This window comes from Misgurnus anguillicaudatus, chromosome 23 (assembly GCF_027580225.2).
Source record: "Misgurnus anguillicaudatus chromosome 23, ASM2758022v2, whole genome shotgun sequence".
Classification (NCBI taxonomy): Eukaryota; Metazoa; Chordata; class Actinopteri; order Cypriniformes; family Cobitidae; genus Misgurnus; species Misgurnus anguillicaudatus.
This window is the reverse complement of record NC_073359.2, coordinates 19,236,140-19,308,228: the sequence shown is the minus strand read 5'-3', so window position 1 is coordinate 19,308,228 and position 72,089 is coordinate 19,236,140. Positions and strand designations below refer to the sequence as shown.

The 72,089-nt window shown below is 37.7% G+C and overlaps 3 protein-coding genes and 1 long non-coding RNA gene across 4 annotated transcripts; 3 read left to right on the top strand and 1 right to left on the bottom strand.

Moving 5' to 3' along the window:
* Window positions 1-7,829: 7,829 nt before the first annotated feature.
* On the bottom strand, window positions 7,830-9,401 carry LOC141359510 (uncharacterized). Its single transcript, XR_012366002.1, has 2 exons — window positions 9,097-9,401; window positions 7,830-8,592 (listed from the first exon to the last, which is right to left on the bottom strand). It is a non-coding gene; the product is annotated as an uncharacterized lncRNA (long non-coding RNA).
* A 960-nt stretch (window positions 9,402-10,361) lies between these two features.
* On the top strand, window positions 10,362-22,484 carry LOC129454112 (chymase-like). Its single transcript, XM_073861745.1, has 5 exons — window positions 10,362-10,662; window positions 16,700-16,844; window positions 21,611-21,734; window positions 21,851-22,078; window positions 22,194-22,484. The coding sequence occupies exons 1-5, from the start codon at window positions 10,362-10,364 to the stop codon at window positions 22,419-22,421; spliced, it is 1,026 nt and encodes a 341-aa protein (XP_073717846.1). The 3' UTR covers window positions 22,422-22,484.
* A 9,502-nt stretch (window positions 22,485-31,986) lies between these two features.
* On the top strand, window positions 31,987-36,491 carry LOC129454115 (granzyme G-like). The gene is made up of 5 exons (XM_073861744.1): window positions 31,987-32,041; window positions 32,242-32,398; window positions 35,691-35,811; window positions 35,948-36,175; window positions 36,290-36,491. Exons 1-5 carry the CDS (start codon window positions 31,987-31,989, stop codon window positions 36,440-36,442), a joined length of 714 nt encoding a protein of 237 aa, XP_073717845.1. The 3' UTR covers window positions 36,443-36,491.
* Window positions 36,492-43,935: 7,444 nt separating this feature from the next.
* Window positions 43,936-66,915, top strand: LOC141349268 (granzyme G-like). Its single transcript, XM_073862094.1, has 5 exons — window positions 43,936-44,177; window positions 58,632-58,788; window positions 59,696-59,816; window positions 65,835-66,062; window positions 66,166-66,915. Exons 1-5 carry the CDS (start codon window positions 44,123-44,125, stop codon window positions 66,316-66,318), a joined length of 714 nt encoding a protein of 237 aa, XP_073718195.1. The 5' UTR covers window positions 43,936-44,122; the 3' UTR covers window positions 66,319-66,915.
* The last annotated feature ends 5,174 nt before the right edge of the window (window positions 66,916-72,089 follow it).

Here is a 72,089-nt window from a genome sequence, read left to right as displayed (position 1 = left end):
TCTACACCCTCCCCCACTTAAAAAAAAATGTATTTCTACATTTTACCACAAAAGGATTATTTTTCCTGGACGACCTGGTTTCTGCTACAAGACAAAAGGTAGGTTATCAGTAAGCATCAATAAAGTGCATTCATTTAGTCAGCCCCCTATTTACCATGGTTTACTTCTAGAAAAATAAAGGGGGTTATTTACTATTGTAAAGTTTTTCGACTAAGCACTTTAGCATTTATTCTGTCTCTTACTACCCATAATGAAAGCATATAAACAGTAATATCTATAATAGATCAATCTTACCATAAATCTAGACTCCAACAGTATCGGCCACATATTCACTAAATCTTGTCAACTTTTATTCTATTCTGCTTACTTTACAGGTCACCAATATATATCCTCTTCTTCTTATTCCTTTATTTGTCTCTAATTTACTGTCATATCTTCCATTTATCCCCAGGGCCTCCACAGGTTCAGTCCATCTGTGGGATGTAAACTTAATTCTTTCAGTTCTGAGGTTCTTGGTACCACCGTCGGTTCTCCCAGGGCATCATAAGTCAACATCTTTGGCTGGCGTCTCTGTCGTTGAGGGTAAGTGTATGATTGAGTCCTCTCCTGTTCACACTCTATTTCTCGATCCTCGTGTTCACACTCTGTTTCTTGATCCTCTTCTTCAGAGATGTTGTCCGCCTGTGAGATATTGTCTTCCTCTGCCGTCAGGATTTCCTGGTGTTCCATTTCTTCATGGACAGAAAAGTGCTCAGGGGATTCTGTTCTCTGTGCTATAGGTTCGAATGGTTCAGCCTCAGGATTTAGAGTGGTATGAGTTTCACTTTGGTCTGAGCCAGGTGGAAATCGATAGCGTAGTGCATATCTGTCATCATCATCACTGTCTGAGTCATTGTACTGTTCTGGCGATTCACTTTTCTTGGCTCTGCCCACGCTCCTACGCTTTTGCTGTTTCTGACTAACAGGATTTTCTACTGGTAAACTATCGCAAGGTAGCAGAAGATTTCTGTGTACTATCTTGCTTGGTCCACCGTTTTCAGGCTTGATCTCGTACACGGGACTGTCAGGGCTCTTCCTACTGATCACAGTGTATACACAATCTTCCCAATGTGAACGTAGTTTTCCTGGCCCTCCTCTTTGACTGAGGTTCCTAAGCAGCACTCGGTTGCCAGGCCATAGTTCAACACCTTGGGCTTTCTTGTCGTAGTATTGTTTTCCTCTCTGTGCCTCTTTGTTTGCGGTTCTTGATGCAATTCCGTAGGCTTCCTGCATCCGGGTCTGCCAGTTTCTCACATAATCTGCATAATTCTGGTGTTTTTCATCCATTGGCAAGTTAAACATGAGATCGATGGGAAGTCTGGGTGAGCGGCCAAATAAGAGGTAATATGGGGAAAACCCTGTTGCTTCACAGCGGGTGCAATTGTATGCATGAATCACCTTAGACAGTGAATTTTTCCAGTCAGCCTTCTCAACATCACTCAGTGTCCTGAGCATGGATAAGAGTGTCCTGTTGAATCTTTCAACTTGTCCATTGCCCATAGGATGATAGGGCGTTGTGTGAGATCCACGTACACCACAAGTCTTCTGGAGCTGATCCATCAGGTGGTTCTCGAATTCCCTCCCCATGTCATGATGGATTTTCTCAGGAAAGCCAAACTTGAGAGCAAAATCTCCAAAAACATGTTGCACCACAGTTTTTGCTGATTTATTTCTTGTGGCATAGGCCTGAGCAAAGCGTGTGAAATGGTCCATCACTACAAGTATGTATTCATATCCATTCTTGCATGTTTCGAGATGGAGAAAGTCGATGGACACTAGCTGGAATGGGTATGTAGTTTGAATTGGGACCAATGGAGCTTTTGGAGTCCTGTGAGGTTTCTTCTTTTTTAAGCACTCACATATGCGCATCACAAAGTTCTCCGTTTCTTTTTGCATCTGAGGCCAGTAGAATCTCTCACGTATTAAGTCTAGTGTCCTCTCCACTCCAAGATGTCCCATCTCTTTATGTAACTCTTTATAGACAGTTTGGTGATGTTCTCTTGGTAAAACAAGTTGGTTTCTCTTTCCTGCTCTTCTGTAGAGGACCCCTCCCTCATCCAAATAAAGCCTTGTCCACTGTTTCAGCAACATCTTAACATCCGTCGGCTCTTTCCTGAGAGTATGGCCAGATGGACGACTGTTGTTCCTTTTGAACATCAAAACACGGCTAATGACTGAATCCTGCTGTTGAGATTGCTTTATTTGTTCCAGAGAGAGACACTGTTCAGAAGGCAGTAAAACTTCATCATCCACCAACTGCATGGCCTGCACATCGATTCCATTTGTCCATAGAGGAGCATCATTCACAGGTAATGTTACGCCTTGCATCGTAGCACTGATAACATCTTGATTTACCTCTTCTGTGCACAGTTTCATGTACTGATCAATGTTTAGTGGCATTCTTGAAAGACCGTCTGCATCCGCATTGCATCTGCCTGGACGATATTTGATGGTAAAGTTAAAGTCAGCCAACTCTGCGACCCAGCGATGTCCTGTTGCATTAAGTTTGGCTGTTGTGAGGATGTACGTTAGGGGGTTATTATCTGTGTACACTTCAAAATGTGGAACATGGAACAGGTAATCTCTGAAGCGTTCACAAATCGCCCACTTTAACGCCAGGAACTCCAATTTTCCAGAATGCATGTGGTAGTTTTTCTCTGGTGGTGTAAGTGTTCTTGATCCATATGCAATCACTGACATCTTCTCTTTACATTTCTGATACAGGACTGCTCCTAGACCATCCTGTGATGCATCGCAATGGAGGACAAATGGCAGCGTCAGGTCAGGGTATGCAAGGATTGGTGGCTGTGTTAAGTGATCTATCAAGTTATTCAATGCATCTTGGTGAGTCTGTGTCCAGGTTATGGGAGTGTTGGGTGGTACCTGTCCTTTTGACTTTGTACTCGCTTTCTTTCTCTTTCCCTTTGTTTCAACAGGTAGCATACTTTTTGGTGATGCGGCTATCAGCTGGTAGAGAGGTCTTGCCAGACGGGAGAAATTAGGAATGTATGTTCTGTAGTAGGAAAGGAATCCCATCATCTTTCTCAACTCCCCTACTGTAGCTGGTGACCTGAGCTTTAATGCCTGCACAGGTGCTATTTCAGCAGGATCCATCGAGTATCCCTCTTCTGACACGATGCGGCCCAAGAAACGTACTTTCTTTTTAAACAGCTCACATTTGTGGGGACTCAGCTTGACTCCATGCTTTTGATATCTCTGGAGTACTGTGCGAACATGATTCACATGGTCATTAAAGGAAGAGCTATGTACAAGGTTGTCGTCCAAGTAGGGTTGGCAGATGGTATCACGTAGACCTTCAAGACAAGCTTCCATGTTCCTCTGGAATTCAGCTGGGGCCGAACTAAGGCCAAACGGGATCCTGTTCCACTGGAATAGCCCCCATGGTGTAATAAAGGCTGTCAATGGTTGGCTCTCTGCGTCAAGGAAACCTTGGTGGTAGGCTTTACCTTGGTCCAAGACCGAAAACCAAGAGCTGCCACTCAGGGAGTCTAACATGTCCTGGATTCTTGGGATGGGGTGTCTATCAGGTACAGATTTGCGATTCAGCTCTCGATAGTCGCAGCATAGTCTCAGGCTACCGTCCTTTTTCCTCACGCATACCACTGGTGAGGAGTAAGGGGATCTCGATTTGCTTATCCACCCTTTGTTCAGCAGGTCCTGGAGGTACTCCTTCACTTCCTGTAAGAGGGGTTTAGGCACAGAGATGTACGTCTTTTGCACAGGTGTCTTGTCGTGCAGAGTAATGTGCATATGCAGTGAGGGAATGCAACCAACATCATTATCATCGGCGGCAAAAGCATTACACTCTTCTCTTAATAACTGTCGTACTACCTGTTGTTGTTCCTCCGTTAGGTGTTCAAGCTTTATTGGGGGATCCCACTGATTGGGTCTCTCTGTTTGGCCTGATGTTACACTCACTTCACAGGTTTGCATGAGATGAGGGTTTTGTTCACTCCCAGGTGTTTTGTGTGTCTCACAAGCTTGTAAGGGCTCTGCTGTGGCTGGATAGGCTGTCTTTATCATTTGGAGATGTCCCAGGATAAGACGTGGGGTCAGTTCGAGACACTGTTTGGTAGTATTGGTGACAGCAACTGGTACCTGGGTTGTCCTTCCTGCCGTCACTTTGACTAACCCTTCTTGGATCACTATACCCTCCGGTAGCGGTGACGGCTCACAGGGGACAAACAGTAAGGTTTGTTCTGAAGCCTGTGCCCCAATGCGTACCCGTGCATTAATGGTTGTTATGTGTTCTGCTTTTAGCAGTACCCTTTGTTTCCCGGCTCGAACAGTTCCGACATTTACGTAGGAGTTTGTGGTTTTTAACAGCTTAAGCATTGACTTTGCGGTTGTAATGGATACAGAGAAGGCTTGGCTTATCATGTGTGTTGTGTTTGGCTTAGATCTTCGTTTTTCCCACCTGTTGACCATCTCCTCAATGACATTAAAGCCAATAATAGGGTTTTCAGCCACATTAGGGTCATTTGTCACGAGAATGGGTACTTGAAGAGCTTCTTCTGTGTCAATATCACTGGGAAGCCGAAATCTCACCTCTACCCAGCCTTCAAATGGGATCTCTGTGTTGTTTGCAGCCAGTCCTGTGAGTGTTCCTGGGCCCAGGAGTTCATCAATGGGTCGGATGATGGCATGTGGTAAGTATTGTTTTCTCCAATCAGCATTGATAATACTTGCTTGGGCTCCTGTGTCCCACAAGGCCTCCACTGTGATGTCATCCAGTTGGCAGTGAACCAAGCATCTCCTTCCAATCAGTTTAAGAAGTTTTGTTTGGTCAGAGGGGGACAGATAACATACTGGTACATTACCATCAGGGGTCATTTTAACTACTTGCATGCTGGACTCACTGTTGTTTACGTTTTCACAGTGTTGGACTTGAAAGGGTCTGAAAGCCTGCTTCATCACTGGACTTGGTTGGGACCCGGGAAGAGACTGGACTACTGCGGGCCCCTGTTCAGCAGTCCCACCCCATTTCCCGACATTGGTCGTCTTTGTCTGCAGCCTCGAGACAGATGTCCTTCTTGCCCGCACCGGAAACAGTGTCTGCATTCTTCACCTCTCTGTGCTTCCTGACATGACCGACAACCTCTTGGCAGTCCCTTGGCCCTCTCAGCTCTTTGTGGTAATGCAGCTGATTGTGAATGTGACCTGGTTGCTTCCATTGTCTCACGAAAGATCTTTGTCATTTCCATGACGTTTGCCTTGAGGTCTTCAATGGCTTTGGTAGTATCAGTGTCAGCATCTTTACCTCGTCCTTGTTTCTTTTTGTCCCTGACTACTGTGTTATCTTTTTCCCTGACTTCAACCTCATTTCCAAACTGCCTACTTTCACAAGGGTGCTCGACTGCCTGAATTTCACTTAGCTTAAGGGGCTTTGGTGTCACAGCCTTTCTCAATTTGGTTTGTCTTTCTAATTCTAAGTTAGCAGCTTCACCTAACTTCTCAATTAACACCTCATCTGTCACTTTTGGATCTTCAAGGTATGGTTTGATCTGGAACTTGACAGCATCACTAAAAAGTCCAGTCTCAAGTGAACGGAGGAACTTTCGTTGAATGAGTTCAGGGCTAAACTGTTCTCCATCCTTTTCATCTCCAGACTTCCAAAGCAATTTCTCTCTCAGCTCTATAGCTCGAAACAAATAACTCTGGGCAGACTCTTTGGGTTCCTGTGATATGTTCATTAGCCTGTGCAGTAAGTCTGATGAGGAGTCAATTTTGTAGTGCCCTCTCAGAATCGTCTTCAGTGTGGGGAGCGTAAGGTCTCTTTTTATCTCCAGCAGCTCTCTTAGGTGGAGGCCCGGACTCACAGCTCTCACGACTGCTTCGATGATTTCAGCCTCCGAGTAACCCTTCTTTAATCCAGACTCTATTTGATTGGTCAGACTGGTGTATGACAGCTTCTCTTTTTGGCCTGCTTCTCCAATCTGTCCAAATATTCTGAATTCTTTTCTCAGGGTCATCTCAGGCATCGAATCAAACTGTCGGAGTATGGTCTCCCTCCTGCTTGTTCCTTGTCTGCTGCTCTGAAGTTTCGCCTCCAAGGCCACAATCTTTTCCTCCAGCGTACGTCGGACATCATCTTGTCTCTTTTGTAGCTCTGCATACTCCTTTTTCAGTTCCCCGATTTCATCAGGTTCTGCGGGTGGGTTCTCTGGGTCTTCAGGCTTTTCATATTGCTCCAGGAAACACAGAAGTTCATTTAGAAATCCTTCATAATTTTCTTCTGTTTCACCTTCCTCAATTTCCTCCAGTGTTCTCTCTGCTAGTCGTATCAATGCTCGCCTCGAGATGCCAGAAAATCCCTTTTCTGCTGGCTCACTGCATTTTAGATAGAGGCATACCTTAATGAGCTGTGATTTGTCTAATATTAGGAGCTTGGAGCTTACACAGTCTTGAAGTTGTTCCATTTTTCTCTCTTTATGTTAAATTCAATCTTGATTTTAAATCGTCTTATCTGTTTAAATCTGCTCTCTGTATTGATGAATCTTCTCTTATTTACAGGTTCGTCTCAAGGAGGAGCTGTTTCCCTCTCACTGTTGACTCAACAGCGCCTCCTGGCTGGCTCGCCATGTTTATGTTACCCACACAGAAAAGAGAGATTTCTGGTGTCACATAAAGCAGTTTTTATTTTTGCTGTCACAGCTGTAGAAACTGTAGAAACAATAAACACAAAGGCAAATCTGTGAGTTGTTGGATGTTTCTATACTGCTGGCAGTGTGACTTCTTCATATGTTTTATGAAGCATATATTACACAACATACGTTGCATATATTTCACTAATTACAAACTGATTTTACAAATTATAGATAAAGTAAAAACAAAAACACTTGTATTTTCACTAAATGTATGAAATGCATATGCCACATACTAATATTATGTTGCTACATAGCCTCCAACTCAAACCCATTAAACAATTAATGGTTGCATAATATTTATCCTTAACTGTAACATCCATTATTTAACAATTAAACTGTATACATATTTACTGAACTGCATATATATATTTACTCTCAAATACCAACACATTACATTGTTTCATCTCACTCCTGCGATCTTGGCTCGTGGCCAACTCACACGCGATATTGCTTTGAATCGCTGATGCGAAGATTTACGCTCTAATTTACATATTAATACACAGTAAAACATTATATAAACACAGGAACGTTATCTCAACCATGACTTATGCAGATATATATCACAGATCTCACCTGTAGAAACAATAAACACAAAGGCAAATCTGTGAGTTGTTGGATGTTTCTATACTGCTGGCAGTGTGACTTCTTCATATGTTTTATGAAGCATAAGGCTGTTCTCTATCGCCCCCTAGCGTCACTCGCCAACCCACACAGATCTCAATGATATTTTAAAATGCACAAATAGCAAGTGTGAAAAAGCTAAACATTCTTTATATTTATATCTGCTGAACATAAATAAAATAAAGTACTAGGCAACTAAATTCCATTCCTCTACACCAAGAACTTCTTGTAAAGGACAATGCTGTTAATAAACTTGCAGTAAAGCTGATTGATTGCCTATTTGTTAACTACAAATACCATGGCTATATGCAAATACAGTAACAAAACTGTTTCTTTTCTATCATCCTTGGTAAGTTATTTTCTATTTTTATCAAATTACTTACATTTTAAGATTATAAATCTTGCTGTTTCCTTTTCTTCCCTAAAATGAAAGAGTGTTTTTAAAGGAATCAAAGAAATTATTTTAAATATTCTCTCTTAAATATGCAAATGAAAAATGCATTTGAAGTTTAAAGCCTTTATTTTCATATGTATAGATACCTGTACAATGACATTCTTCCTTTTTATTGCCACATTACATTAAACTGTGGTTGTCATTAAAATAATAAACTAGAAAGAAACCTGTTATACAATATAATGTTGTCTGTGCAGTGTAAGTGTGACATGCTTGCCAAGTATGCAGCGCATACTCAAAAATGTGACCTCTGCATTTAACCCATCCCAGTAAATGGTGAACACACATGGAGCAGTGGGCAGCTATTCCTTCAGTGCCCGGGGAGCAATTGGGTTTAATGTGCCTTGTTCAAGGACATCACAGTCGCAACCTGCCGGCAGAGACGGAAACTGGAACTGGCAACTTTCGGGTTACAAGTCCAACCCTCTAACCACTAGGCTATGACTATGTGTATCAAAACCTGCAGTATTAAACTAATGTTTGTGTAGAGATTACAATAATGACAGTGATATTGGGGTCAATTAATGTTTTTGACATATTGAACACTGAGGGCTGCTGGATAAAACGGTTCCTCAATCTTTACGTCCTGTAGCTTACACTTCTGTATGTATTGCCAGAGGATGTAGGTGGAAACAGTTTGGTATAAGTGGGCATTTTAACAATGGAACCGGCTCCTTTCTGTACTGTGTTCCTCTCAGTAGACTTTATCCCTCTCTACAGGCTCTTGCAGTTCATTTAAATCATGCTACCATATCACACTATGCATCTGGTCAGGATTCCCTCAATGTTAAAACAGGTCCTCTAGCTTTCCTAGAAGAATAAAAAGACAAAATACAGAATAATTATGTTAACTATTCGTAAAATCACATAGCACACAATATAAAATAAACAAGTTTGAGACATAATAAAAGAGATGATATAAAACTGATAAATGTGTAAATAAAATATAAAAACAACTTGAATTAACACTATTGTATATAGTTATAAACAGTATGTTTGCTGCCTGAAAATAAAACACACACACAAGACGTTTGGTTAGACGTTCAATAAGCTATTATTAGCACAAAAACCTCCCATAGAAACACACGTGTACACACACACACACGTTATTTTTACTTGTTTTAATGAAGAATGTGGTATTTATTGTCCTCCTAAGAACACTATCTAGTGACATTTGTGTAACTAAGCCAGCTAACACAACGTTTCACAGTTTATTATGTATTTCGTCAAGTTATTTGAGTCTATAGGCTAATAATAATAGAAAGGCTAAAAAAATATGCAATTAGGATATTAAAATAAACAAGAAAAACTTACATTTGATCGATGTAAACTCACAAAAGCTCCACGGACGAATTGAATGTAAACCGAAAACACTTCTCAGATCGGTGCATCACTTTTTGTGACCCCCCTGAAACACTTCCGTTGTGTTGTGAGATTTGGAACGCGTTTCTGTTTTTGGTCGTGTTGTAAGAATTTGCAACGCGTTTCTGTATTTGGATGTGTTGTGAGATTTGGAACGCGTTTCTGTATATGGATGTGTTGCGATATCTGCAGCGCATGTGTTGTCAAACTGATGAAGATGTTTTCTTGATTTGCTGGTGTTTTTTCTATTTGCATGTGTTTTCTTTCATTGCAAGGCAGTGACCCCTGACGGCCACCGTAGGACCAGAGACTGATATGAACTCATATGGATTTTTTTGTAAATCAAGAATTTATTGTCAAATAGTCTAGAGAACTACCTGCTATATAAAAACAAGAAATCACATGAATCGGCACATGGATATATGCAATACTCTACCATTTATGAAATATACAGCCACTGAAAATGTATATATTTTTTTGCATTTTTTGCATTTAATAATCATTTCTACATTTGTGTCCATATTAGTCCATTGTCTGTTGGAAAGCAAACCTCAGGACTGACATAAACTAACAGCAATTAAAGTATGAGGGCATGACACATGAAACATGTGATAAAAATAAGGTTATTCCATCAAGTACAATTGTTCCTAAAATACATGTAAAAACATTATGTTGTTTATAAATGAATATGACACCAAACACCAAGGTTTTTTTTGTGCTCATCCACTGTATTTTTCTGCCTGCTTTGGCATAGAGCCTACATCTTTAAAAATAGTTACTTGTAGAACTGATTTTGGAACCAGTTGTACTTCCCACTACCTGTTGTTGTAGGTGTGGCTCTTATTACAGTCAAGTCCAAATTTTGCCTCCTAGCTCCCCTTGGAACATCATAGAACATCTTTTAAATGTTAGACAAAGATCTTGATTACTTCTTTTAGTGTTTTTGCTCAGTGGGTTCTCTGGACAAATGCAGATGACATTTCTGACTGCTACAGTCTGTCTGGAAGCTAAAGGGAAACAAAGTATTTTGCCTTCTTTTTTGTTTCAGTTTTCTGCAAAGACATGTATAGTAAAACATATATTTTTTCTCTGTACACAAAAGGCCTATTTCTCATAAATATTGTTCAGAAATCTGTGTAAATCTGTGTAAGTGAGCACTTCCCCTTTGACAAGATAATCCAACTCACAGGTGTGGCACATCAACATGCTGATTAGACATGCATGATTATTGCACAGGTGTGACAATAAAAGCCTTGGCTCTCCAGCACCTTGTTTCCAGCCGGGCTCTGTGTCTGTCTGGTTATATCTCAGGCTCTTCCGCCACCGTCTGCAGCTCTGTGTCCATCAGTCGGCACCCTGGTCTCCTCCATGATGGCTCCTTCCACTCCTCCATGGCTTCTCATGCTCATGTGTCGCCTTGCTCAAGGCCCCGTCCTGGACTGCATCTGTCTTCCTCCTCCTTGCAATGCATCTGCCTCCAGAACCTCTTCCTACTCTTCATTGCTCTCCATGGCGCAAGTTTGCAGGGATTGTCTGCCTTCACTCACTGGACTACATTACCCATAATCATTTGCACCCCCTCAACCACCATCTTTAATTTTTTTATACACACACACACACACACACACACGCGCTTACCATTGTCTTTATTCATTGTCGGTTCTAGTCTATGTTATGGGTATTTACCCATAGTCTGTCAAATAAAGTTCTGTTTAGTGTTACCTGTCATCGTCCTCATCCTTCCTACATACTGTGACCCATGCTACAAAATGTCTCTGCACACCTATAGTTCTTGGATAGGTACATGTCAGCCAAGGGGATGGGTATTTAAAATTTTAAAGCAGAAGGTGTGCACACTGTCAACATCCAGTATCTGAAAAAGTGTTAATGTCCAAACCCTTGTGTAGCATATTTGGTGGTAAGACCATTTTGAACTGTGAGCTTAAAGGAGCGGTGAATCAAAAACTCAATTTTAACTTGATAATTTGTTATATAAGAGGTCATCATACTTAAATGAACATCCTGCAAGTTTCAGAACTGAAAACGTCCGTGCTACTGAAATATAACCGTCTTTGGCACCAAGCCAGCTAAACACTCCAGTGAAAAATTCGGAAATCTATGACGTCAAAGTAGAATTGAAACACCTCCCCATAACCAAAAGGACAAGTCTACTTTTGTAGCCCCGCCCACAGCTTCGCGTGACACGTGTGTCTCAGTAAGTAAACATGTCTTTAAAAATTGACAAATTTAACCAAAATGACTTTTTAAATACATTTTTTTCTGAGAGACTTTTATTTTGACGCGGCGATCTGTTATGATACCATGGAAACGCATTTTCACAACCGCGTGGGAACAACCATGGGAACAACACAGAAGCTAAATACTTCAATTCGGAGGCTTGGAACTTAACATTAGCAATATGCTTGGATAAAGTTTGCTTTTGAAGAAGTTCCAGCTCGTGTGGGGAGCGTTTGTTAACGTTGTGGACATGGATTCATTTGTAAAGAAATCGATGCTGGATTTGCAGAGAGACTCAGAAGCACCACTTATATTGGATCTGACAACAATGACACAGCAGTATAATTCACAGTAAGACATTTTACTTTATTTAAGTTACTGCGTTTCACTATTGCTTTGTTAAAAGAGATTGCTTGATATGTCTGTTGTAACATCCGTGTCTAAATACGTTTGTTGACTGTTTTAATTTACTAAAAACATTAAACGATTAATAAAGGTACAACACTTAACAATACGACTGTAATTTAAAGGTAGAAATATACAAAGTTAGTTATAAGGAAGGATTTATCAACCGCAGTTTAGATTCTGATGCCCGTTTACTGTGTTGTATACGGTAATTTAGGCAAGTTGCGTTTGAAAGGTCAAACACTCAACAAAGCTTATTTTTTATCATATAACTGTGGTATTTAACATTACGTGAATGTAAAAGCAACCTCACAAGCACAATAGAAATATACAAAGTTATTGATAAGGATTTATTAGACGCATTTTAGATTCGGATGCACGCTTACTGTGTTTTATACGGTAATTTAGTCACGTCGAGTTTTGTTTCTACTTTAATATACGTATTGTCATTTATGTGTATCATCTTTAGCACCCAGAATCTTTTGTGTCTCAAACATATTTGTGTTCGGCTGCTATTTTTATCACATTAATGTTTTAAAAACATTTCCCTACATGTAATGACGGGGAATGAAGCTGTCCAATCATAGCAGTGGGTGTTTACGTTCAGGTCTTCAATGCGGCCCGCCCCTTCAAACGAACCATTTCTCAAGACAGCCATTAATCCATGTTACAAAATAGCGTATTACTTATTGCTTTTGATGTTTTTGAATGTAAAAACAACGCGAGATGCATAAGTAGACATCAATCAACGTCATAAAGCAATAAAATCGACCAATTCCCGGCCCCTTTAAGAAGTAAAATCGTACACCTGGTTTAAATGGAGGTCAACAGGGATGTCTGAAATTAAACATAATTAAATTGGATGAATCTCTTTTAGAGGTCTGCAAAGACATCAAAAAACCCTGTAAGGATGTCACTTGGATTTCAATAAAGAATATTTGAAAAGCATCCTTTAAAAGATGTCTTTTAAACGTTTAGCAAGCATGTCAGTAGGATGTCTAATTTCAACACAAAAAAGACGTCTAGAAAAGGCGTTGCAAAAACTTTCATTCTGGATACTCCATGGACTTCTTTTGAACGTTCAACAAATGTGTCAGTAGGACGTCTTATTTCAACACATAAAAGACATCTAAAAAAGACATTAAATGAACGTTGTCTCTGGCTCCGCACTGGACGTCTTTTAAACGTTCAACAAGCATGTCAGTAAGACGTCTAATTTCAACACATTAAAGACGTCTAAAAAAGACATTAAATGAACGTTGTCTCTGGCTTTCCAGTAGACGTCTTTTAAACACTCAACAAGCATGTCAGTAGGACGTCTAATTTCAACACATAAAAGACGTCTAAAAAAAACGTTGCAAAAACTTTCATTCTGGCTACTCAGTGGACTTCGTTTGAACGTTCAACAGGCATGTCAGTGAGACGTTTAATTTCAACACATATAAGACGTCTAAAAAAGACGTCGCAAAAACTTTCATTCTGGCTGCTCAGTGGACGTCGTTTGAACGTTCAACAGGCATGTCAGTGAGACGTTTAATTTCAACACATATAAGACGTCTAAAAAAGACGTCGCAAAAACTTTCATTCTGGCTAGTCAGTGGACGTCGTTTGACCGTTCAACAGGCATGTCAGTGAGACGTCTAATTTCAACACATATAAGACGTCTAAAAAAGAAGTTGAAAAAACTTTCATTCTGGCTACTCAGTGGACGTCTTTTAAACGGTAGACAAAGACGTTATAATGACGTCTTTTGGACGTGTTTTTGTTTAGTGGGTAAGCTCGTACCAAGTGTGTGGTGAGATCGTAACAAGGGCGTGGTAAGCTTGAACCTGCTTACGTCACGAGTCATTTGGACCCAACATCCAATAGGAAAATTCAACTGCAGTGGCCATCATTCAACCTGAAGAGGGCAGCACTCAGACGTTTTTACACCATATATTGTAGTATTGAAACACTTTCAAATGTCAAAAAACTTACTTAAATCAATGAACAGCAATAATAAACCGTCGCTCTTACAGATCAGTAACTAAAAAAAGTCGGATTAGGGTTTAGTTACTCTTTAAATCGAATCGATCCATTGCTTCTCAACGCAACGTTATCAAAACTTTTAAATTCAGAAAAAATCTTCTGGAAGTTCAGGGTCATTTGAACAAAATAGTTCAGGGTCATTTGAACAAAATAATCTTGACCCATCCCTTACGAAAATTAACCATGGTTAACCATCATGAGGCCACATTCGGGCCGAATCCGTCTGCTATCTGGGCTCCAGCGTCCAAACTGCCCAATCTGCGATCGCACCTGCTGTAGATTTCCCTTGATTTGAGCTGTCCGGAGTTTCCGGAAGTGACGGGTGTTTGTACATTTCGGTCCGGGCGGAACTTCTCCTCTCACTTTTGGTTCCGCCCTAGAAGTCACTCTGTGACACTTCTATCAACCTAGTAAATGTGAAATAGATCAATCAGTAACTTAGTTTTGGTAAACCATTCTCTGGACGCATGTGAAAAAATAGGTCAATAAATTTTGTCTCCCCTTGTGATGTCAGAAGGGGATAATACCACCCCTTAATCTGCACTAACCAACCACAGCGATGCCATTTAGTGCAGAGATCAGCTCATTTGCATTTTATAGGTCACACCCAAAAACGACAAATTTTTGCTCACACCTACAAAGGGGCAATTTTAAAGAGCCACACAGATCCAAAATCGAAACGTACCTTTATTGCAGTGTGTCATGTAGCTGTCCATCAATGTAAACAACGTGTAAAGTAGTTGAACCAAAAAGTGCACGATTAATAAAGTTATTGGCTTCTAAAGTAGGGAGTCGACTCTGAATCGCTGAAACGAGTCGTTATAGGGAGTGAGTCTTCTTCCTGATATTATCCACGTCACACGAACTTATCCACGTCACATGAGATACTAATCTCCGCCTACAGCCTTGCCCGGGAGAAACTAAAACTATGACCCGCCCACAGCTAGTTTGTGTGTGAGTGTAAACATCAGCTCACGCTGTGTTTTCAGCTTGTGTTGTTTTCACTACCAAAGGAGACTTTTTCAAGGAGGGATATACTAAACGTGTCTGGCTGTGAAGAATCAGTGCTTGAAATTAATTTTTATTGAAGGGATTTAGACGTTTGGCAATGAAAGTGGTTCAGTACCCACTTTATTTGGAACAACATGCGTCTCCTAACCACACACTGTAAGTATGATTATAGCTACATACTTGCTTAAAAGAGTGTAAAATGTCTATATTCGTTTTTATTGCTTGGATTAATGATGAATGATATCGTTGTTTAAACTCTAACTTATATACTGTCAGAGTCACGATAGCAAGCGATTTTGCTATGACCCGGTTAGTTTACATAAATGCTTAAATGAGTGTAAAATTGTTAGCTTCAATCGTCGTTTGTGTTGTTTGGATTAATGATGAATGATGTTGTGTGTTTAAACTGTTAATTTACTGTCAGAGAGTCACGTTAGCAAACGGCTAACCCATGCTCATTTACGGTTTTGTTATGACCCGGTTAGTTTACATAAATGCTTAAATGAGTGTAAAATGTTAGTTTCAATCGTCGTTGTTATTGCTTGGATTAATGATGAATGATGTTTATTGATGTTGATAATGTCTTCTCAGTAAATCATGTTAGCACGAGGTCAATACATGTTGCACTGTTGTTGGTCTGTGCCACCGATCTGTGGTCTGTGAGACTGATCTGTGGTCTGTGCAAAGACACTGTGTCAGTTGACCAATCAGAGCAGAGTAGGCTACTGAAAGGTGGGGTTTAGGCAGACTGAGTCGTTGAACGGCTTCACACGAATCGTTTGGGGATCTCTGAGAAATTAGGTAATTTTAAATTTATATTTTGAGAAAATTACAGTGTTTTTTGACCTTGCATGCATTTAAACCTGTTGTCCGGGACTTATAAAGAGTGATAGGATGCTTAAAATTGTCATCTTACTGGCTCTTTAACATGTTATAATAAATTTTCTGTGTGATATTTTGAGCTATAGAACTTCACATCTTAAAAAAGTTTTGTGAATTGTCCCCTTTTTAAATGAACTGATCTTAATTTAATGCATGCTGACATTTCTAGCCTGTTGAACAAACCAAAGGAAAGGTTTACAGACAATTACAAAGTTACAAACAATAATAAACCTATTAACAAATCCTCAATAAAAATAAAGTAAAAAACAATTAGCACAAAAAAGGCAGAATATTTATATGGTTCTCCACAGAGCTGCCCTTTAAAGGCAGATGACGCAAATGGCAAATCTCGTCAGATCTTGACTTCATTATTTCAGCATCATTTAACTCCACTGCAGTCACATAAGAACAAGAACTTTAATCCTAATCAAACACAACTGAATCAGTTAATAAAAATCACTTAGATTAAAAATATGTCTGGATCAGATTAGGGTTGGTCAGTGGTTTTCCAGGAGACAGATTGGACATTGCTGACAAAAAACATGCATGTTTGATCTAATCATCAAAGTGTGGTAACTTCATGATCAGCACTTTTCAAAGATGTTAAATGAAATAAACTGATCTGAATTCAGTGCATGGTTAAATTTCTAGCTTCATCTTTCTGGTCTGAGTCCCTTGACTCTGTATATAAAGTAGAAGACGACTTCACTGTGCTTCACACATCGCTTGACTGAACAGTGACTACAATGAGCATCTTTTGGTTTATAACTACACTGCTACTGCTGAACTCCTGCACCCCAGGTAATGACTTCATATCAGACTACACTAATAACAGCAGACAGTTTCTCATAATCCTTTAAATAGTTTCATAAAACCACTCACATTTATAAGTTCTTACAATGGGAGGAAATACAGTGAATCTGTCTTTCCAACATGCAAACGGTCTCACATTTAATGTGGTTTTGTCTGAAAAAAAAAACATCTCTCTTAGGTGTCGGTGTGGTTAATAGTCAGGTTTCCATTCCACACAGCCATCCATACATGGTCTTCATTCGTCACGCACAAACACATATACCATGTAGTGGATTTTTGATGAGAGAAGATTTTGTGATGACAGCTGCCCACTGCAAAAGAGAGTGAGTAAAATAATATGATACAAGTGACCTTTGACATCAAAACAAAAAATCTGTGTGTTGATAATTCGATGTAACTAAAAGCTTAGTTGCAAAACTTAAAATTATGATGTTTCTATGTGAACAATAAAATCAAAAATAAATGTTTACATGTAATAACCATTTTTTTGACTACACTGTTAAACCTTACCAGGCTTTTTAGGAGTACATTACTGGCAACACTGTTGCCAGTTTAATACTGTAGGTTAGTAATTACAGTTAATTACTGGCAGCAGTGATTTCAGTTAATTACTGTACAGTACGACATGCTTCAGGTTTAGTATCTACAGCATATAAAATGCCATACTCATTGTGGTACTCTAAAACTTTTGAAAGATTCTTTTTTTACGTTACTTTATTAAAAACAAAAAAACAATAAATAAATAAGTAAGAAAAAAATAAAATTTGATGCTGCACAAAAACTAAAAATTCATCAAATCCAATGTTTTTTTTTTTAATCTTTGAAACGCCCAAGACTGTGAAAAGGGTTTAAAAATCCAGTCCAAAATCACCTTTTATATTGAAAAGAAATCATTTTGTGTTTTTTTTCCTCTAATAAGTAACATCACTTATGAACTTGGCAATTAAAGAGTTACAATCATAGAATTTTTTTTAAATATTTGGTAATTTTGATCAGTACTGAGGTTGATTAACAGATGTATTTATTTTTTTGAAAAAATATTAATCTGATAATTTTTTACAGCAGTTTCATTTAGTGGCATTTTTTGGTCACAAACAACATGAAAGGGCAGTGAATTTGAACAATGCACAAGGGTTGACGTTGATTAGGGTGGCCATTCGTGCCAGTTCCACCAGACACGTCCCGAACATGTTTTCTGGTGCGTTCTCCAGAATTTGCGTTGCTCGACCGCATATGTCATCGAGGTTCTCACATTTCAGTTAAAATACATTAGAAAATTAAGATTTATTTCTTTTAAGACATACAATCATTGTAGTTTCATTCTTACCTTGAAATGTAACGGTTCTTTTCTGAAATTGAACCCGAAATATTAAACCTTGATGACGTATGCGGTTGACCAACGCGGCCTTACCTTTATGTGTTTTAAAGACACTCACAACAGTTTACTTACTCATAGTTGTGTGATCCATTAAGGTTTTAAACATACAAATCCACTATTATATTGTTCAACACAGCACGCTCCAGAGTAAACAAACAAACAAGTTTGTCAAGGCAAATTGGTGACACCTGCACCTGTGGATGAATTGTTTGTATGCATGCACATGTATGTGTGCATATGTGTGTGTTAATGCATTAATCCTGGTTTTCTGACTGAAGATGAAAACAGTTTTCAATACATTGTGACATAGTGCATCATGGGGAATGTAGAGGACAGTAGTTTACCAGATAATATTACAGTTATTTCCCTTAATTGGTGCAAAGAGTAATTTACTGTAGTTTATTATTAGTGCAGCATAACTCCACCTCATATCACAGTAAAATACCTTTCACCGATGTTAAAGCTAAATACTGCCAATTTTACAGTTATTTACCCAGAAATCTACAGCAAGGTTTAACAGTGTACTGATTGTGAATAAACTGCCATACAGTCATACACTTACAATCTAAAAATGCTGGGTTATTTCAGCCCGTAGTTGGGTAAAATATGTACCGAGCCCCTAAGGTGACATTGGAGTAAAAAAAAGCATAAGTTTAGTTTCATGTGCTCACGTGAAACTTTCATGTGCTCACGTGAAACTTTAATGGCCAGAATTTTTTTTAAAGTTTAGTTTTGCGTGCTCACTTGAAACTATCGCGTGGTCACGTGAAACTACGCGCGCACGTGAAACTTTCACGTGAGCGCGCGATAGTTTCACGTGACCACGCGATAGTTTCACGTGCTCGCGCGATAGTTTCAGGTGAGCACGCGAAACTAAACCTTTAAAAAATTCTGCACATGAAGGTTTCGCGTGAGCACATGAACGTTTTAGGTGAGCACATGAAAGTTTCACGTGAGCACATGAAAGTTTCACGTGAGTATATGAAACTAAACTTTATTTAATTTTTGCTCCATGTCACCTTAGGGGCTCCGTAATATGAACAAACCCAACTGTTGGTTTAAAATAATAAATGTAAAGCCCTGCTAAATTTGGGTCTACTAATTAATTATTTTGTTATATTTTTATTTTACATTATAGAGTTTCCTAAATTGAAGCTTTAAAAATGTTAAATGAGAGGTAAGAATTTTAATTCATGTTCTGGATTTTATAATCTTGTAAAATATATATAAGTTCATAAATGGTAAAATACATTCTGTTTGTTATGTTAAAGAACGTTTAAAATGTGTAAATTACAAACAGAAGAGATATATGTAAAAAAATCTGTTATAAAAAGCACTGTTGTTTAACCAATGAGGTGGGTTTTTCACTGACCTTTGAAGGTCAGAGTGCGTCAGCACGTAGGAAGTGAGTGTGCACGAGAGAACGACACGAGGAGCTGGATGAACATGCGCGAATCGCACTGTCCGGGTAAAAATAATTAGTGGTGGGCAGAGCGAGGCTTCGTGAAACACTGAAACAGTTGAATCAATTGTGCCGTATGTTTAGAGGCTTCGAAACATCAATCCGAAACCGCCTCCACAGTGACACCTAGCGGTCGTTTGCATGTCTTTACATGAAGCAGCCCTGACAAGATTTTAGATGAGCGCTGACAGATTGTATCCCACATGTTGTTTGATTGACACACAAGTGATAGAATGGGAGAGTGGATAGTGCTCTCGACTCTCATGCGTAGATCTTAGGATTGAACCCGGGAAATGCATGCGCTACGTCATTATGATAAAATGCTTTTTGTTGTTGTTTTAACATCTGTTTGACAACTGCATGAAGTTTTAGGCTCACAATTGTCGATAACTATAGGCTATTCGGTCTATTTAATAAAAAAAATGGAATATAGATATACCAAATAAATAGATTTATAAAATATATCAAGCCATAATATGCCACCTTGTTTACATATAAAGATCTTGATTCAAATATATAAATTGTTCTGTGTTGATAAACTCAACCAGCTTCTTTTTTACATATAATTTCTCCAGCCTTTGAAAACATTCTCACACAAGGGACACTTGTTGTTGCTGGCATGCATTTTTTGTAAGTAGCCTAAGTGTTACATACCTATGAGGAAAACTTACTTCCTACAGTAATTTATAGTATTTGATCTTGCCAAAAACGCATCTATGAGGTATTGTCAGATTGTTTCCTACCCTGTCAGTTTAAGATTCGACGCAGATTCGACAGGTACGCCACCTTTCGAAATACTTGTGAAATGCACCGTTTGGTGTTTCGAATCACTTCATCACGTGACATGGGTGTTTCGAATCACATTTCGGAGCAGTGTTTCGAAACATTTACGCTTCGGGATCTCGACACAGTGTCGAAACGTCAGTTTTGCGGGAGCCATCCCTAAAAATAATACGTTAAAAGCTGAAATTGAGTTTGCAAACTGTGTAAGGACACTGTACAGATAAGAGACTGTTAAGAAAAATACTCGTGAATTAACTGTGTGTGAAGAGTGTGCGTGATCGTGCTTAACGTGCACGCGTTCATGTGAAGGACCAAGAAATGACGCAGTTCTTTTAATCTCAGTACAACGTGAGCTTTGAGTGACTCTATAGTTTGCAACGTTACATAAGATGAACTATTATAGTGTTTATTGAGTTCACAAACACCGCTGACACAGTCAACGCCAATAGTCATCTGCAGTGAGTACAAACGAAGAGAGTAAAGGCTTCGCGATTCTTCCAGAGAGACCGATGCTGCGTCGTGGCCTATGTTGCAACTCTGGATTGTTTACATCATCGGATGGTTTCGCACACCGCTGTTCGTGGATGGATGCCACTGAAAATCAGATCGGCTGATCTGATAATTGTGTCTTCATTACTTTCTTCTTCACTTTCACTGTTTCTTGGATTTCGTGAGAACTATAAACTTGCACACATTCACATGAGCTCCAACGTAGCGCGCCAACGAAAGACTTAAATCCCAGCTGGGTAATATTTCTTTTGTGGGGATATTTGGTTTTGTTTGTTTACATATGTTTGAGTGTTTCATATTGAGTAATTGCCTGTGATGTACATGTGCACATTCTGCTCTAAAGTCGATTCATGTGATCTGAATCTATTTGAAACGAATCAAATGAAAAGAAAACAAGAGTAACTTAAATCAGTTAATAAATGTTTTTGTTAATGGTTTATACAGCATAACATCTCCTGTGATTCTTATGTAAAGAGAGAGAGACAAAGTTAAAGGGGGCAGGTAATATAATTTGAGATTTATTTTAAAGTGTTGTACTAATGCCTTTACTATTTTGTGCTTATAGTTAAGTATTTTCTGAGTAAAAGAAGTGAACATTACAAGAAAAACTATAATCTGAAGCCCAGGGTGTATTATATTAGTTATTTTTGGTATTACTTTGGTATTAAATATTACACCTTAAGTAAATTTAGATGTGCCTCTCACGTGTAAACTTAAATTGTAAGTTTCCCTAGACATAATTTGAGCCAGTTAATCGGTGAGAGGGCTACATAAAAAATCCATATTTGACCCAAACTTGAAACAACCAAATTTTTTGTGTAAAATAAAGTGTGCAGTAAATTATTCTTGTACATATATTATCAGTGCAACCAACGTATTGCCAAAATAACTGTGTAATTTTGTAGGGATTAAATTGTGGCAATCTTTTGACATTTAGTTAATTTTGTTTGCTTTAGACATCTCAGGGTGTATTTGGGTGTTAATGACACAAATTATTTACCTGCTGGTATAGAGGTTGATGCCTTTCCACATCCAGATTTTGATTCCAAGAATATGAATGATGACATCATGCTACTAAAGGTTTGATTTTGTCTACAGAATTTATTTTAGCAGCAACTAATCAATTTTATTGTACATTTTTAACAATCGCGTGAGGCATCTTTTTAAGCAAGAATGTCACATGTCTTCCCATTCAGCTGAAAACTCCAGTAACTCTGAGCGAGACTGTGAATATCATTGCCCTGCCAGAAACTAATAGAGAAGAAATCTCAAGTAACTGCATGGTCATGGGTTGGGGATGGCAGGAATACAATGTGAAGACTCCATCAAGCGTCCTGAGAGAAGTGAACTTGACTCGTCTACCTTCTAAAAATTGTGCCACACCTCACACTTTATGTACTGCGGGACCAGCCGGGCCAGCAGGGGTATTTATTTCATAAGATTTCACTTATTCTGTTAAATAGAAACATTTAATGATTAAATTGTTATTGTATTTTAATGGTATATTTATGGATAACTCAACCACAATTTCACTCACAGGGAGACTCTGGCAGTCCACTTATTTGTGGAAATGTCCCACAGGGCATTGCGTCTTACTGCTTAAGGAATGAGTTTACAAGCTACCTTACAATGTATACTAAAATCTCTCACTACCTTCCATGGATTCATGAAATGCTGAATGCACACAAACTATGGAAGTCAAAGCTGGATGCATTTAAAATATCTGATATTAGAGTGTGTATGATTGAAAAAATTACCAGTCCATAAGCTTGATCAAATTATTACTTTCTGCAGCTACGACATACATTGTTTATTTGTATTACAAATAATCTCTACAGCAGGCCACAATTGTTATCTTGTAGTGAAAGTTTATTGATAAAAAGGATTAAATAATTTTGTGTCATGATCATGTCCTGTGTCTCTTATGTCTTGTGTTTTGGACTCTTGTTTTGAAGTTCTAGTTAAAACACACAGGGAAGAAGACCAGAGGCCATATTTTTAATGAACAAAATAAAATCTAACCTTAAATTTTGGCTAGAAATTGTAAAACGTAAACTGTTATAAGACTATGAATGCCCACAACAGACATCACTGATCACTACTGCACGCTAGCCAAGTTGACCGTTGCGGTTTATCCAATGGTTGAATACCGAAAGGCTGATATCTCCCAAATCAAAGTATCTCTGGTTCCCTTGTTTGTTGCCATGAACATTTATTGATACTCCACTTTAAGCGGGGCTTATGTCACAGGGTGACTTAGGGCGGAACTAAAAAGGGAGAGGAGAGGTTCCGCCCGGACAGAATTTTTAAGTGCACCTTTCACTTCCCAGTCTCCCTGGCAACACAAATCAGGAAGAAACGAGCCACAGGTGCAGCCAATTTATGTAGCAGCTCTGATTAGAGGAAGAGATGAGGACGGGCCACATAAATGGAGCTGTAGCAGCACACAAGACAGTTGTTGTTTCGGGCACGAGGTCCACTACTGCCTAGGGCAGACCCAAATCACACGCTCCGTCCTCGGAGGAGCCGGAGGGTGCCGTTGATCCACAGAGCGCTTAGAGCGAGAGGAGAGAGTACGGCAGCCAAGAGAGGCAAAAGAGGACGGAGCTGTGAGAGAGTTAAAGGAGCACTGCACCCGGCTGGTTGTTGGTGTTATACTGAAGAGCTTTAGGCTGGAATAGTACACTTGTGAAGACATCACGAACCTTAAAGGTTGAGGAGAATACGGAATACTTGGTGAATTGAGACCAAGAGAAAACGGGGAATTGAAAGCGGCATTGTTGTGAGTACCAAGTGCAAGTTGCAAATGCCTTGTATATTGATCTAGCTGTATGTTAGATTCCTCCAGGAACAGGAGGGCGGCCCTACCCCTATCATAGCGTGGTGGGTGAGCCGAGCGGATATTTACCGAAGCAGTAACAATGACGACATCACTAGCTGGGCCGCATAATTCATCGCCAGATCTGACCGAAGTGAAGTGTAGGTGGTGGGTGAGTCTTTGTGCTGTGAAAACCTTTAACTTTGACGTGGTGCTGTATATTGCTGTGGGTTGCTGTGTATTGCTGTGTGTCCTGTCCGACAGACCCCCGCCTTCACGCACTTCGTTAAGGGAAGACCAAGAGGCTGCTGGCCCTAGCTGGATCCGACCCCGCATATGTTGTGAGCGTGCTTCAGATCTCGGAAAGTAGCACGGTGCCCTGGGACAATCTGTTCCCCGCCTAGACATTGGGTGGGTGTGACGAGTGACAGAAAAGAGCTGGAGAAGCAGCAGCGGTGTGAGTACGATTTGTGGCTATTACCATTGGTGCTTGAAACTGTACGAGTGTTGTGTTGCAGGGAGAGAGGTGAGGCGATTCCATCGTCCCGTGGCCTCTACAAAGGGGCGCCCCTGTCCAGAGTTCGAACGCCTGACGGCAGCGAGGAAAGGGCAGCGCTCGGCCCGGTGAGACGTTGAGTTATCCCACCCCCCCGCCATCGCACAGCAGTCGAGAGGGTTCGCCCCCGACGCCACGTAGGGACAACTTACTCCATCAGACGCTTCGCCAAGCTGATACCTGTGGAGAGAAGAGCAGAGAGAGTGAATAACCTGAGGAGAGAGCAACAAAACCTGTACTTACGGTACGCTGTGCCCAGCCGAGAGGTGAGAGCCATTCGAAGCCAAATAACTGTGCCTCTCCATCAGTGTTACCTGGGAGGAGATAGAGAGGAAATAGTGAGCGACCCGACGAAAGTTGTGCAAATACGAGGAAGAGCCTCCACCAGGGAGTCCCAGGTACGCAGCCCGAATAACAATAACCCACAACACTCATTGGCTTTTGATTCTGCCTCCAGGAGGAAAAAGGAGCGCGCCACGGATACTCCAGACCAGGTTGGAGCCTGAGTCCCACGCCCCCCTGGTCCCTAGTGTCCTGGACATTCCGTTGCCCCCTTGTTCCCTGTCCGTGGCCCACCCGGAGGGCAGAGACCGATATTAGTTTTAATTTCCCCCTCCCCATTTCCCAAGAACATTTTAAATATTTAATGAATAAATAAAAGATTGTTTTTATACTTACCTGCCCTTGTTGTTGTCTGGTCATTGGGTTGGCTTTGGGGACCTCCTCGAGGTGGAAGTTGAGAAGGGCGTGGCTTTAGCCTAGAACAGCCAGCCCCTGGCCGTGACACTTACACGGTGTAAATTCTGACGGTCGGAAAACTATGAGCTCTCGCACACGTCACAAGTGAGTTTATGCCATGATAATTCAGATTCAGTTACACTCAAGAAGAATTTACTGTACGAAAAACTCTGACCTCTGAGGATGAAGTACTTTTCTTTGTGGCAGAATATACAAAGGATCTTAAGTGCAGAGAACAGCCTGCAATTTCTCTTCTTCAGAAAGAACTGGACGTGTCTCTGTATTTCTGTTTATGCATTCCGGTTTTGGCGGATTTTGCATGGCTCACTAGCAAGGTATGCGATATTACCGCCTTAATTTTTATGATTGTAGTGCCGAGTACACTGAAAAAAATGATTCATTGAATTTAATTAATTTTTTTAAGGTAAGTGGTTGCAATCAATTTTTTAAGCTACATTTAAACAAGAGTTTTATATTTTATTTTACTTTACTAATCTTTTTTGTTTGGATGTAGCTTAGATGGGTTGGTTGCAACCACTTACCTTAGAGGGATTGATTGAATTCGATGAATCATTTTTTTTCGGTGTAAATATCTACATTGCTTTTATAAACTTAAAACATATTGTTGCTTTTTTAATAAATATGACAGTTTCAGAAACAAATTAAGTAGATTCTTGTTTAGTATTTATATCTAGTTCAGTATGGCAGGGTTCTGACAGTACCATGTTTAGTTTGGGAAATGCGTGGTGTCAGTATTGGTTATATTGGAGCACATATTTCCTGTGTCTTGTCACTTTTACCCCTCTCCCTTGTTTGTCTTTATGGTTTAATCATTGTCACCTGTTCCCCTCATTAGTTTCTCCCTATCCACCTTTTTCTCAAACGCGGAAATAAGTGATGTGATGTATTTCCTTTCCGGTGTGAGACTTCTGTTTCAATAGCCAGCAGGTAGAAAACAGTGAAGTGGGAGCACGCATAAAACATGATTTAAACAGTTAATATTTACTACACCTGCCATGTATGAACCAGTGTGAGGATGAAATGAAGAAGTGGCCTAAATATAATATGAAGATATATTCAATCATTACGTGTTGTTGATCGGAGGTGACGGGTCTTCAATGCGCAAATATAAAAGACATACCAGTATCTTTACAATGGGAAAGTCAGTCGAGACTTTGTACATGGAATTTTAGATTCCACACCCAAACTAGCAGCATGTTCAGCATTTCAGACAGAAAAATAAAAAAGTTTTTTATTATACAGATGATGTGAGAAAAAAGTCATCCATTAACAATTTCTCAACAAAAAATTCAATTAAGTAAAAAATAAGCACAAAAAGGCAAAATATTTTTATGGTTCTCCACAGACACGCACTTTAAAGTGGCACATCTCATCAGATCTTGACTTATCTTATTTCAGTATAATTTCACTCCACTGCAGTCACGTAAGGACATAAAAAACACCTAAATTCAATCTGTTAATAAAGATCTATGAGATTAAACATTACTGGCAGATATGTCTGGATCAGATTAGGGTTTGGTCAGTGATCTTCCAGGAGACTGATCAGGAGATTGGACATTGCTGACATAAGCATGCATGTTTGGTCTTATAACCAAAAGTGAAGTTACTTCATGATAAATTAGCAAATGCTGATGATCAGCACTTTTCAATGTTAAATTAAATAAACTAATATGAATTCAGTGCATGGTTTAATTTCTAGTTTTATGTTCCTGGTTCTTTAAGGTCCCTTGACTCTAAATTAAAGCAGAAGACGACTTCACTGTGCTTCCCACATTGCTTGACTGAACAGTGACTACAATGCAAACAGTCTTCAGCAAAGGTTTTGGCTTCAAAACCTCTCCTAAGGTGTCGGTGGCGCCGCAGCGGGCTGGGTTACCCGCAAGAGTCTGTGAGGTAATGGACCTCCACCATTCGGGGTCCTGTGCACGCCGCATGAAGGAACTGTCTGCTGGGTTCTATAATAGCTCGTTTGTTCTGTCAGGAACAGGACACGAACCCAGGCGCAGACAGTTTAACAGAAACTATAATTATAACAGAAACAAGAAAACAAAACCCACGAGGAGGCAAAACACATTAGGCAAACAAAACACCAAACAAACTAGACTTAACAATAAACTTCAGAAGAAACTACACTTGATTGTAGACTAGACTAGACTAGAGACGAGACTAGAGACGAGACTAGAGACGAGACTAGAGACGAGACTAGAGACGAGACTAGAGACGAGACTAGAGACTAGACTAGAGACTAAACTAGAGACAAGACTAGACTAGAGACAAGACTAGAGACTAGACTAGAGACAAGACTAGACTAGAGACAAGACTAGACTAGACTAGACTAGAGACAAGACTAGACTAGAGACGAGACTAGAGACGAGACGAGACGAGACGAGACGAGACGAGACGAGACTAAACTAGAGATGAGACTAGACTAGACTAGAGACAAGACTAGACTAGAGACTAGACTAGAGACTAGACTAGATTAGACTAAAGACAAGACTAGACTAGACTAGACTAGAGACAAGACAAGACAAGACAAGACAAGACTAGAGACGAGACAAGAGACGAGACAAGAGACGAGACAAGAGACGAGACTAGAGACGAGACTAGAGACGAGACGAGACGAGACTAGAGACGAGACTAGACTAAAGACAAGACTAGAGACAAGACTAGACTAGAGACAAGACTAGACTAGAGACAAGACTAGAGACAAGACTAGACTAGAGACTAGACTAGAGACTAGACTAGAGACGAGACTAGAGATGAGACTAGACTAGACTAGAGGTGAGACGAGACGAGACTAGACTAGAGATGAGACTAGACTAGACTAGAGACGAGACTAGACTAGACTAGAGACAAGACTAGACTAGAGGCTAGACTAGAGACAAGACTAGAGACTAGACTAGACTAGAGACTAGACTAGACTAGACTAGACTAGACTAGACTAGACTATAGTCTAGTCTAGTCTCGTCTCGAGATGAGACTAGACTAGAGACGAGATGAGACTAGACTAGAGACAAGACAAGACTAGAGACAAGACTAGACTAGAGACAAGACAAGACTACACTAGACTAGAGACAAGACTAGACTAGAGACTAGACTAGAGTAGACTAGAGACAAGACTAGACTAGACTAGACTAGACTAGACTAGACTAGACTAGACTAGACTAGAGACGAGACTAGACTAGAGATGAGACTAGACTAGAGACGAGACGAGACTAGACTAGAGACAAGACAAGACTAGAGACAAGACTAGACTAGAGACAAGACAAGACTACACTAGACTAGAGACAAGACTAGACTAGAGACTAGACTAGAGATGAGACTAGAGACGAGACGAGAGACGAGAGACGAGAGACGAGAGACGAGAGACGAGACTAGACTAGACTAGAGACTAGAGACTAGAGACTAGAGACTAGACTAGACTAGACTTAATGGGGCGGTTTCTAGTGATGTTACATTTGAAGGGGGGCTTCGGAGCTTGTGTCGAGCAAAAGTGGGCATGCCAGATGAAGCATCGATTCGAATCTTGTGTTGTTAACGTAGAAATCACGTGACCAATGACAAACGAAGCTTCACTTTCTGCTCAGTCACGTGCGTGCTTTGCTTTGCATGTCAGACAATCGAACCCCAGAGGTTTTTAGCAGTTATTTGCATTATTCACAATTTAGTCCCACATAATACTGAATAGATAGTATTGTATGTACATATACTTGTGTGTGTGAACATTATTCAATAAAATACAGTATTGAATTGTATGAATATCAACTCTTATTAATTAGTACTGAATTTTTTGCCACATTTCAATGAGTAAATGCATTTATTATATTGACCATCCACACACATGTTGTCTAACCTTTATTTGTACACATAATATTAATATTCATCTGAATTTCATCAGCTTGTTGCTTCACTGACGGAGCTTCTTCCAGAAGCGACTGCTATATGTTTTATTAACCAAAAGATGGCGCTGTTTTCAACACCCTCGTTGAAGCTTCGAATCATGGTTCGAAACAGTAAGGGAAGTATCAGTGCTTGATTCAATGCTTCATTTCACCATCAATAGCGGTTTCCCGGTCCTAGACTTAAACACTTTTAATAGCTCTCCAAACTGAAAACAACTTGCACTTACATATCTTAAGAAACCGCCCCAATAAGTATCAAAACACAGGATAAGTACAAAACGAACGAGCACAGGGCAGCAAACACAAGGGCATTAAATAGGGGAGCAAATCAAGAAGGAACAGGTGACATGAATTAAACAATAATGAGGTGATTAACAAGGAGACAAGGGGGTGGGGTTATAGACAAGACAGGCAAGGCACATGGCCAGATAAACGGAGCCAGTGCCTTAACATAAAACATGATGCAGCCAGAACTCTGTCACAAGGAGCTAGAAAGACAGGATCCTGACAATTGGCAGATTTTTTTTGCTTGTTTTATGCAAATTTAATATTTTTTGTCCAAAAACTAAGACTTATTTTCTTGGGTCGTTTTGCTCATCGGGAAGAGGCATCTTAATTTAAGATTTTTTTTTTTTAAGATTTTTTACTGAAAACAAGACAAAAATACTAAGAATTTTTTTTCTTGAAAAACATATTTTTGCAGTGTAGTAATACTAAACATGTGTTACACTCAATAAAATAAAAAAATAATGTAAGATAACAATTTTTTAAATATTTTTAAAAGGTTTTACGGACCCCCTGCAATTACACCACGGACCACTAGGGGTCCACGTACCCCCGGTTGAGAAACACAGATGTATTTATGTCATTTTCATATTTATATGTCATTTTTAATGCAAAGATAACATTGTTTGAGATGTCTTTGTTATGACAACTTGACATAAACCAGTACATCATAACTTGTCATGACAACTAGACATAACCAAGACAACATAACTTGTCATATATTTGATCAATTTTAATTATAATTATTATTATTGTTGTTATTATTATTGTTATTGGATGATTGATTTTAATTCTCTAACACCTGGAGGAAACAAAAAATGAAATGAAAAATATACATGACACTGTTATAAAACTACTTGACAAAGAATTAACACTTAATTACATTTTAATGACAAAATTAATTTTATAATGGCCTCATGACAGCCAATGATCAAAACTAACCACATGGCAATTTATTGTAATGTTAGCTCATAAAGCTAGGTAGTTTCTTAATTTCGATAATTTATCTGCTATGTCATGTTTTGATAGATTTATGACAAGTTATGGTGTCTTGGTAATGTCAAGTTGGCATGACAAGCTATGATGTATTTGTTTATGTTAAGTTGTCATAACAAAGACTCCTTGAACAATGTCATCTTTGCATTACAAATTACATAACTGAGCGAATGACACTCAATGACAATTGTCATATAATACGTGCATAAAATCTCATTCATGTTCATGAAACGTGTCATGTCATGATTATGAAGATGTCATGTCAACACCCCTTCAAGTAAAGTGTTAAGGTGGCACAAATATATTTGTAGCTATAGCCAACAATGCATTGTATGGGTCAAAATTAAGTTTTCATTCACAGATATTCAAAGGAATGGGTAAGGTGACATAAATGGAGCAGATATAAAATGGGTTTTATTCATCTTTTAGATGATGCATATAACTCAAATAAAAAAAAAATAGCCATTCTGACTGGTTATGTGGTCCAGGGTCACACATACAGGCATACAAAGATAGGAATACCGGTAAATTGTTGACCTTGTGGGGACATTTTTAGGTGCCCATGAGGCAAGAAGCTTATAAATCAAACTAAACAATGTTTCTTGAAAATTTGAAATAGCAACGTTTTCTGTGAGGGTTGGGCTTAAGGTTTGGGTTAGGGGAAGGAATAAAAACCATTACCTCTAGAATGTCTCCACAAAAAATGAAAAACAGAATATGTGTGCGTGGGTGTGCATGCATGTCAGGAAGAAGATAACTTAGCAGTTTGGAGATAAGTTACATTTTTTTTTTTTTTTTTTTTTTTATTCATTAATTTATTTATTTATTAGGTTGTACAAGCTAGCTATTAGGAGATAAGTACCATTGTTATAAGTTACATTTAATGGTAAATGATTTCACTTGTAATCTATAGTATCTGCACGGAAGCCTACTCATTTACCAAAAGACAAAGGATAAAAAAATGAACCATTGTTTTGGAGGTAAAAACACAATATTATGTAAAGTAAAACGCTGATAAAGTAACTTTACACTTTTAATGAAGTACAATGAGGATTGTACCAAAATTGGAATTAAAATAATTAAATTATTTATTAACAATATGTCTAGAATTAAATCTTCTCATTTTGTTGTTGTTTTAAAAAGGAAATTAACTTAATAATTTTGTTTTGGGACTACATTAATGCTTTTTGTTGACACCTAACTGAGCAGTGCTTTGCATTTGAAAAGTAGTTTTTGAATTTTAGTGTTATTTGATGTGTTTTGTAGTGTTTAATGTTTATTTATCTTTGAGATTTAAAAGAGCTTCTGTTATATTTTTGACTTCTGTGGTTACCACTGGTTAGTGCTTGCAAAGGGTTTGTGAGTCATCACGTGTGTTAATCACTCAATGAGCAATAGCTAGGCTAATGCCAGTACTGAGATCAGTATCTTCTTACTTGCTTATCATTTTTGTTTTATGCAATAATGTGCTAAAAAAAGTTGATTTCAAGATAACCTATTGTAAACTGTTGCCATTATTTAATTGTGCAGATATATCACAATATATTTTTTACAGTGTAGGCTTAAATAATTTGACATTTTAGGTAATTTTACATGATTTATACAGAAAGATTACATAAAAAATAAGTCTTAGTCAAACTTTAGTTTTAAGTGATATCACATTTTTTCTTTAAAAAATTAGAATACTGTGACTGCATGATAAGATGATGCCTATAGCTACAGACAACTAGATACAGACGCATACAGTATAAACTAATATAAAGCTTGATCTAGAGTAATTTGGAGCTTTATTTACAGAAGATGTACACATTTTTGCAGGCTTGTATTTTGGTTGTATTACTGAAGTGTGGTTATGATGCACACTTCCTTTCAAGTGCTGATGTATAGATAAACATATGATGTGTTTTGTGAATTTTCTTTCTTTTTTCTTCCTGGTACGAGTCCCTTGACTCAATATTTAACACAGAAGACGACCTCACTCTGGTTCACACATCGCTGGACTGAACAGTGACTACAATGAGCATCTTTTGGTTTATAACTACACTGCTACTGCTGCACTCCTGCACCCCAGGTAATGACTTCATATCAGACTACACTAATAACAGCAGACAGTTTCTCATAACCGTTTAATAATAAGTTCTTAGAATAGGAGGAAATGCAGTGAATTTGTTTATTTTCCCATGCAAATGGTCTTTTTATCACATTTAATATTACTTTCATGCATTAACACAAATAGAAACATCACCAGAGGTTTTGTCAATCTCTCTTCAGGTGTCGGCGTGGATCATGGTATTGTTGGCGGTAAGGTGTCCGTTCCACACAGCCGCCCATACATGGTCTACATTCGTGACACACAAACACAAGCAGCATGTGGTGGATTTTTAATAAGAGAAGATTTTGTGATGACGGCTGCCCACTGCAAAAGAAAGTGAGTAAATTTATATGCTAAGTGACAATATTTGTTATGTGAAATAAAATCAACCCAAACATTTTCTTATTTTTGACATATTCTTAATAAATATACTTAATATAGACCTTATTTTGTATTATGTATTATTAATATATCATTCTTAATGCATTCCTACACTTTAAAAAAGCTTTGGGTTAAACACCCCAAATATTTTTATTTTATATTAATTTTATTTATTTAATTTTGTTACTTTATTGCAGATGTCAAATACACCACTTTAAAAACACATGCCAACACCTTTACTTTTTTATTAATAACATGACATTACATATAATATTTAAAATATCTATAATTTACATTGCATGTGCTGTAATACAGGCAAACATATCTAAGAACTTAGAATAAAACTGAAAAAATTACAACTTTCGTAAATCCTCTTGAAAAGTGCTGCCTGGAGTCTGTCCTGATGATGGTCCAAATGCCCGCCACATGTAACTTAACAGTGGGGTTGATTTGATTCAGCGCAGAGTACACCATTGAGGTGCAGGATAAGCAACTTTAACCCTTTACCGGGACACAACAAGATGTTCAGAAATGTATTGTGAGAGCTGTTTAAGCAGATTATGCAACGGTTAAAGCGTAATTTTTAAAGGAGACATAGAATGATTGAACGGGGTATTTATCCTTGTCCTGTGACATGTAGACAACACATTTTTGGTTAGAAGCCTTAGAAACTTCATAAAAAACTCTCTCAGAAAGGTATATTAGGGTGGGGAACTTTAAACGCGTGGTTTTGCACCTATTTGGCCTCCCTTCGGGCTTAACTGACAACCTCATCATGAAATGCAAGCACTTGATGCTGATTGGTTGCCTTTGCTGCCACTCAAAAGAATGTAGCCATCTTCAGAACACGGACAGACCAAAATTTTACAGATAGAAGAGTACACCTCGGAACGTGACTTGCCATTTCGCCTTGAACTTCGCGAACACTGCTGCAATTTACTTCCCGTTGAAGGCAAAAGGCCGGATGTATGCAAATTTATTTGAAGGGCAGTGAGATGCATTTTACGTAATATGTATCCGTTGTTCAGATTGGGCCATTTTCTGGCGGAGGATTTCTAAAGAAGGATTTCTATGAAACGAAGATGTTCAGAATGTCTAGCACTTTTCGTATGTTCGCACTTTTCGTATGTTCGCAAATGTGGGTAGACTATACCGTTATTAAACTAAGACAATGTTTTTTGATTCTCTGTCACATTTAATTAAAAAAAAATCTGATTATGTGTGTTTATACATGACATTCGTGTCACGCGTCACTCCTCTTTCTTTATTACATTTTATTTGCTTAGGTTTTCATAGGCTAAGGAGTAAAAACCTCACATAAGTCATATATTTATGATGAAAATGTCGGATTTTGATTAAAGGAGGCGTTTTGAACATCCAATAGAGTAACCAACATATTTATCATGTGGGCGCAACTTATCAAACAAGCTAACGACTAACAGATGATAACCATAGTTTCACGACATGTAAACTGGACTGTTGTCACACGTATTTGCTTTTTTAAGTAATGGTTTTATGGATAAATATTTTTTTTAACAAATTTTTTTTATATGTCTTTGTTAAAACCGCAGCTTCTCCACACCTGAAGTGTGTGCCTCATACATATTGAAGCGAAGCCGCTGGCTCTTTGATCAGCCCATGGTGGCTGGCTGCAGTTCAAGTCATAAACCCGCCCTCTCCATGCAAACGCACGGGATTCGGCTCTAAACAAAAATTATTTACACTTCCAATAAAATTGTCAGAAACATGGTTTTTGGTCCTATAAGGTAGTTGTTAACACGCTGATATAGGCTATCTTCAATTTTTCATTTTTGTGATAAGTTTCATTTTAGCTAGTAATTTGATGCTATATAAACAAAGGGTTAGGATATATAGTGGATATATGTTTTCTTTAATTAAAATAGACCAGTTTCTCTGATTGGTTGTATTGCGGCGTCTCATGCGTCTTTACGTCTTTAGCATATTTGTGACTTGATACTTGATACAACGTGTTTTTTCACTGCATTTTATGGATCGTGTAAAATATGAATATTAGAACATTAAAGGAGTAGTCCACTTTAGAGATGGGGTCCATTGACTTTTTATAGTAGGAAAAAAATACTATGGTAAGTCAATGGGCCCCATCTATAAAGTGGACTACTCCTTTAAGAACGAACCAGCACCGCCTGCATCATCTGACTTCATGCAAACACCGACTGGCTCAAACTCGGAGATTAGAGGTCCAGGTGGAATTTTCAAATCTACAGGACACTGTTTTAAGAAGTTTAATGTTCTTACACGCCGGGTTCAGCTATTTTAAAGGTAAGTTAGCGTTGTTTTAATTTACGTAAGCTTAAATGTGAAGTGTGGCTATAGACCGTTAACAGCATTACGACGTGATTATGGTAAAGCGGCTTTTAGGACGCGGTGTGCGCTGCGCTATGAAACTCATTCATTTCAATGGCTTGCGCCGCGCGAGGGCGGTTTTGTTGTTGCGTCGAGCAAAGTGCGAGCGTAGCTCACACCGCGGTCGAAGTTCAAAATAGTTTTGCGCATGGTTTGTGATCTTTTGGACTTTATCTCGGAAATGAGCTGACAGTCTGTAGTTGTATGAGTGTGCGCTTGCACTGTATTTGTTGTTTTAATGACTTGTTTTTGCAAGTTATTGTTGCTATTGCGTGTCCCCCGATGGAAGACACGTGCCCCCCTGTTAGTTATGGTCTGGCGCCGGCTCTGGTCCAACCCTAATCAAACTTACCCACCTGTGATTTTCTAGTGGTCATGAAAACCTTAATTAGCTTGCTCAGGTGTGTTTGATCAGGGTTGGAGCAAAACTCTGCAGTGATTCGGTCCTCCGTGGTAAGATTTGGTGAACCCGGTCTATGGCACCTACCCAAGTGCTGAGTTTATTTGACCCAGCACTTGGGTTGACATGTCCCGTGAGGCCATTCATTCTGTAAAAACGATCAAAATATTAACCCAACTGATTGGGTTACACCAGACTACCCAAGACTGAGAAAATAACCCAATTAAATGACCCAAAAGGCTCAACCCCAAGTTTGGGTAGAAAAAACAACCCAGCATTTTTTAAAGTGTAAAATATATTTTATATAAATATACTATTACATTTTTAACATTTTCCAGATTCTGCACTTATGACCACATCTGTATATGAATGGTGCAACCAAATCACCATTAAACGAATTGTGTAAATCTTTTCTGGGGTTGAAATAGTGTCATTTTTAAAACTTTATTTTCTTTGCTTCAGTAACCTCAGGGTGTATTTGGGTGTCAATGACACAAATGATTTACCTGAGGGTATAGAGGTCGATGCCTTTCCACATAAAGGTTTTGTGAACAAGCCAGGTGATGACATCATGCTACTAAAGGTTTGTCTTTGTCTACAGAGTTTATTTAAGCAGCAACTAATCAATTTTAATATGCATTTGTATGTATAATTTATTATTTTTTTTAACTATATGAGACATCTACTTAAGCAAGAACATAACATGTCTTCCCATTTAGCTTAAAACAAACGCAACTCTGAACAAGACTGTGAATATCATTGACCTGCCAAAAGCTATGGGAGAGGAAATCACAAGTAACTGCATGGCCATGGGTTGGGGATGGCAGGAATACAATGAGAAGTCTGCATCAAGTGTCCTGAAAGAAGTGAACTTGACTCTTTTAGACTCTGAAAATTGTGACACACCTCACACTTTATGCACTAAGGAAGAAGTGGGGCCAGCACGGGTATTTATTTCATAAGCTTTCAACTTTCTGTTAAATGGAAACATTTAATGATTATATTGTTATTGTATTTTAATGGTACATTTATGTCTAATTGTAACACAATTTCATTCACAGGGAGACTCTGGCGGTCCACTAATTTGTGGAAATGTCCCACAGGGCATTGTGTCTTACTACATAACGGATGAGTCTACAACCTACCTTACAATGTATACTAAAATCTCTCACTACCTTCCATGGATTCATAAAATCATGAATGCAATTCTTTAATGCATTATGAACCATGGAAGGCAAAGCTGGAGAAACTTAACATGTTTGATTTAAAAAGGATTCTCTTCATCTGCAATTTAATTGAAATAAAGACTGAAACCCTTATCACTTCATAAGTCTGTAAAAATTATTTCTGCAACAACAAGGGCTCATTATAGTTGTGCGTACGTCCTAAGGCGTAGCCGCGATGGCGTAGACTACATGTCGGTTTTCATATATACTTCTGCATCGTCGTTCGCGTTGACGTGTAAACACACATGCAGACCGCTGGTAGGCAGTATCCACGTGTGTAACCACAGTAGCAGCTCAATGGGCTTTGTGCCCAGCTGCACTACTTCCTGAGCTTCAGCCGGCTCCTTGTGTCCTGCCTCCGTTATTGGACAAACTGATTAATCCAGGTGTGTCTGATTATTGTGTTTGTGACTACTGAGGTCAGGCACACCTGGATTAATCAGTTTGTTTGTGACTACTGAGGTCAGGCACACCTGGATTAATCAGTTTGTCCAATAACGGCAGACAGGAAACAAGGAGCTGGATGAATTTCAGGAAGTCGTGCAGCTGGGCATAAAGCCTATTGCCTAAGAAGCAGAGGTTTGGCCAGTAAACCCACAAATAAAGAAAAAGACGCAACTTCTTGTGTAAGTTTTGAGAAGACCAGCAGTGATGGAAGTAAATAGCCAGGGACTTTTGTTGCAGTTTGAGTTAAATCACTTCTCAACTTGGCCCATCTTTGCTCTCACTGTCCCAAACGGAAATACCTATGACACAGTTTTTTACCTGACGGGAGGGGTTCTAGTGGACCAATCACAGCCCTTGTGGCCTGCGTATTACTGATTCGCTGTTACAATTTTATCGAGGTGCATAAATATTTTTTTTAAAGAAAGACGACCCGATACAAACCAGAGACAATTAGACCCGAGTCCGGCCCGAACTAGTGGCAACATTTTTTAACCGGCTGGACCCGAGAGTAAACGGCACTGACGTGTATGCATTCTGCAGACCCACACCCAGCAGTCAGAAAGAAACTCTGGTGGCCTCGCAACCAAAATTTGGCAAGCTGCTCCATTTCTTTTCCTTTGTTATCTGCCGATGACACCAAGGTAAACGCTAAAATGTACATAAAAAATTGACTGACATATTTGTCTCAAAGAAAATTAACATACCACTAGCCACACAATGTCGCAAGCGCTCGTGGCAAACAGATGAGAGGTTTGAAAAGCACATTGACGCACACACGCGAAAGAGTTTGGGTCTTCTCGGGTGTGTTCAGCAAAAACACATTAATTTATCAATTACCCGATACACGATGCCGCTATTATTGTACCCGAGCCGTGTCCGAGGCACATGTGAAACTTTTAAACCCGAACCCGTTCGGGTCTTGGGTCGGACCTAGGGTTTTCGGATCTAAGTGGACCCGTGAAGACCTCTACCTGGAGGGCCGGTGTCCTACAGAGTTTAGCTCCATCCATAATTAAACACACATGAAGCAGCCAATTAAGGTCTTACTAGGCATACTAGAAACTTTTATGCAGTTGTGCTGAGGCAAGTTGAAGCTCTGCAGGACACTGGCCCTCCAGGACTTAAGTTGCCCACCCCTGGTCTACAATACAGCCATGCAAATTGCCAACCTGGTTTACAGACGCCAACACCAGAAGCAGAGCGGTTTTAGGTCACAGAGGTTTTAGCCTCCTCGCACCTTGAAATTTAATGACAAAGTTGTGTTTCCCCAGGAAATAAGAGCATGATTTGCTGCTATGGCCATCATGTAAACTTTAAGCATGGAGGAAACGCGTCCGGCATTCAGTAATTTGTGCAGAAAGAAAAAAGTCACAGCTCAAGGGGTCAAAGATCTTAACAGCGGCCAGAAGTGGTGAAGAGCTAGTATCACCGCCATCATTGTTGATCATGCACTGTTACTCAATCGTCTGGAAACTGTATTTGGTTTGTCAGAGACCGTTCTTGGCTGGTTTAGGTCTTCTTTTACTGACCGCAGTCAATTTGTTTTTATGGGTGGACATAGGTCCAAAGTTGGTTCTGTACATACGGGGGTCCCACAAGGGTCAGTACTGGGTCCCTTACTTTTTAGTATGTATATTTATCCACTTGGTCAGCTGCTTAGATCTCTGGACCTTAACTATCACTTTTATGCTGACGATACGCAGATCTATATTCATTCAAGGCCAGGTCAACATGTGGACATTGTGCATCTTTCTAACTGTATTACTGAGATTAAGATTTGGATGTCTAATAATTTACTGTCCTTAAATGGCTCTAAAACGGACATTATGCTCCTAGGCTCTCCTCATCAACTGCGAAGTGCTGATGGTTCGCTTACCCTGTCTATTGATGGTGTCACCCTGGCGTTTCAAACCAAACTAAAAAATCTTGGGGTCATTTTTGATGTGTCGCTGTCATTTGAGCCTTTTGTTCAGAATACGGTTAAGACATCTTTTTTTCACCTTAGAAACATAGCACGTTAATGTCCCATGTTGTCCTTTGCTGTGGCTGAGAAGTTGATATACTCCTTTGTTTTTTCTTGTCTGGACTATTGTAATGGTCTTTTAGTTGGAGTATCTAGATCATTACTCAACAAACTCCAATATTTACAAAATTCGGCTGCTAGAGTACTGTCTGGGGTCAGGGCTGCAGATCATATTACCCCTGTCTTGAAGGCATTGGCTCCCAGTCAGGTACCGTATTGATTTTAAAGTCCTTATGTTAACATATAAGGCTTTGCATGATCTGGCTCCTCACTACTTAACTGTTCTTTTAACCCTAAGAGCCCTAAGGTCATTTTTACAGTGTATTGTCCGTCTGGTTTTATTTTCTTAAAAAGCTTGTAAAACATCAACCCTGTTGTGCACAGACCATCTACAAACTTCTTTTTTTTTCAAGATAAGTTGGACTGTGAGAATATTTGTGTTGTATTGATGTCACATGAATGTAAAATAAGTTATGGGACCATAAAGACAAATAAAAAAATATAACGGAAATTGAATCAATTATATATTTATTGTAATCACACACAAAATAATAAAAGCTAAGCATTTTTCCTCGCTAAAACAGTTGTCTCATGTCTTTGGAGTCCTGGAGCACAGAAATGAACATTATAAATTATACAGATCAAAAACTATTTACATTTTTACAAAAAAAGTCCAGGCGTTTTCATGACATTTATTTATGCCAAGCCTCAAGCCACATGCTTGATGATGACACATGCATGATGACGCACACATGCGTGATGACGCACACAAACAGAAAGTGGACATTGTAGCATTGAGCTAGCGGTAAACCCGATAGAAAAATTTATAAACTATGGACATCAAGTGGATAAATCTAGAATGTAAGAGTTTGGATGCATTGCTGAACAACTCCGAAAAGAGGGACAAGTTTCAGGCTGGATAGAAAACCTTCTGTAAAAGCTATAATGACACCAAACGGTAAGAAGCTACTTTTTACGGTTATTAAATTATTTGAATATGAATCAGAGGTGCCGTTTTCAATCGTCGACGATTGATTAGGTTTCTGAGGGTTAATGCCTCTTTTAATGCCTTACTCTTTGTCGTAATCTGCGTTCCTCTCAAAGTGGACTCTTAGTTGTGCCTAAGACACGGCTTCGCTCCAGGGGTGACAGAGCATTTTCATCCTATGCTCCTAAGCTTTGGAACTCTCTTCCAGCTGACATAAGGGAAGCAAATACTTTAGAGACTTTTAAATCTCGTCTTAAAACGTTTTATTTTAGGATTGCTTTTACTTGATTATTTTATTTTCCTTATTATTTTTGTTATCTATATTTTTTGTATTTTTAATCTGTTGTATTCTCTGTAAAGCGCTTTGAGAAAGTCACTTTTAAAGGCGCTCTATAAAATAAAGGTATTATCATTACAAGATGGGATATGTAGCTGAGACAGGTGAGCGTTCCACATACCAAAGGCTGACTCACTCGCAGTGTGCACCTCATCCCGTCATTGAGGCATCCATGGTCACCACTTTCCTCCTATATACAAAACCGAGCTCTGTGCCCAAAAGGAACAGATGAGTGGATCCCCTTACCGACAGCGCTTTCGAACAATCGCACGTCACTTTTTGTGACTTTTTGGGTGTGGCCAGTCCTGAAACCATAGACTTTATGTACAGCACCCTCGGGGACATAAACACACTGGATCTTCGAGGGTGTTCGCAGGCAAACTGGACACGTTGATGGCATGAGCTCTTCGTCAGACCGCCGTTCTGGATTGTGGCCCCGCTGCCTTTTTAGCATAAGCTCCGCCCTTTCTGGCATGCTCGAACGCTATTAGTCTGTACATTTCACAGAACAGAGTTAACCAATAGCAGAGTAAACAGCAATTTCCCCCATAGGGTCAGCTACTGAAGCAATGCAAAGTGAACCGTATTGAAAGTTTATAAACATACAGTGTTTTCATTTGAATCAGTTTAAGCATGCTCATGCAATATCTGAGTAAGAGCAGAACCTTGTACAGAATGTATAAACACATAAACAGTGTTTGGGGTGTGTATTTTATCAACTGTGTATGCATATTCCAATCAGACAGATATTGGATCATAGTGGTGGGTTTTTTTTAGGGCCTAGACAAGCCCTCCAACACAGATGCACGCACACATGCACACAAAGTTAGATCTTATAGATTTCCCTCCTACAGAGATCCCTCTTATCACCAAGGTGTGGTTATGTTACGATAAATCAGCAAAAAAATGTATTCAGCACTTTTTAGAGATGTTAAATTAGACAAACTGATTTGAATCAAGTACATGGTTAAATTTCTGGTTTCACCTTGTTGGCATGAGTCCCTTGACTTAGTATTTAAGCAGAAGACAACTTCCATGTGCTTCACACATCGCTGGACTGAACAGTGACTACAATGAGCATCTTTTGGTTTATAACTACACTGCTACTGCTGCACTCCTGCACCCCAGGTAATGACTTCATATCAGACTACACTAATAACAGTAGACAGTTTCTCATAACCCTTTAAATAGTTTCATAAAACTGCTCACATTAATGAGTTCTTACTATAGAAGGAAATACAGTAAATCTGTTTATACCAATCAAACAGACTTAATATCACATTTAATGTTGCTTGTATTAACATAAATAGAAACATCACCAGAGGTTTTGTAAATCTCTCTGTAGGTGTCGGCATGGATCATGGTATTGTTGGTGGTAAGGTGTCCATTCCACACAGTCGCCCATACATGGTCTACATTCGTGACAAATACACACCTTTAGCATGTGGTGGATTTTTGATAAGAGAAGATTTTGTGATGACGGCTGCCCACTGCAAATAATTGATTGAATGTGTATAAATGACAGCTATTTTCGTCAGTTATGGCACGTGGATCTGGCCACTTTAAATCAGGCACAGACAGACATAGGGCAAAAAAATTTTTAATTATTCAGAGAGAGTGAGAGAGAGATTGTGTTTGTTGAAAGTTTTTTTTAAGTATATTTAACAATATACTATATTTAAAATCCTTTATTGCCGGGAATATACACTCGTAATTGAGTTGCTGATGAATGTATTTTGTGCACGATGCAACCAAATTATTGTCAAACCTATTGTGTTAATCTTTTATTTTGGGTTTTAATAGTGGCATTTGTTTTACATTTTGTTTGCTTTAGTCATCTGATGGTGTATTTGGGTGTTGATGACACGAATCATTTACCTGCTGGTATACCCGTCGATGCCTTTCTACATCCAAATTTTGATTCCAAGAATTTGAATAATGACATCATGCTACTAAAGGTTTGACTTTGTCTACAAATTTTATTTTAGCAGCAAGTAGCATTTAGCATTAGTGTGTGCAATTCATAACCTTTTTTAAATAAAAAACATGAGGCATCTTATCAAGCATCTTTACGTGTCTTCCCATTTAGCTTAAAACACCAGGAACTCTGAACAAGACTGTGAATATCATTACCCTGCCAAAAAATCCAAAAAATAATATCTCATGGAACTGCGTGGTCATGGGTTGGGGATTAGAAAAACACAATGGGAGGTTTCCTTCAAACGTCCTGAAAGAAGTGAATTTGACTTGTTTATCCTCTAAAAAGTGTGCACCACCTCACACTTTATGCACTAAGGATAAAGTCGGGCCAGCACCGGTATTTATTTCATAAGTTTCAAGTTCTGTTAAATGGAAACATATGTTTTTAATATTATTGTATTTTAATGGTATATTTATGGCTTACTCAACCACAATTTTCCTTACAGGGAGACTCTGGCGGTCCACTAATTTGTGGAAAAAATGCAGTGGGCATTGTGTCTTACTACATAAAGAATGAGTTACCAAGCTACCTTACAATGTATACTAAAATCTCTCACTACCTTCTATGGATTCAGAAAATTATGAATCCAACTCTTTAATGCATCACAAACCATGGAAGGCAAAGCTGGATAAATTCAACATGTTTGATATATGAAAGCTCTTCATCTGCAATTTAATGTACCAGATCAAAATAAAGGCAAATCTTTATCAGTTCACGTGTCTGGTAAAATTATTTCTGCAACTACAACCTACAGTACAGTACATGATCTAACTGGAATACAAATGTTCACAACAGGCCACCTTCTAGTGAATGTTTATATCACTGATTAAAATAACTAAGATAAACAACGAGGACAATAACTCAGGATCTGTTCAGTAAAATATTTTACAATACTGAGCAAGCACATTTAGATATAAAAAATAAATTTCATTTTGAACTAATACATTCTGATTTAATTTTGATTTTTATTTAATGCTACCAGCAAATACAGACCTCAGCATCACTGCCATGAAACTGAGCTGTTAATATCACAAAAGTTTAGATTCCACCTCCAAACTAGCAGCATGTTCAGCATTTTAGACTGAAAAATAAAAAGGGTTTTATTTTAAAGAAGATCCGAGAAAAAAGTCATGCATTAACAATTTCTCAACAAAAATGCAGAATTAAAATTAAGTTTAAAAAATTGCACAAAAAAGGCAGAATATTTTTAAAGGCAAATAACACAAGTGGCACATCTCATCAGATCTTGACTTATCTTTTTTCAGTATCATTTAACTCCACTGCAGTCACATAAGAACAGAAAAAACACTTAAAGGCGGAGTCCACGATATTTGAAAAACGCTTTGGAAAAGGAGACGGGCCGACTACCAAAACACACTTATAGCTAATCAGCAGTTAGGAGCGTGTCTGCTAACCGACATCCTTGCCGGGTTGCGTATGTGTGGGGCGGGTCTATCAACCGAAGGTCCAGATTCTATTGGGGTAGGGGCGTGTTTGTTTAGGTGATTTCAAATATCAACATTGGCTTTCAAACATCGTGGACTCCGCCTTTAAATTCAATCAGTTAATAAAGATCTGTGAGATTAAACATTACTGGCAGATATGTCTGGATCAGATTAGTGTTGGTCAGTGATCTTCCAGGAGACAGATTGGATATGGCTGACATAAGCATGCATGTTTATCTTATCACCAAAAGTGTGGTTACCTCATGATAAATCAGCAAACGCTGATGATCAGCACTTTTCAATGTTAAATTAAATAAACTGATCTGAATTCAGTGCATGGTTTAATTTCTAGCTTTATCTTCCTGGTCTGAGTCCCTTGACTCTGTATTTAAAGCAGAAGACGACTTCACTGTGCTTCACACATCACTTGACTGAACAGTGACTACAATGAGCATCTTTTGGTTTATAACTACACTGCTACTGCTGCACTTCTGCACCCCAGGTAATGACTTCATATCAGACTACACTAATAACAGCAGACAGTTTCTCATAACCATTTAAATAGTTTCATAATAAGTACTTAGAATAGGAGGAAATAAAGAAAATCTGCTTTTTACCATGCAAACAGGCTTATTATCACGTTTAATGTTGCGTATAAGTCTTAACATAAATAGTTACAACAGCAAATGTCACGGCTAGTCCATGACATGTTTTGTGTGTCGCACTTATCCGTTTCACCTGGACTCTCATGGACTAATTACATCAACACACCACACCTGTTGTATGTTTGATTGTGTTTGTATTTATACGCCTTTGTTCTGGCAGCCTGTGCCGGAAGATTGTCATTGCTACCTCGTCTGTTCCCTGTATTGGATGTTCCTGTGTTCACTGTATTCACCGTGTTATCCCTCGTGTTTTATCATTAAATGTTATTTATTTTCGAACTTTGCGTTTGCGTCCTGTCTCTCTGCCGTGTCATGACAGCAAAGGTCTGATGAACAATCTCTCTTAGGTGTCGGTATTGTTGGTGGTAAGGTGTCCATTCCACCAGGGCCGGAGTGGGACTCATTTTCAGCCCTGGAGTTTCATGCCTTAGACCAGCCCACTTTAGTTCACGACTGACTATTAAAATAATATCTTTAAACCCTCAGTAGTATAAGTCTGCAGTAGTGCACTGTTCTCTGCAGCCTTGCAATTCACTGTATTTTTCAAATATATAATTTCATATTCCGTGCAAATGCAGTAAACAATTATAATTTTTGCCATAATCATGCAGCCCTACCATAAGACCATAATATTACTAAAGTAAACTTATTCAAAAACTAAAGGAAACAAATGTGTTTGTGTTTTCCTCTATATTTCTATTTCTAAAAAATGGTGAGTCTTGAGATTAACTGTTGGGTTGATAACGTTTGGAAACCCCTGATATACAATACACAAGCAAGATTTATCAAGTATGCATTGGAAACAAATGGAAAAAATCTGTATCTTTTTTTTTAGAACTTAGATCATGTCTATTGCTAAATAACGTAGGCCTACAGTGTGTTAAAAAAAGAAAACGTCATGGATATACTTTTGAAACTAATGAGTTTTGCATCAAATAGATGTTTGTTCCTCTTGCAATAAACGATGAATAATGACTATTCATAGAGAATTCATCTATGACTTGAATAAAAAAAATACGTTTAGAGGCCAGCCAGTTTGTATTAAGACGCGCTCAAGTTTATTTAAAATATAATAGACGCGCGGCCGGCAAGCGCACTCAAAAGACGCGCTCAAGTTTATTTAAAATATAGACGCGCGGCCGGCAAGCGCACTCAAAAGACGCGCTCAAGTTTATTTAAAATATAATAGACGCGCGGCCGGCAAGTGCACCAAAAGACGCGCTCAAGTTTATTTAAAATATAATAGACGTGCGGCCGGCAAGCGCACTCAAAAGACGCGCTCAATTTTATTTAAAATATAGACGCGCGGCCGGCAAGCGCACTCAATATAGACGCGTCTGAAACAAAACTCGTGTTCAAGTAAGCGCTTTGAAAACCAGAAGACAGCGGCACGTCCTGCGTTTCCCATGCGTTTTAGATGTCAATGAACCCTAATGCAAGCATTCTTCCAATAAGTGGTCGGGACTCGGGACACAATCAACTTGTGCATAAAGCGGCGAGGACATCTCTCACCCGCAAATACGCATCATCCCGGTGGCATGACAACACCGGCCCTCGTGGCCAAAAAAAACAGACCAGCCCACCGGGAATCCTCCCGGTTCTCCCTATGGCCAATCCGGGCCTGCATTCCACACAGCCACCCATACATGGTCTACATTCGTGACACACAAACACATACAGCATGTGGTGGATTTTTGATAAGAGAAGATTTTGTGATGACGTCTGCCTCATGCAAAAGAAAGTGAGTAAAATAATATGCTGTAAGTGACCTTTGACATCACAACACAAAATTTGTGTGTTGATAAAGCTTAGTTGCAAAACCTAAAACTATATAGTTTCTATTATGTGTGCAATATAATTAAAAGTACTTTTTCACATATAATAACCATTTACTGACTACGATTAAACTCTCATACACTTGTTCCAACCCATTGTTGGGTAAAATATGAACAGACCTAACTTTTGGTTTAAAATAATAAATAATCCATATTTGACCCAAACTTGAAATAACCATCATTCTTAGAGTATAATAAAGTGTCAAAATGATCGTGTTAAACTTTTCTGTAGGGTTGAAATAGTGGCAGTCTTTTAACATTTTAGTTTATTTTGTTTGCTTTAGTCACCTCATGGCATATTTGGGTGTTAATGACATAAACCATTTACCTGAGGGTATAGAGGTCGATGCCTTTCCCCATCCAGATTTTGATTCCAAGAATATGAATAATGACATCATGCTACTAAAGGTTTGTATTTGTCTACAAAATTTATTTTAGCAGCAACTAATTAATTTTAATTTATGTATTAATTTTAATTTGTATGTATGTGTAATTTATATAAAAAAACATGTGGCATCTACTTAAGCAGCTTTACATGTCTTCCCATTTAGCTTAAAACACCAGTAACTCTGAACAAGACTGTGAATATCATTGCCCTGCCAAAAAATCAAAAAAATAAAATCTCAAGTAACTGCATGGTCATGGGTTGGGGCTTACAAGAATACAATGGGAATTTTCCTTCAAACATCCTGAGAGAAGTGAACTTGACTCGTTTATCCTCTAACAATTGTGCCACACCTCACACTTTATGCACTAAGAAAGAAGTCGGGCCAGCACGGGTATTTATTTCATAAGTTTCACATTCTGTTAAATGGAAACATATGTTTTTAATGTTATTGTATTTTTATGGTATAATTTATGGCTAACTCATAATTTCATTCACAGGGAGACTCTGGTGGTCCACTTATCTGTGGAAAAAATGCAGTGGGCATTGTGTCTTACTACATAATGGACAAGTCTAAGTCTACAAGCTACCTTATAATGTATACTAGCATTTCTCACTACCTTCCATGGATTCATAAAATCAGTGAAACCATGATAGCACGTTCTCAAGAGCAACGTAAACCAGTGATAGCTAAGCCAGATAAACAAGAGCAACCCAAACCAGGGATGGCGACACCGGACAAACAAGAGCAACGGAAACCAGTGATAGCTACGCCAGATAAACAAGAGCAACACAAACCAGTGATAGCTACGCCAGATAAACAAGAGCAACACAAACCAGGGATGGTGACGCCAGACAAACAAGAGCAACGCAAACCAGTGATAGCTACGCCAGATAAACAAGAGCAACACAAACCAGTGATAGCTACGCCAGATAAACAAGAGCAACACAAACCAGGGATGGTGACGCCAGACAAACAAGAGCAACGGAAACCAGGGATGGCAACGCCGGACAAACAAGAGCAACCCAAACATGGGATGGTGACGCCAGACAAACAAGAGCAACGCAAACCAGTGATAGCTACGCCAGATAAACAAGAGCAACACAAACCAGGGATGTCACACAAAATGATGCTGGATGAACTCAACGTGTTTCATGTTAAAGCATGTCTCATTAAAGAACGAGGCTCTTCATCTGCAACGTGATGTACTAGATAAAAATAAGTCTGTTTAAATTATTTCTGAAGTTACAACATACATGGTCTAAATTGCCCTTATAAAGACTAACTAAAGTTTTATTATAGTGAAAGTGTGGTAACCATGTTTTTGGTGTTTTTATCAACCTTGTACAGTAAAAACCATAGTTCAATTATGATTACTGTAGCAAAAGCATGGTTAATGTATAGTAACTATTGTTTAACTATAGAGAAAGCAGGTTTATTTGGTTTCATTTTCATAGAAGTAAACCATATGCAAGCTTTGAGAGAGTTCAGCCAAGCCTCATGCAACAAGACATTTCATTTAAACATTTTGTTTATCACAATGTTTCAACATGAAAGTTCTCTTACAGAAGACAGACAACTTTGGCTACTATGAAGGTCATTTTTAAGGTCATTGGGGTGCATGTCAGACTTTGTTCAGTAAAACATTTAGCTAGTGATTGCATGCACAATTAGCCTTAAAAGAAAATTTAGCTTTAAACCTCAGAAATTAAATTGATTGATTTAATGCTACCAGCAAATACACACCTCACTATCACTGTTAGGCAGGGGTTAAATTGGGATTTGTTATGTGGGGGGGCTCCTCGGTGGGGTCTTATTTAAGTAAATCTTATTAATTAAAATATAAGTTAAAAGAAAGAACCCTCTGATAATTGCAATCATTTTAGATGCCAGCAGTGTGCAAAGCAACTTCTGATAATAAAATCTTTCTGTGGGCATGTGCCCTCTCCTTTGTGTCAGTATCAAATATTGAAATACTGTTACCATCGAAAAACAGAATTTCTTCTTTTATGTATTTGGTATTTTATTAAGTAATATAAACTGAAATTTAAATTTTAGTACTGCAAAGTGCTCCAAAGTGTAACTCATTACCTCATTACATGTACGTCTATCATAAATAACCAATTAAAAACGTACAAAATATACATATAAGAGAGATGCAAGAATATTACATAACTTCAAAATGCTTAACTCTTTACATTTAAATCCATCATAGAGAAGGCAAAATTTAGCCTGTGACAAAAACACAAAGTAACCAGTTAATTCATCACATCCCAGATGGGCTGATATGAGGAAGCCTGTATGATATTACATCTCTGCCTACAAGCTAAATGCTCTGCAGACCTTCTGGTAGCTACCCACTTCCGAACATATTTTATGGGGTCCCAGGCGGTAAGAGGAGGTCCAACCATTTTAATGAACATAAGAGCAGAGACGTTTTCATTTTTCAGCTGTGAACGTATTGGTGTCACAACTGTATTCATTTCTGAGAAACCTCTCTCACACTCTGCACTGCTTACAGCAATTGTCTCTACTGCATGTTTAAGCTTGAGAAGGGAATCGTGCATTGATACACTTGCATTTTCCTTGTAATTCCTATAACTTTGCTTAATACCAGAGAATCCAATTTTCAAAAGCTCACACAGCTCTCTTACTTCACTTTCACCATACATTAAAGGTAGTGGGTTTGGCCATGTGTTTTTATCTAACACATTGATTTTGTGAAAGAGTGATTCCTCTTCATTTGTGACCATCCTTGTTTGCATGCTTTTGCATAGTGCTTCATAGAACATTGTGGGATCTATAACTTTCTGCCTGCTGTCACTCTGTAGTGTTATGCCATTAAAAGCACCTTGCTGTTCAGCCACACAAGCAGTTTTGTAGAATGGACTACTGTCTGGGTTCCTGCTCATGGCATTAAACACATCTAGCTGCCTTTTAATAAGATTCACTGATTGAGAAAGTGTTATGTCTCTGGCCTGCAGAGCCTCAGAGAGGTCTTTAAGCTCTTCAAGTGCGTCCATCATCAGACCAAGGTTTTTGACAAAAGCAGTTGAACTTAACTTTGCTGCCAAACCATTATACATGCATCTTTCACCAGAATTTCGGCTTAAATCTTTACTTGCAGCTGTGAGGTGATTGTAGAGTGCAGCATACATTGTCAAGACAGCTTTTACAGTTCTGAAAGATGAAGCCACCCATCTTATCCCTAGGACCCTACCAATTCTTCTGAAACATAAACCTAATTCAGACACTGCAACATCAAGCTCTCTAAGGTTTTTTGGTGACTGATTATACAAACAATATAATTTGTCAAGGAAAGCTGTGAAATGGTTGGTCTCTGTGCAGTGTTTTACTGCATCTGATACAGACAACTCCAACCTATGGTTTAGACAATGCCAGCCAATGAGACCTGGAAACATACTTTTCAATTTGGAGTACACTCCATTTTTTTTCCCAACCATTACAGAGGCTCCATCTGAACAGAATCCCACCAGACATTCTTTAAGAAAAGCATCATCAAGACCATGTTTCAGCAGGCAGTTCAGTAGCACACTAGTAATTCCATCTGCAGTAGTACTCTCTAGCTCAAGAAGATCTAAGAAGAAGGTCAGTGGCTCTGAGCTTTTAACTGATGTTCTGACGTACACAATTAGACAAGACTTCTTGCTTAATGAGGTGCTTTCATCCACAATAACGGTCAGCTTTGCTCGAGTCTCCCTGATGCTTGTCAATAATGCTTGCCTCATTTCTTTGGCTATAAAATGCACAATGTCTGTACATGTGACATTTGAGTGAAGAACACGACCAACATTTACACCATTTATCCCCTGAAGGTCTAACAATCCTGGATAATCAGAGTAAGGCCGATTATTTTTTGCAATGTAGTATGCTGTTCTGAAGACATTGTTGGTTGAAGCTAAAATATCACTCTGTGTTTTTAGAAAGCTTGATTCTAGAGCTTTCTCATTTTGTTTTTTCACAATGTCTTCTGCTAATTTGTGACTCTGTGACAAACTGTGCTCATTAATTTTTTTTCTCAATGATTTCTTTTGTTTTTCACTTGTGTTGCCATATGGGCCTACCTTACAATTTTGCCACTCAGCAGAAAATGTGTACCTGAGTCTTCCAGTTTTCATTGCACCAAGTGTCCCTGCTTCATAACATGTTTTACATCCCAGTTTTTTGTTTTTTATTGTGAGGAATGAATATGTCTTGGTGAAATAGTCATATTGGTTGGTGCTCCAGCATTCTGGCAAATCATCCCTAAATCCTCCTACACTGCTGCCTTGTCCTGCTCCTTTCTCCTGTCCCATGACTTCATTTTCCTGTTCAACATCCTCTTTTCGTCTCTCCTCTCCACCCTCCTCCTCTCCTCTGTCCTGTTCAAACTCCTCTGCTGCTCCCTCATCACCTGCCTTGCTCTGCTCAACTCTGCATTGAAACAATTTAAATAGACTGAAAATATGCTAAGAAGCAACAAACCAGCATAAACTTGGCTATTCAGTATGCCACTTATCAAGAAATCTAATTATTTTGGACAAAAGGAATGATAGAATTACCCATAAAAATAATAATAATTTAAATGGTAACACTTTACAATAAGGTTCATTAGCTAACATTAGTTAATGTATTAACTAAAATGAACAAACCATGAGCAACACATTACAGTATTTATTAATCTTTGTTAATGTTAGTTCATAGAAATAAAACTGTTAATTGTTTGTTCATGTTAGTTCACAGTGCATTAACTAATGTTAACAAGATTTTAATAAAGTATTAGTAATGGCTGAAACTAACATGAACAATGATGAATAAATGCTGTATAAGTGCAGTTCATTATTGGTTCATTTTACGTTGCGTAACCAAACCCCTGGTCAGAGCCTGACTCCACCCACTGGCAATATTTGAAAAATGCAAGAAAAGGGGGCAGATCCCAACGGAGATAGAGGGGACGAACTAAGTGTGTGGTGAGATCGTAACAAGGGCGTGGTGAGCTTGAACCTGCTTGTCACGAGATATTTTTTGGACCCACCATCCAATAGTACAATTCTACTGCAGTAGCCACCGTTCAACCTGAAGAGGGCAGCACTAAGACGTTTTTACACCATATATTGTAGTATTGAAACACTTTATATCCAAATGTCAAAAAACTTACTAAAATCAATGAACAGCACTAATAAAGCATCATTCTTACAGATCATTAACTAAAAAAGGTTGGTTTAGGGTTAAGTTACTCTTTTAATAACAGCATATGATAGGAAATTGACTCTTAGAATTAGTAAATTGTGCATGATTTAGACTATTATTTTATCCTGCAGTTCAAATGGACTGTAGAGTCAAATTCAACATTTTGTGATTTATTTTCATGAATTAATACGTGTCACAACAAACAAGTAGACTTCAAGTGACTAACCTTTTAAAATAGTCTGTGAGCTTCCTCCTCTTTGCCTCACACATAACGTTATCTTAAAACTCTGAAAGATTGAGATCGGATCAGAAGGAAATTAACCTTCTTAATGTATGCAAGAAGTTATTAACGTAAACAGTCAGTGAAAAAATAATAATTAAATGAAATGAAATGAAAACTTACTCTTTACGTGGCGAGAGCATAAACATTTAAATTCAATTAAAATTGCGATTGAAATGTCTGTAGTTAATTTCCAATACCAATTCAGCGAAACGTCTCGCACTGCAGCTAATCTCATTGGTTATATTGGAGGTTAAACGTAAGCGTTGATAGGTACAAGGCACTCGCGAGCGTGACGCGAGCTCTGACGTAATCTTGTTATCTTTGGGAGCATCCGCGCAACGCACACGCGAGCTTAAAGCCTAGAAATAAACAGAAAGCACTCGCGTCAGTGGACTCGCATCAACGGATACTTGTACTTTGCATACTGTCGCGGACCAGAGCCAGACCGTCAACCTATGTGCCGGGGCTCAGCACCGGACGGCCCCGGCCCAATTTAAACCCTGCTGTTAGGAGACTTCTGAGTACCATAAATATTTAGCTTCCACCTCCAGTCTAGCAGCATGCAGCATTTCAGCTTGAAAAATATAAATGTATTTTTTATTAATAAAAACTCGCTGTTAAAACTAAATGCAAAATTACACTTTACAGTGAAATATAATGAAATCCTTCAGATATTTTTTGCATTGTGTGACTACATATTCCAATTATGTTTTAAATATTTTATCATAAGTGTTACATACCTCTTTATATGTCTAGGGAAAACAAGGGAGGTAATGTAACAAATGAAATAAAAAGGAAATGTAATGAAATAAATGACTGACGGACACATCAATCTCCTGATCCAGAATAAAGATCAATTGAGAATAAAGTAGTGATTTATTAATAACAAAAGATTGAAAGTATAAAGGAAGCAAATCTTCAGGAGACGGTCAAGCCAACATTACAAACAAAAAACCCTCTAACTCTTAAAAGGAACTAAATAAGCTGTATCAAAAGTAAACATAAACAAACAAACAAACACATGCTTATCTGTTTCCCTACCTAACATGAATGAAAGGGGGTAGAAATAATTGGCTCCCTCTCCCTACAGCCTCCATACTAAAATAAACACAATAAATAAGCAAGTTAAAAAGATCCAACATAAACAAAGTGTGGTCAACCAGTTAGCCAATTTGCTCAGACGGACACTGTATCCAACGATAAAACACCAAAAACCTCACATGGTTTTACAAACGATCAAAGTTTAAAGGTCAGGATCAGGTGAGAGACAGTGTAGCCGTCAGCCCTGCGTCTTGAGAATTTTCGTCCTTTATACCACAGAGCACACTCTTTAATCTAGAGAGAGAGAGAGAGAGAGAGAAAGGGAGAAGAAAAAACACAACAATGCCACTAGATGGCAGCATTTCTCACATACCTTTACTTTTAAGGCTCTTGGACCGTAACACAGCACACTAGGTACAGTACAACCACTACTACTGCCCGTCTATGCCAGGATGTGTTCAGTAAAACCTTATGCTTTTGCCCAATATAGCAAAAACATTGTAAAATTAGGTTTCACCAAACACAATTTTATTTTAATAGATTCATGGTTCTTAAAGGCGGAGTCCATGATGTTTGAAAGCCAATGTTGATATTTGAAATCACCTAAACAAACACGCCCCTACCCCAATAGAATCTGGACCTTCTGTTGATAGACCCGCCCCACACATACGCAACCCGGCATTTGATTGATTTGATTGGCCATAAGTGTGTTTTGGTAGTCGGCCCGTCTCCTTTTCCAACGCGTTTTTCAAACATCGTGGACTCCGCCTTTAACTTTTACCAAAGGTTTGGAGTGAAATTACATCGGTCAGGGCCAGGCTTGTGCACAATTCAGAATTTCAGAATTGGCCTCCATTCAATTCATGAATTTGAATTTAATTGAATTGACCCTGCCCGACAGGAAGTTAAATTTGAATTGGAATGACACGAAGTGGAATTAAATTCATGGCAATTCAAAGAAATTCCACAGTCACACAACAGAAAGAATCTCACATACATTCAATGTTAGGAAAGTTACTTTGGAAAATTGTTTGGCAACCATTTTAAATACTTGGTTAAAGTAAAGCATTCTGGGAAATTAAGTCATGTTTCATTGTGTTCCATAAAATTACAATTACAAACATTTTTAACATTAATTGCTGGGGGAAAACATTTCCTTAATGTAATCTGTACAAGTAGTTCAAACTAATATAATTTATAGAATATGTAATGCAATCATATCTGACATATACTGAAAGCTACATTTTAACCCTTCACTTACTGTATAATATGTAGCCTATATGATTTTTTTATTTCTATTGAATTTCAATTCTGCTTCCTTTAATACAAATTCGACTTGTAATTCTAGATCCTGTTTTTGACATCAATTCAAATTCAAGAATTTAACTGGAATTCAGGAGTCATTCTCAATTCAATTCTGAATTGTGCACAAGCCTGGTCAGGGGAGGAGGTATTTGCGACAGCGACCCCTCGGCCACACACAAAGTTTTTGCTAACAGTTTAATTTTACCTAATGATTCGTAGACAAATCGTTAATGAGCCCCATTGACTTCCATAGTATTCTTTTTCCTACTATGGAAGTGCATGGGGCTCATTAAAGATTTGGTTACAAACATTCCTTCAAATTATCTTCCTTCGTGTTCTTCAGAACAAAGAAATGTATACAGGTTTGTAACAACATTAGAGTGAGAAAATGATGACAGAATTTTCATTTTTGGGGGAACTCTCTCTTTAAAGTGCCCTATTTTCACACACTACATAATATAGCAAAACTTATTTTTAGTACATAAGATAATCTTAAATACATCTAAGTTGCCTAATCAGTGTTATTTTGAGATGTCATGAATATGAACTGAAATGCATTTACATACTATCTCGTTTTACACAAATGTATACACTTGAAGTAAACTTGTACTCACCTCTTACAAAGATGGATTTAAATTAAGGCTGTCAAAAGATTAATCGCGATTAATCGAATCCAAAATAAAAGTTTGTGTTTACATAACATATGTGTGTGTGCTGTGTGTAAATATTATGTATATATAAAAACACACACATTTATGTATATATTTAAGAAATATTTGCATTTAAATACTGTATATACATTTATATAAATTATGTTATATATAAATATAAATATTTTATATATAAATATAACCAATTTTTCTTAAATATCTACATGATTGGGAACGTTTTTATATATAAATAATAATTATACACAGTACCCACACATATGTTATGTAAACACAAACTTTTATTTTTATTATGTGATTAATCGCGATTAATCTTTTGACAGCCCTAATTTAAATGTATTACAAGTAGTATCTAAATACATTTTTAAATTACATTTTAGCATATTTCATATTTATGTACTTAAGTACAAAAAAAATGTAGGCTATATTGAGTACAGAATTAGTACATGAAAATAGAGCAGTAGGCTTACATACAGTATTGCAGAACATTTAATGATGAAAGGGAAATAGTAACGAAATGCATCTCTATTACATTAATTTTCAGGAAGCCTCTAAGTTTCAGATAACTAAAGCTTCTGGTTGCAAAGCTGTTGGAGTTTTTGACTGAATCAATAATAATTTAGCACGGATTTGGCTTTATTAGCTCTCACTGTCTTTGATCAAAGGCAATGATTTCATCCAGGAATCATAAAATGCTTAAAAATGGGTTATATCTACCGCATTCATCGGATCTTGCTCATCCAACTTCCACTCCATTAAATCCATGTTAGTAACAAACGTGCTTGCTGTGGGATAATATCATTTAACCAGAAACAACTTCTAATTTCTTTCTGATTGCCTTGTAGGCTGCATTAAAAGGTGTGTACGACTTCATGAGGCGAGCCGCTGCAAGAAACGACAAGTGGATGACATCAGAGTAACGCGAGAGCGATTTAAAATCAGCCTCCTTCGCAAGATTTCTCGCGGTACTCTGATGTCATCTACTTGTCAGTTTTTGCGGCGAATGGTAAAGTTGAGCACACTTAAAAAACTTGAAGCAGAACTGCCTGCATATGCCTGCACCTCGTCCATTAATTGTATATAGCAGGACAATTTATCTGTTTCTTCTCAGCATGAGAAATACAAGGTGTGGCGTGTGAGCGTGTAAACTGACTGAAATGCGTGTGTCTCATGGTGAATGTGTGAGACTTGAGAGCCCTGATAGATTTAATTCTATCAGCAAATATATACCTCAAAATCACAAACATGACACAGAATCAATGAAGACCATGTTGGTTAAGAGGTTCAGTTTCATGTGACTTAAAGTTCACGATGTACCTCAGTGACTGCCAGAAAAACCCAATTCTGAATCTAATGTCAGATTTATAACATGAACGTCCAACTGTCGATATGGACCAGAACGTCTTAACACTGTATTCAGCACTTTGTTAAATCCATGCCTTGAGAAAATCAGTTTGATGTGTGCATTAAGCGTTGTGAAAAAATCTGAAAGTCACTGCTGATTTTATCTGTGCATGACACTGATATCTGCTACTGACATCTGTACAAACATATGGGTAAAACTTAAAGATGTTTTTCCCATGCATGTACAGCGGGGAAAATAAGTATTTAACACATCAGCTTTTTTTAGTAAGGGGGTTTCTAAGCGAGCAATTGACACAAAATTTCACCCAGATGTAGCCATCAAGCCAAATTTCGAATTCATACAAAGAAATCAGATCATTTAAGTATACAAGTTGAGTCATAATAAATAAACTGAAATGACACAGGGAATAAGTTTGAACACACTTTATTTAATACTTTGTAGAAAAGCCTTTGTTGCAGCTTCTAGACCCCTCCTGTATGGGAACACCAGTCGTCTGCATTGCTCAGGAGTGATTCTGGCCCATTCTTCCACACAAATAGTCTTTAAATCTTGAAGGTTCCTTGGGCCTTTTTTATGAACTTTGATCTTCAGTTCTCTCCATAGTTTTCTATGCAACTTGATTTTTTTTCTTTGAAACCACTTAATTGTTTGCCTTGGCCTTGTGTTTGGGATCATTTTCTTGCTGAAATGTCCACCCTCTTTTCATTTTTAGCTTTCTGGTAAATGACAGCAGATTTTTATCCAGAATGTCCCGGTACATTTCTCCATTCATCCTGCCTATAATAATATAAAATCTGCCAGTACCCCTTTATGAAAAGCAGCCCCAAACCATGATGCTTCCACCCCCAAACTTAACTGTTGGTATGGTGTTCTTGGGGTGGTGGGCAGTGCCATTTCTTCTCCAAACATGGTGTGTAAAATTACTGCCCAAAAGTTCAATTTTGCTTTCATCTGACCATACTATAGTCTCCCAATAATCCACAGGCTTCTCCAAATGCTCTTTCCAAACTTTAAACGAGCCTCAACATGCTTTTTTTGTTCAGCAATTGAGTCTTGCGTGGTGACTGTGCATGGATGCCATGGCGGTTCAGTGCATTGCTTATAGTTTTCTTTGACACAACAGTACCTGCTGATGCAAGGTCTTCCTGGAGTTCTGCCCGAGTGGTTCTTGGCTCTCCTGATTATTCTTTGGACTCCTCGGACTCCTCCTCCTACGTGGAGCACCTGAACGTGGCCGGTTTATGGTGAAGTGATGCTCTTTCCATTTCCCAATAACGGCCCCCACAGTGCTCAAATGAACAATCAGCATTCTGGAAATGCGCCTATAACCATTCCCATCAAAATGCTTTTTAACAATAAGATTACGAAGATCTTGAGAGAGTTCTTTGATTTTACCCATCATGAAGTCTTTCCTGTGTGCTTCCTGGTTAATGAGAAGCCTTTATAGGCCATCAATTATGACTAAAGCAGCTGATATCAATTAGTACTGATAGGGGGCAGGGTTTCTCTCTCAATACTGACAGATTTTAGGTGATCTCCTTGCTTTCTATGCCATTTTGCACCTTGTTCTCTTCATGTGTTCAGTACTTATTCCCTGTGTCATTTTACTTTATTTATTGTGACTCGGCTTGTGTACTTAAATGTTCTGAATTCTTTGTGTGGGTTCGGTATTTGGCTTGATGGATGCATCTGGTGGAAGTTTTGTGTGAATAGCCCACTTAGAAATCCCCTTACTGATAAAAAATGCTGAGGTGTCAAATACTCTTTTTCCCCGCTGTATTTTGATCATATCACCAAACTATGGTTAAATGATGATGATTCAGCAAAACTTGATGATCAACACTTCCTTCTAAATGCTGATATATTAGATGATCTGATATGAATTCAGTGCATGGTAAAATTTTTGGTTTTATCTTTATGGTCTGAGTCCCTTGACTCAGTATTTAAAGCAAAAAACGACTTCATTGTGCTCACACATCGCTTGACTGAACAGTGACTACAATGAGCATCTTTTGGTTTATAACTACACTGCTACTGCTGCACTCCTGCACCCCAGGTAATGACTTCATGTCAGACGCATTAATAACAGTATATTATAACTTTTTATAATAGGAGAAAATACAGTGAATCTGTTTTTCCAATGCAAACTGTCTTATTGACAGATGTTGTTTGTATTACACAAAAAAACATCACCAGGTTTTGTTAATCTCTCTTTAGGTGTCGGCATGGATCATGGTATCGTTGGCGGTAAGATGTCCATTCCACACAGCCGCCCGTACATGGTCTACATTCGTGACAAACAAACATATTCAGCATGTGGTGGATTTTTGTTAAGAGAAGATTTCGTGATGACGGCTGCCCACTGTAATAGAAAGTGAGTAAAATAATATAATATCAGTTGCATCGAAAGGTGACATCATTATAATGTTAATATTTCACTATAATTAACTATAAAAGCTCAGTTTCAACATTAAAAACTGATTTTTCTATTATGTATACAATGTAACTGAATTGAGGTATTGATAACAGAATCCTCATCATCAATGCATTTACATATGTAATAACCATTTAATAACTATGATTAAGGTACAGTATCATCAACATGATCTCACAAAGTTCCGTGGGATAGTCACGGAATTTTGTGCTCATTTTTCTGTGACATTCTCACGGATCTCCGCATATTTCCGTGGCCCTGCCACGGACTTTCTTTTCCGTGGCATTCTCACGGATTGGTTACTCAACTGCTTTTTCCTATTTTCAAACCATTGTCGCTTCGGTTTAGGGTTAGATTTGGTGCTTGCGTTACTTTGTCACTGTAAGTATTGGTTTATACAATTTTTTCTGATGTATTCTTTTATATTTTCTAAACTTTAATCAATTGTCACCTGGCATTGGGGTTAGAGTTGGGTTTGGGTAGGGATGTCATTTTATGTCAATCTGGCCCTAAACCGAAGCGACAATGAAGGTGGGACAAGACAGTTGAGTGACCGGTCGGTGAGAGTGCCACGGAAAAGAAAGTCCTTGGCAAGGCCACGGAAATATGCGGAGATCCGTGAGAATGTCACGGAAAAATGAGCACAAAATTCCGTGACTATGCCACGGAAATTCGTGAGATCAGGTTGAGTATTATACACTCATACACTAATAAAGTGGCTGATGAATGTATATTTGTTCATATGCACGATGCAACGACAGTATTGTCAAACTAATTGTGTAAATCTTTTTTGTAGAGTTGAAATAGTGGCAGTCTTTTAACATTTAGTTTATTTTGTTTGCTTTAGACATCTCATGGTGTATTTGGGTGTTAATGACACAAATGATTTACCTGAGGGTATAGAGGTCGATGCCATTCCACATCCAAGTTTTGCAAACAAGCCAGGTGATGACATCATGCTACTAAAGGTTTGTATTTGTCTACAAAATTTATTTTAGCAGCGCATGTTTCAGTTTGTCATAAGGCTTCCTGTGTGATCTAAAAAAAGATTTTATTAAGAAGATTTTTAATAAGTTTGACACTGTATCTGGGAGAAACATTTTTTTTTAAACTCTGTATTTATTAATTTTTGTTATAAAACCACCAAAGAACAATTCAGACTATACAGAATGATTACAGAATACCATTTCCCACACCACCTGATAAGTAGATAAGCAAAAAATAAATAAACAATTGAATTAAAAAAATACAGAATATGTTTTTTCGGAAGGGCATGGAAAATGGCTTCAAAACGAATAACCAAATTCATCCGAATAACAGAAAAAAAATTCGGCCAGACACAATCACGTGTTTGCTGGAACAGTGCTCAATTAAACCCCTTTAAGCATGAATATTATGTGTGTTAAGTGAATGAGTAATCTATAAAAATGACATGAATGACATTTTCTGCGTGCCTCCTATTTAGAAATTAGAGCTTTTTTGGAATTAATTTAAAAATCTTTAAAACAATGTTAATATCAACCTTTTTTTAAATCAACTGTAAAAATTGACCCTTTTCGTTTTTTCCCGTTTTATTCAATTACACAAGACCAGAAAAGCTTGATAACATGCTGCACTTTGATAATAAAATATTAGTTAATAACTTCGTTAATGTGTCTCCGTGTGACTCCGGTCACAGATTATCTTTTAATTACTTCAACTAAAAGCAAGCTTTATTGTCAATCTAGGTAAATATGAAATAAATAAGTAAATAAATAAAATATAAAAATGTAACATTTTAAAAGCAAAATTTAAACTGAAGATTACTACATGAATTGCAATTAACATAAAAATAAGTAAATACCTACACTGCAAAAAATGACTTTCTTACATAGTATTTTTGTCTTGTTTTCAGTAAAAATATCTAAAAATTCTTAGATTAAGATGCTTCTTCTTGATGAGCAAAATGATCTAAGAAAATAAGTCTAGTTCTTAGACAAAAAATATACAATTTAAGTGAATTTGTGCTTAAAACAAGCAAAAATATTGGTCAAGGTGAGAAAAAAAATCTAAAAATAAGATTAATTTTTTTCTTAAACACTTAATTTAAGCAACATTTTCTCACCCCATTGGCAGATAATTTTGCTTGTTTTAAGCACAAATTCACTTAAATTGTATAGTTTTTGTCTAAAAACTAGACTTATTTTCTTACGTCATTTTGGTCATCAAGAAAACACATCTTGATTTAAGAGTTTTTAGATATTTCTACTGAAAACAAGACAAAAATACTAAGTAAAAAAGTCATTTTTGCATTGTAACAATGAAACCATTTAAATTAAATGTTTTTAATTACCTTATTGCTTAAAATCATGTTGCTTCTTTTGAACTAATTGTCAAAACTGTTTTTAAAATAATAGAGCAAATAACTGTTATTTGAAATTTTAATCGAATATCTGATTATTTATTTAAAACAATTTATGTTCGCACAAACGCTGTATGGACATAGATAATATTGAGCACAGCAAGTTTGTTGTATTATTATGCTTTTGTGAATTCTTGTCAAAACAGATGTTTTTGAACTATTCTGTGTATAGGCCTACAGTATTTGTATATATCCGTGCGTGCACTTGAGCATCTGTGCATTTCGGATCTGTCATCGCGAGTCTTGCCGATTTTAATAACTTTTTAACATAAATCAGCTCCTGGACTTTATCTCTTTAATAACTTTTTAAACATCAAGCAAGTCCTTCATTTTATTTTCAAATTCCTGCATGTTTTTAAACTGAAACCAAAATGTGGATGCACTAGAGTATTGGGATCGCTAAACGAGATTAATGTAGGCTACTTATTTTTTATGAAAAACCCCACTCATTTAGACAGCATGAGTCACGTAACTGTGCTCTCAAGTTTGTTATTTTAACGTTTTAATACAGTGATGCATAGCACAGGCACAAGCAAGAATGCATTTAAAATGCCATTTTCATTTACATTTTGTCATTTTTTGTCCAAAGCGACTTGAGGTAAAAAATAGAAGCAATTATAGCAACACAAGAACAGCAATACATAAGTGCACTGGAAATAGTCTCATCAAGTTCAACACAATATACATAGACGAGAGTTGGTTAGTAATTTTTTTTTTAATAATTTAAAGATGTTACAAATACAGATACAGATACAAATACTGTCTCTGCTGCACACCCCTAGTACTGTGTATATACATTTGATGTTCCAGCGTGATCTCACGAGAATTCGTACCTATTTTAGGAGTTTGCTAATTCATATAAATTCATAGGAAGTTAATCATGCAAAAACATATAATTCTCATGAAAAAACAACAACAACGAAACCTAACCCCTAACCCCACACATGATCCCAACGTCACAGGGGTCAATGCAAATTGTACAAAAACTTACGATTATGGTCGTATGAATTAGCCAACTCCTAAAATAGGTACGAATTCTTGTGAGATATCGTTGGATGCTCACAGCCTGCCCTCGAGCTATTATTCAATGTTTTAAACGTTTTTAAACAGACTTTTCATGTTATTGGCCCGAGCGTTGTGGCTATAATAAATTGTTGCTTAGTATCAGGCTGTTTGCCTGTTTATTTTAAACATGCAAGCCTCTTATCTAATTTGGAACCAAATTTTAGACCGATTTCAAAATTTTTTATCAAATTACAGACATTTAAAAAAAACTTAGTAGTGGATGTTTTCCAGTCAGGTTTCAGGGAAAAACACAGTACTGAATCGGCATATTTAAAAGTTTATAGTGACCTTTTGCTAACGGTTGACTTCGGTGCTTCTGCAATTCTAGTTTTATTATATCTTAGTGCGGCATTTGATACTGTTGACCACACTATCTTGATTTCTCATTTTGAGCAATATGTAGTCATTCAAGAAGTGACTCTAAAGTGTTTTAAGTCTTATCTGTCAAATAGGAGTTTGCTGTAAAAGTTGGGGAATTTTTATTTAATTATTAGATTAGATTATTGTTTTGGGACTGAATGATAGTGTTAATCTTGGCTCTTTGACCTCATATAACCCGATGATGGTCAAAGATCTGGGTGTTTTGTTTGACAAAGTTTTGAAATTTGATAAGGAAATCAATGCTGTTGTTCAATTCAGATTTTTCTACCTGAGAATTTTAAATATTGTCTTCATTTTTCAAGGCTTGAGTACACTCTAAACATTTTTTGGTACTCAATAGCACTAAAAGCTCGTAATTATAGAGGAACCATTTTTAGTGCTATATAGCACCTGTGAATGACCATATATGGGGTGATATAGCACCACTATAGCATCACATATGGTTCAACGTGGTTGTTAAATCATTAAATGGGCTGGCACCTTCTTATCGGCTTGCAGACCGTCTTAAAGGAATATTCCATTTTCTTAAAAGAAAAATCCAGATAATTTACTCACCACCATGTCATCCAAAATGTTGATGTCTTTCTTTGTTCAATCGAAAAGAAATTATGTTTTTTGAGGAAAACATTGCAGGATTTTTCTCATTTTAATGGCCTTTAATAGAGCCCAACATTTAATACTTATCTCACCACTTAACAGTTTATTTACCGGAGTTTCAAAGGACTATAAACGATCCCAAACGAGGCATAAGGGTCTTATCTAGCGAAACGATTGTCATTTTTGACAAGAAAAATAAAAGATATCCACTTTTAAACCACAAATTCTTGTCTAGATCCGGGCGTGATGCGGCAGCGTGACCTCATGCAATACGTCATGACGTCAAGAGGTCACAGAGGACGAACGCGAAACTCCGCCCAAGTGTTTACAAGTGTGTTGAAAGACCGTTCCTACGTTGTTGTTTGTCAACTGATACTAATTAATGTCTTTGTGTCAGTTTATTGTTTACAATGGTCCGCAAATTTGCGTTTTATATATGTAACACGTGACCTCCCTACGTCACTACGCATTTACGTTAGATCGCGCTGGATCGGACCTAGACGAAAAGTTGTGGTTTAAAAGAGCAAATTTTTAATTTTCTTGTCAAAAATGACAACCGTTTCGTTACATAAGACCCTTATGCCTCGCCTGGGATCGTTTATAGACCTTTGAAACTCCGTTGAAAAAACTGTTAAGTGTTGAGTTAAGTATTTAATGTTGGGCTCTATTAAAGTCCATTAAAATGAGAAAAATCCTGCAATGTTTTCCTCAAAAAACATAATTTCTTCTCGACTGAACAAAGAAAGACATCAACATTTTGGATGACATGGTGGTGAGTAAATTATCTGGATTTTTCTTTTAAGAAAATTGAATATACCTTTAAGTGGCAAACACCTAGCAGGTCTCTAATTCTCTGACTGGCTGCTTCTAATTGTTTTTAGGTCCAAATTAAAACTTTGGGGTGACCAGGCTTTTCAGTAGTTGCCAAGTGGTTGATATCCTCGGGGCAACATTATGTTGACCCTAGGACAACATTTCAATCAACCAATCAGTTTTTCGAAATAAGTTTACAGTTTGTTTTACGTTTAAGCTTACAACCAGGATTAGCTGTTTCTAGACCATTGTTTTTCACTTATCATGCCCCTTTGATTTTAGGGTTTGGTTATGATTAAAGGAATAGTCTACTATTAAAATATGTTATTACCTTAACTAAGAATTGTGGATACATCCCTCTATCATCTGTGTGCGTGAAGGTAAGCGCTGGAGCGCACTGCGACGCTTCGATAGCATTTAGCTTAGCCCCATTCATTCAATGCTACCATTTAGAGATAAAGTTAGAAGTGACCAAACACATCAACGTTTTTCCTATTTAAGACGAGTAGTTATACGAGCAAGTTTGGTGGTACAAAATAAAACGTAGCGCTTTTCTAAGCGGATTTAAAAGAGGAACTATATTTTATGGCGTAATAGCACTTTTGGGAGTACTTCGACTCGCCTGAAAAGTCCGCTCCCCTTCTCACTCTCATAATGGGAGAGGGAGGGTGTTACTGCGCCGAGTCGAAGTACTCCCAAAAGTGCTATTATGCCATAAAATATGGTTCCTCTTTTAAATCCGCTTAGAAAAGTGCTACGTTTTATTTTGTACGACCAAACTTGCTCGTATAACTACTCGTCTTAAATAGGAAAAACGTTGATGTGTTTGGTCACTTCTAACTTTATCTCTAAATGGTACCATTGAATGAATGGGGCTAAGCTCAATGCTATCGAAGCGTTGCAGCGCGCTCCAGCGCTTACGTGCACGCACACAGATGATAGAGGGATGTATCAACAATTCTTAGTTAAGGTAATAACATATTTTAATATTGAAAATGAGTAGACTATTCCTTTAAGGTTGGGGTTTGGGGCGGGTTTAGGTTTTATTTAGAAAAATGTTGTCCTTGGGTCAACACAATATGTTGCCCTGAGGACGTCTCTCACTTGGCAAAATCAGGTCGAGCTTGCACTGAGACTGTGAAATCTCTTACCTTTGCATATTAGAGCAGCTTTAACAATATTTAGTTTTAAACGTGGTTTAAATGTATATATTACAAAAGGCTTTCAACTCTATTGTGTAATAATGTATGTTAATGAACTGTGCTTTTTGAATTATCTTTGTGTGTTAATTGTTTTTACTTTTATTCTGTGTAAAGCACATTGGGCAACAGTAGTTGTATCAGCCTGATCTCACGAGAAATCGTACATATATACGAGGTGGCTAACTCATATCAATTCATAGGAAGTTAACCATGCAAAATCATATGTTTGTCTTGAAAAACAACGAAACCGAACCCCTAACCCCGCACCTAAAGCCAACGTCACAGGGGTCAAGGCAAATCATACAAAAACTTACAATGTGGTCATATGAATTGAAACAAATTAAACAACTCGTAAAATATGTATGATTTCTCATGAGATAGTGTTGGTTGTATTTATGTGTGCTTTATAAATAATAACACCAAACTAATCAATTTTGATATGCAGTAGTATGTGCAATTTATAACTTTTAAAAAATATAAACATATGGAGCATCTACTCAAGCATCTTTACATGTCTTCCCATTTAGCTTAAAACTCCAGCAATTCTGAACAAGACTGTGAATATCATTGCCCTGCCAAAGACTAATAGAGAGGAAATTTCAAGTAACTGCATGGCCATGGGTTGGGGGCGACTGAAATACAATGAGAAGTCTCCATCAAGCGTCCTGAGAGAAGTGAACTTGACACTTTTAGACTCTGAAAATTGTGCCAGACCTCACACTATATGCACGAAGGAAGACGCCGGGCCAGCAGGGGTATTTATTTCAACTAACTTATTCTTTTAAATAGAAACATTTAATGATTATATTGTTATTGTATTTTAATTTATGGCTAACTAAACCACAATTTCATCCACAGGGAGACTCTGGCGGTCCACTTATTTGTGGAAATGAGGCAGTGGGCATTGTGTCTTACTACATAACGAATGAGTTTACAAGCTACCTTACAATGTATACTAAAATCTCTCATTACCTTCCATGGATTAATGAAACCATGAATCCAACTCTTTAATGCAGCATGAACCATGGAAGGCAAAGCTGGACAAACTCAACATGTTTGTTTTTAAGGCATTTCTGATTTATGAAAGCTTTTCATCTGCAATTTCATGTTTAAATAAAGGCAAACCCTTAGCATTGCATAAGTCTGTTAAAATGATTTCCGCAGTTACAATCTACATGATCTACAGTAGTTGCATTGCAAATGTTCACAGCAGGCAACAACTGTCATCTTGTGGTAAAAGTTTATACCACTGATTAAAATAAATGGAGAATAAACAGCTTAAACTATCAATATCCAACCAATGACAAACAATTTTACTGCAGTAAAGTATTGACACTAAATGTTATAAAACAATTACATTAGCTTCAGAGTTCATCCAAGAGTTTTTGAAGCTCTTTCACCAACACAACCCAACTTCAATCTAGAGGTCCTGTTGAATCTTTAGTGAAGTGCTCTTGAATTCTTTTAAAAGTTTTTTTTTCTTTAAAATAAGATTTTATTTAATGATTTGCATCAGAGTTTTTTGCACCAACCACATTAATCAGTCTCATAAATGAATGAATTTTGTAAAGCATCCACAGATGAAAGAGAAAGTAGCCAACACTGGCAATCCTCCTGCAGCATGACAACGAATTTAAACAACCTGAGTTTATCTCAATGTTCACAAGATGCAAGTTTTCCCACACAGAAGAGACACTTTTTGCATCTACATATCTAAATAAACCGATATGGTGGGATTTTTTCAGTAAAACCTGGTCAAGAAACTAAATTAGCCATAAAAGTAAATAAGCTTTGACCTAAAATAATTTGATTAATTTAATGCTATCGGCAAAACAGCATCACAACTATAAAAACAGCATCAATGCATAATAGCTTCTCAGCACAGCGAAGAGGTTCAGTTTCACATGACTAAAAGTTCACTGTGTACATCAGGGGTTGACAAAAAACACCTGGGCCCGTATGTATAAAACATCTCAGAAATGCTCTTAAGAATAGTCTTAAGCCATGACTTAAAGGAACAGTATGTAAGAAATGTATATCAATTAATCATAAAATGACCCTGATATGTCACTAGACATTAAGAAATAATTTTCATTTCAAATACTTATATCACTTACAACAGTGGTCTGGCCAGGATATTGTCATTTAAAAAGTGGAGTTGCAGCCCTCAACTGATGTTTATGTTGTCATGTTGTGTATTGGCCACCAGTTGTGTGATTGCAGTACCGGTTTTAGCCACAAGTTTTGTGATTGCAATACCCGTTTTGGCCACAATCCTACATACTATTCCTTTAAGTGTCAAGAAATTCTTAGTAAGGAGTAGGATCAGTCTGAGATTAGGAGACATTTATAAAGAAGCTGAAAGCAACTTTCAGTAAAGTATAAGACTCATTCTTAAGTGCTGACTTAAGTGCCGCAAACTGAGGACTACAATGATTTCAACCTAAAATGGCCGCCCTTAACCTTTGAATCAGCCAATAGAAAGCCGGCAATGTTATACAGTCACAGCAGCATGTGACACCATACATTTATGAATCATGAAGACATTCTATTAGTATTTAAATATTGTAATTAGCTTCACAAAATGTTTAACAATATTACAAATAAGTACATGCATTTATTTTACACGATTGATGAAATATACAAACGTAATGCTATTTAAAAAATGAAGATGATGAATCACATCATTTTGATTTCACTCACAAGCTGTTTATAAAAAAGATTAAAGTCTAAGTCTAAGCAAACACTTAGATAAAAAATACTTTGATGATCAAGCCCCAACAAGATGATCAAGTTAAGTTGGATTTCTCCACTTAAACACAATTGTAATTTATGTCATCTTGGTCACTTTCACCTTTGGCTTGCTCACTGCTAACATTGCTAACATTATGTTTTGGGTGAGGGTTGTATACTCTATTAATATAACTTTACATGTAATGGAGTCACTGCAATCTTGTAGTGTTCACATTTTAAATTGTAGAATTATTTACATTTTATGGTACTTTATTTACCTATCATAAAATGTAAAATGTAAAAGCGGCTCTACTTAAAAACTAACTTCAATTGTTAACACCTAATATTTAAACATTTTTAACTTTAATTCTTTCACTTAAACTGAGAAAATTAAGTTGAAAAAACATTATTAGGCATTATCAATAATTTGATCCAACTTTTTAACTTTTTGTATATTATTCAAATTTATATGCATTTAAGTATATACCATTGCTGTCTTAATAACCCCATAAAATTATTGGTACTGAGCAAGCACTTGTTTCACTATATACATCTTATACTGTATATTATATTGTGTAATATAATATACATTGTTTAAAAAACCCTATACTCTTTATATTTCATGTTATATTAATTTCTATCTACTGTCTATATACTACTAACATGTATTTATTGTACATTTTCTGCTCTGCAACAATGCAACAATAATTTTTTACAAAAGTGCTATAGAAATACATTTGAATTAAAGTAATTCTAGCACATTCTTTGTTGTAAAGTGCATGAACCTCCGCCTCTCTGCTGCCCTCTTGTTACTCTTAACTAGGTTAAGAGACCTCTCCAAATCTCTTAAATAATTTAGGAGCTGAGACCTAGTCTTAACACTTAGGAGGCTTTATAAATCAAATTTATTCTTAAGTCTAAGAATAAGAGTAAAATGACGTAATTCTTAGAATTTTGACACACATAAGACTAAAATTTTACTCTGAGCAGCTTTATACATACAGTACGGGCCCTGGTTATAGACAACACTTACAAGGACATTGAATTAATGGCTGTAGGAATGAGGCCTTACTATTTGCCTATAGAGAATTTTCTTATGTGATCTCTATCACGGTGTATATCCTGCCCTCTGCAAATGTGAGACATGCGAGTGAGCATATTAATACTGTCACAGCCAGGATGCAGACAAAGTATCCACAATCACTCATCATTATTTCTGGTGATTTCAATCAAGCTTCTCTACATAATACCCTTCCTACGTTTACACAATATGTGGACTGTGATACAAGAGACGGTAAAACTCTGGACTTGTTATACGCAAATGTGAAAAATGCTTGTTGTTCCCTACCACTCCCTTCATTGGGACGAATGGACCATAATATTGTTTCTATCAGATCTGTGTATGTTCCGGCTGTGAGGAAGCAGCCGCCAACAATAAGAACAGTTAAAATGTGGTCCGAATCAGTTTATGAGGCATTAATGGACTGTTTTGAAACTACGGATTGGGAGGTTTTATGTAAAACGCATGAAGAGGACATTGATAGCTTAACGGACTGTGTCACAAAATACATACATTTTTGTGTTGATAACACAGTACCCACCAAAAAGGTAAAATGTTACTCAAACAACAAACCATGGGTTCCCCCGGACATAAAGTCATTACTAAATTAAAAAAAGAGGGCCTTTTTAATTGGCGACAGAGAGGAACTGAAGCGGGTCCAGAAACTATTAAAAGTTAAAATTAAGGGAAGGAATGTTATAAGTCAAAAAATGGAACAAAAAGTCCAACAAAACAATGTGAGAGGGGTATCGAGTGATCTAAATATGATGTCTGGACATCAGAATAGAGTACATGGATCCTACTACGTGGACAAACGTGGATGAAATGAATATATATTTTAATAGATTTGATGGTGTTTGACCCAAAATCTTCCTCATCGGATGGTTTGAGGGGGAGCTCTTGTTTAGACCTCTCCTCAGGGTCAAATTCACCACTTTCTATCATCTGTGAGGCTGTTCCTTTGTTTATTATACCTTTGGAACAAGTAAGAAGTGGTTTAAAGAGAATTAAAATTAGGAAATCTGCAGGCCCTGACGGTATAAGTCCTAGAGTTCTTAAAGTTTGTGCTGATCAACTTTGTTGGGTGACTCACTATATTTTTTTTTATTTAAGTCTGCGTTTGGAAAGGATACCTGTCTTATGGAAGATATCATGTATTGTACCAGTTCCCAAGAAAACTAACCCTACTGAATTTGCACATTACAGGCCAATAGCCCCAACGGCCCAATTAATGAAGGTGTTTGAGAGACTGGTTTTAAATTACATTAAGCAGCTATTGTGTGCTTTTGATGATAAATTGCAATTTGCTTATAAAACTGCAATTGGTGTAAATGATGCAATTATCTATCTTTTAAACAAATCTTTAAGTCATTTAGATACCTCTGGTAATATTGTCAGAATTAAATTTTTTGACTTCTCTAGTGCTTTCAACACTATTCAACCTGCTATACTTAGAAATAAGTTAGAAAATGCCGGATTACACAACAGTATGGTCAGCTGGCTAACTGACTATCATTTAAATAGACCACAGTATGTAAGGGAGAACAACTGTGTGTCTCAAGTAGTTACATCTAGCACTGGTGTACCTCAAAAGGTCTTGAATGACTGTTTGGTTGAGAAGAGACAGACAGACAGACATACAGACAGACAGACATACAGACAGTTAACGTTAGTCCTTACTGAGAGAGAAACACACAAATATGAATAAATTTTTCACTTACATGACTGTGGTGTAATCACAACAAAACAAATGAATGAATAAACGTGGTAACGTTACCTTTAAAAGGTCTTGAATGACTGTTTGGTTGAGAAGAGGCAGACAGACAGACAGACAGACAGACAGACAGACATACAGACAGTTAACGTTAGTCCTTACTGAGAGAGAAACACACAAATATGAATAAATTTTTCACTTACATGACTGTGGTGTAATCACAACAAAACAAATGAATGAATAAACGTGGTAACGTTACCTTTAAAAGGTCTTGAATGACTGTTTGGTTGAGAAGAGGCAGACAGACAGACAGACAGACAGACAGACAGACAGACAGTTAACGTTAGTCCTTACTGAGAGAGAAACACACAAATATGAATTAATTTTTCACTTACATGACTGTGGTGTAATCACAACAAAACAAATAAATGAATAAACATGGTAACGTTACCTTTAAAAGGTCTTGAATGATTGTTTGGTTGAAAACAGACAGACAGACAGACAGACAGACAAAACACATAATATATGAAGTAATTTTCCACTTAACGTTACAGAACTGTGGTGTACTCAATGCAGTCTGCTGATAAAAATGAGTCTGAGGCAATATTGCTGTCTCGTCGTATGTCCAACATTACACAAATTACTGTAACCGAGACGGTATTACAATGAAGAGTCACGGCAAACAACATGTTTTAAAGATTAACGATGCTTTAAAGAGGAAGGAGTCTTAGGCAATATTGCTGTGTGAATGTCGCTTTCTCTCGTGGTAACATTACACACATTATTGTAACCGAGACAGTATTACAATGAAGAGTCCCGACAAAGAACATGTTTTTAAAGTTTAAAGATACTTTAAAGAGGAAGGAGTCTGAGGCAATATTGCTGTGTGAATGTCGCTTTCTCTCGTGGTAACATTACACAAATTTCCTTAACCGAGACAGTATTACAATGAAGAGTCCCGACAAACAACATGTTTTTAAAGTTTAAAGATGCTTTAAAAAAGTTGAAAGAGTTTGCAATGCTTACCTGTTAGCTGTCCAACTGTCCACACTGTCTGTGTTTTTATTAATTAAGTGAAATTAACTTTTTAAAAAATAAATAAGTTGAATAAACTCATTTCGTTTAGTGACTTACACTGTTAGGTTTTACAGTGTACTGTTAGGTTAACCAAACCTTGAGATGTTATTTTAAAGAATTGGAATTCTTCTTAAGAACTTTCTTTTTTGAGAATACAAAATATTCTTAACTTTTTTTCTTAAATTCTCTTTTGTGTGT

What these genes read in the sequence shown, in the direction of transcription:
- LOC129454112 (XM_073861745.1), top strand. Translation starts at nt 10,362, where the DNA reads ATGCATGATTATTGCACAGGTGTGACAATAAAAGCCTTGGCTCTCCAG. An exon ending in CATTGCTCTCCATGGCGCAA is followed by an intron (nt 10,663 to 16,699) that starts GTTTGCAGGGAT and finishes CATCTCTCTTAG; the next exon opens with GTGTCGGTGTGGTTAATAGT. An exon ending in GACCAGCCGGGCCAGCAGGG is followed by an intron (nt 22,079 to 22,193) that starts GTATTTATTTCA and finishes TTTCACTCACAG; the next exon opens with GGAGACTCTGGCAGTCCACT.
- LOC129454115 (XM_073861744.1), top strand. Translation starts at nt 31,987, where the DNA reads ATGAGCATCTTTTGGTTTATAACTACACTGCTACTGCTGCACTCCTGC. An exon ending in GCTGCACTCCTGCACCCCAG is followed by an intron (nt 32,042 to 32,241) that starts GTAATGACTTCA and finishes ATCTCTCTTCAG; the next exon opens with GTGTCGGCGTGGATCATGGT. An exon ending in AAGAAGTGGGGCCAGCACGG is followed by an intron (nt 36,176 to 36,289) that starts GTATTTATTTCA and finishes TTTCATTCACAG; the next exon opens with GGAGACTCTGGCGGTCCACT.
- LOC141349268 (XM_073862094.1), top strand. Translation starts at nt 44,123, where the DNA reads ATGAGCATCTTTTGGTTTATAACTACACTGCTACTGCTGCACTTCTGC. An exon ending in GCTGCACTTCTGCACCCCAG is followed by an intron (nt 44,178 to 58,631) that starts GTAATGACTTCA and finishes ATCTCTCTTTAG; the next exon opens with GTGTCGGCATGGATCATGGT. An exon ending in AAGACGCCGGGCCAGCAGGG is followed by an intron (nt 66,063 to 66,165) that starts GTATTTATTTCA and finishes TTTCATCCACAG; the next exon opens with GGAGACTCTGGCGGTCCACT.